At 46.0% G+C, this 70,836-nt stretch overlaps 2 protein-coding genes across 9 annotated transcripts; one reads left to right on the forward strand and one right to left on the reverse strand.

The window, feature by feature from the left end:
* Positions 1 to 1,432: 1,432 nt before the first annotated feature.
* CTCFL (CCCTC-binding factor like) lies at positions 1,433 to 27,031 on the reverse strand. Of its 7 annotated transcripts, none has more exons than XM_082226048.1 (11): positions 26,850 to 27,031; positions 22,159 to 22,636; positions 20,803 to 21,055; positions 18,725 to 18,892; positions 17,987 to 18,120; positions 16,654 to 16,774; positions 15,169 to 15,318; positions 9,295 to 9,455; positions 5,590 to 5,772; positions 4,183 to 4,300; positions 1,433 to 3,271 (listed from the first exon to the last, which is right to left on the reverse strand). In XM_082226048.1, the coding sequence occupies exons 2-11, from the start codon at positions 22,612 to 22,614 to the stop codon at positions 3,138 to 3,140; spliced, it is 1,878 nt and encodes a 625-aa protein (XP_082082174.1). In that variant the 5' UTR covers positions 22,615 to 22,636; positions 26,850 to 27,031; the 3' UTR covers positions 1,433 to 3,137. The 7 variants fall into 7 exon arrangements, with proteins under 7 accessions (XP_082082174.1, XP_082082173.1, XP_082082175.1 ...); XM_082226047.1 differs by lacking the exon at positions 26,850 to 27,031 and adding an exon at positions 26,156 to 26,807; XM_082226049.1 differs by lacking the exon at positions 26,850 to 27,031 and adding an exon at positions 26,117 to 26,807.
* Positions 27,032 to 39,894: 12,863 nt separating this feature from the next.
* PCK1 (phosphoenolpyruvate carboxykinase 1) lies at positions 39,895 to 52,647 on the forward strand. Of its 2 annotated transcripts, XM_082226063.1 has the most exons (11): positions 39,895 to 40,262; positions 40,349 to 40,402; positions 40,704 to 40,989; positions 42,001 to 42,182; positions 42,434 to 42,637; positions 43,323 to 43,510; positions 44,670 to 44,832; positions 47,424 to 47,648; positions 47,745 to 47,876; positions 50,511 to 50,606; positions 52,134 to 52,647. In XM_082226063.1, the coding sequence occupies exons 3-11, from the start codon at positions 40,766 to 40,768 to the stop codon at positions 52,586 to 52,588; spliced, it is 1,869 nt and encodes a 622-aa protein (XP_082082189.1). In that variant the 5' UTR covers positions 39,895 to 40,262; positions 40,349 to 40,402; positions 40,704 to 40,765; the 3' UTR covers positions 52,589 to 52,647. The 2 variants fall into 2 exon arrangements, with proteins under 2 accessions (XP_082082189.1, XP_082082188.1); XM_082226062.1 differs by lacking the exon at positions 40,349 to 40,402 and having other exon boundaries at positions 39,896 to 40,262.
* Positions 52,648 to 70,836: the final 18,189 nt, after the last annotated feature.

A 70,836-nucleotide genomic window follows, 5' to 3' on the forward strand; every position in this document is an offset into this window, starting at 1 on the left:
CGTTTCATAGAAGGTGGTTGTTTTGCGTGTTGAGTCCCACAATTGCCACCCCCCAATAATTCACACTTCACACATCAATTTTTGTTTAGGTTTTTGGCATAATTTTGGCCACAACTTTATTCAATACAAAAATGTGAGTGGTTGCTTAGGCACTGGTTATGACTATCTGTCCATGCCTTCAGGGACAGAGCTGGCATTTCCGGACACCAGCGGAAGCCAGAGGCATTCCGGACACCAGCGGAAGCCTTAGTTATTACTTGTTATTACTTCGTATGGCTTATGTTGCGGTTGTGATGTCCTACGAAGTTATTATTCAAGTTAGCCGCTTGGTGACTCGTTTGAGTGCAAAGCGGCATAGAAATGCAACTGAAATGGGAAAAAAGGGGTTTGAATATAAAATCTGTAAGAATCCCAAACAAAGCATCATGAAGTATTAAAACCATCCATAAAAGATAAAGGGACCCCTGACCATTAGGTCCAGTCGTGGCCGACTCTGGGGTTGCGGCGCTCACCTCGCTTTACTGGCCGAGGGAGCCAGGGTACAGCTTCTGGGTCATGTGGCAAGCCCTAGGCTCTGTGGTTTAGACCACAGCGTCACCCACATCCCAAAACCATCCATACTAATATAGTTTTATTCCATTTAATGCCAAATATAGGAAGTGGGTGGCACTGTGGGTTAAACCACAGAGCCTAGGATTTGCCGATCAGAGGGTCGGCGGTTCAAATCCCCGCAACGGGGTGAGCTCCCTTTGTTCAGTCCCTGCTCCTGCCAACCTAGCAGTTCAAAAGCACGTCAAAGTGCAAGTAGATAAACAGGTTCCTGCTTGGCAGGGGGTTGGACTCGATGGCCCTTGTGGTCTCTTCCAACTCTATGATTCTATGATTCTAGGTACCGTTCCAGCAGGAAGGTAAATAGCGTTTCCATGCGCTGCTCTGGTTTAGTCATGCTGGCCACGACCCAGAATCTGTACGCTGGCTCCCTCGGCCAATAAAGCAAGATGAGCGCCGCAACCCCAGAGTCGGCCACAACTGGACCTAATGGTCAGGGGTCCCTTTACCTTTACCTTATAGGACACCCAGGTGACGATATATTAGAAACCCCTAATCACCTGAAAGCTTCAGAAAACCAATGGGGTCCCCCCACAAAAAATTGCAAGTACCCATTAATGTTGGGGCCATTCATACTTCCAAGGGGAAGGAGTTCCATAGGCGGGGCACCACTACAGAGAAGACCCACCTCCACGTCCCCACACAGAGAGCACCACTTGTTTGTAGGACCACCAGTAAGACCCCTCTGTCGATCTTGGGCCTTGGCATATCCAGCCCAAGGTTTACAGAGATTTGCTATGACTCTGGATACTTTGCTTCGGATTTCACATCAGAGAATCTAGTTTCTGAAGGCAAGACATGATTAAAGAGGCCAGCTAAAAGATGATGTTCAGAAAAATCTTTATTGAACGCAAAAAGCCCATTTCCTCCCAGAGCAAACACTAACGTTTGCCTTAAAATGGTTGTACTATTACACTCTTATAAACTGTAGGCAAATCAAGACATCAGCATTCATTGCAGCTGCATCTTGTCTTTAAAAACGAGTAAACGTTAAAAAGGAGAGAACACACCACTGCAAAGCATACTGTTATCACGCCTTATTGCAATAAAACAAAATAGGCAGTATGAACAATTCTGATTCATTCTGGTAACATCTTAGTGATGCTGCAGAGGTTAGTAATTTCCAAGGTAAAAACGTTAACAGACTTGAATGCTGTTTTCCTTGCGCGACGCTTGCACCCAAGGATCTCTGCTGCTTAGCTAACCATGAAGGTTATCTGATTTGGTTGGTATTTACAGAGGTGGGATGGGTGCTGAGAATTAGTCTTTCCCACCTCCCGTATTCAGTTAATCGGCTCTATAAAACTGGATGGCAAAATCCATTGCATGAGAACTACTGAGAAGAATGCAACTGGGAAAGAATTCCTGGGAAATGGTGGCAAGTCAAAATTAATTCATTTAAAGTAAAACTCATGCCAGCAAACCTCTGCGATACTGAAGGATGAAAGCATTTCTAACTGTTTGTGTGTGAGTTCTGCGTGACAGGGGAGGGATGGGCAGAGTGAGCAAAAGAAGTTTCATTTCCAGTTCTGATTCCCATGTCAATAGACATAATACAACAAGTGTCGGCATAGCCAAAAACCTAGGGTAAGAAATGTAGAAAACATAATTATTTCTTTCTACAACCTGAGGGCAATTGAAATAGCAGCTTGCTATTCAATCAAATCAATAAGAGACAGAGGATTATCGGAACCGGTCAAAATACAAACTTGAAGACGGCTGCCACTGTCAAAATGGCTGTGAACATGTTTCCCACAAGAGAAGAAAACGCCTCTCTCCGTAATTATTTGTGTGAACAAGTTAAACGGAAATACACGATATGCAAACTTGTTTACAGATTACAATAGTTCTGTGTGTTTTCTTTTCTTTTTCAATACACTTTAGAGGTAAAATGCTCAGAACGCACTGCAACCTTAAATAAACTTTCTTCCTCTTTTCAGTCTGTTTATAGACTTACAGAATTTAAGCGGCGCAGCTGCCGACAGTTAGCCTGTTCTAAAGAGTGCTGGAGGGGTTATAGATAGAGGCACTCCTTCTTGTGGGGAAGGTACACTTTGCCTTGTGGGTCAAGCAAGTTTCTGAAACACTGTTTAGTTTAGAAAGGATAAGGGGATGAGTACATCTGTTACAATACCGCTATAAACTCTCTTTTAAAAAATCACCATTGTCTCCTGCGACATTTGCTAAAGAGATCTGGGATCCATGCCATAAAGGAATCCATTCAAATTGTATTATAATTCCAGCTCTTTATAACTAAACTTGTAACGCTGAATGGAAGCTATTTGAAATCCAACAATTTATTCAGAGGTGACTTGTCCTTGGCGAGAGAGCCAGAGTTATTTGGAACGATTTCGCTGAGGCATTTTACCTCCACGAACCTACTCTTGACTTCTTGCGTGCCATTAACAGAACAATGGCAAAATGTAGGCAGTTTCAGCAACCTTCAGGGAACAATGCTCTACAGATTTGCCAATCGAGCTTAATGCCTCAATGTATTTACAAGCAGACAGAAGAGGTGTTTAACCGCATCATTTGTCCATCGAGTCAAAGATCATCTCACAAGTCACCCCAGTTTTCTCGTTGTCCAAAACAACTTCCTTTTTCTCCCACGTTCCGACAGGGATACGAGGAGCGAAGAATTGAGAGTTAACACAAGGAGCTCCTGGCGAGGGGGAGGAGAGAGAGAAAGAAGGACATTTGTGGAGAACAAATGCATACACAGGAACATAAAACTGTTGATGTCAGGATGCTGTCAACGGCTCCCGGCTGGTTGCCCAGGGAAGTATAAAGACAAGGAAAAGCTTCTTACCGTCCTTTTTTATTTCAATCTTTACAGAGAGAAGCTATAGGACCCAGCCTCTTGGATAATGGTGTTGTCCCAAGTGAATCCCGCCCACCCCGCCCCCTTCCTCCCTTCTACGGGTGCTGCTACGTGCCCTCTGTCTTTGAGCTCTTAGCTCTCCTACTTTTAAGGTTCGCCGGGTTCTGGGAGGTGGAGGGTCTGGAATGCTTTCTAATGACAACTTGTCAGCTGGCTGTTGTTCCGCCTCTCCCACGATTTCACAGCTTTCCCCCTCATCTGCCTCTGAGCTGCGACCTCCCTCAAACCCCTGTTGTAAACCTATACTGTCTTCCTCTTCCTCCTCCCTGGAAGGGTCAGGATGGGGAGGCGGTCTCCACCATTCCTCCTCTGCCCAGTTCCTGACAGTAGAGTTGGAAGGGACTGCTGGGGGCCATCTATTCCAACGCCAATGCGATGCAGGAATCAGTTATAGGATCCCTGACAGATGACCCTGATCTGTGCACGCATGACTGCAACTGGAGCTGCACGCACGTAGCCCTGTCACATAACAATATATGCAATATATTGTATATAGTTATGCTAATATACAATGCAGGTATACAATGAGACCTTTTAGGCCCAGGCCAATGCCAAATCTCCCTTGCCAAAATAATAAACACACGTTGCGTGCGGCTGTGTGAGCAGAAAGCTGCATGCTCGCAAGGAACAACTCAGCGCGATCGCAGCACGTGAACAATCTCCCTTTCACCTGAAGTCACCTCAAAGATTACCTCCTTCTTTAGTGTCGCGGCTGGACCCCTTGTTTTCTTTCTTTTTATTCTTGTTCCCTTTGCTAGGTTGAACGGTCCTCAACTCGCCGCACTTTTCAGCATGCTTTCGCATATTATTCTGCTCGGAATAAGGGATAAAAAACACACACCAAGATTCATCTATCTAGTATATTATGCACAATATCCGTCCGTCTGTCTGCCTGTCAAGAGATAGGGCTTATAGTCACCGATTCAATGAATTGTATCAGGATCAATGTCTATTAAGATCAATATAATTCAATGAATTATATAACTTAGGATCAACATTTGACCATGATTTCTGCATTGTAGGGGGCTGGACTAGATAATCCTTGGGGTCCCTTCCCACTCTAGAGATCTATGATTTAGGCTCACGGTGGGGATATACAAATGGAAATATTAAATTTGGTTCTGAAAGGTCATGTGTAACAAGGTAACAAGTGACCTCAACTGACTTTGTGGGATTTGACATAGATTTGTTACACCCTCCCTGTTCTTTTATACTAGCGTGTGCTATATTTTTGAAATATAAATAATAATACGTATTCATTCCTGATAACATAAACATAAGATTCCCCAAACTGCTCTCTTTTACTGATTGAGTCCTTGTTTCTTAACGGATGTGTTTCTTTTGCATTTTTGGTTATAATGCCATGATACAGATTTCTTATGGTTTTTCTGTGTTTTTCTCTATTTAATTCTGCTGGATCTGACTTTTACTGGATTCCTTGGAAAAGCAAAGTGTGCACGCATACACACACACTCTCTCTCTGATCCAAATGTGTCCAGGGGCCTTCAAAAGTAGGCAACCCCTGGTTTATGATAGCATTACCTGCTTGGACTGGCAGTGCCTCTCTCAGGGTCCTGATGCCCCCCTCTGACTTGATGGCAAACAAAAAGCACAACAGCAGCTGAAACTGCCATGTTATGTACTGAGTTGAATAGGATCCAAACTGCAGCAGTCTGATTGGTCCTAGAACAATAGGATTCAGAATGCAGCAGTTTGATTGGTCCTAGAACAATGCAGCAGTATGATTGGTTAGCAGGAACCACCCAATCATGCTCCAGATAGAAGTGAATCCACAACCTGATTGGCTTACAGTAGAATTACGGAATTAGCCAATCATGTGCAGCCCATTGTGTAAATAATGTATATAAAGCAGATACTGTGAGGGGACTTTCATTCATTCCTCCTCACCACTATGAGCTGAATAAAGAGCATGAAATCACTTTGCGACTCTGAGTATATTTCATGCCACATGGCTGAATTTTGCAACCCATACTAGATACTTTTTTGCTATTGTGCTTGTATTTAACTCATGGAACACACACAGTTCTGAATCTGTTTGACGGGAGAGACATCTCCTTTACCAAGCAAAGTCAACTCACCCAGCGAGAATAGCCTTTGCCACATTTCGGGCATTTGTACACTCTTGGCTGAAAACTGGAGTCGTGGTACTTCTTGAAATGGACCATCAGGAGCTGTTTCTGTCGAAAGCGTTTGCTGCAAGAGACGCAGACGAACGGCTTCTCGCCTGTATGGGTCCGTTTGTGAATAACCATATGGCGTTCCTGGTGGGGAAGGAAAAGGAGGAAGACTGACTGGAAGGAAAGCCAAGCGTTACAACAGCCAAGCCTGGAAATGTACAGAATCAGAAGAGGGATGAAAAGGGCGGAGGAAAGGTTGGCGTCATGGAGGCACAATCTCTGACTGCTTGGGAAGAACCTTGGAGAGAAAGGTACTTAAGACTGCTGTGGGGAGGTGGGGACTTTCAGTCTTGGCAACTGATCCATGGGACAAGACCTACACCAGGGATGCTATGCTCATTAAGCCACCAAATCTTTGCAAGATCGTGTTCTTGCTAATCAAGAGTTAACTCCAACTTGCACGGTGTGATTTACTGCCAGCTCACTCCTGACACCTACGGAGCTACATGCTCCTTGTGTTACAGAGTTGAGCGATCTCTCCAGTCTCATGAGGGCTTCCTGCATGCATTCCCTGAACGCCACTGACCCTATCTGCTCCAACCCATGTGTGTCTGCTGACCCCACCCCATGAAGGTCACTCATTTTTGGCAGGAGGACTGAATGGGGAACTGGAGCCACACTTCGGGAGGTCCTTGCCACGGTGCATCTGATGGCACATTCCCCCGCCATGTGGACACGACTGTGCAGGCTGTCCCACCCCTCTACTTCAGGGGCAACAGCAGCAGCACCCATCAGCCTCCCTTGGAGGTGGGCAGGCGGTGGTTTCGCTTTTGAATGGGAGCCAAACTCAGCTCCCATCTGCAGTGACCAGCCGCCAACTTACATTTAACCAGCACCCAATGACCCCAGCCTATAGGTCTCTAGGCTGGGTTTTACAGACGTCATAGACCTATAGGCTGGGGCAATGCATTCTGGGCAGGTACAGATGGAGGATGGGAGCTGCCTGCCTAAAAGAGGAGTCTGGGGGCCCAGAAGGGAGGTCAAGTTGGTGATGGGCCCTTCTGAGAAACTTGGAAAACTGATAGATAGGGCATTTGCTGAAAAATAATCTGAAAAGCCCAAATGAGCAACTAGCTGCCAACAAGGACCACATTTTGCAGGACTAGCAAGCCTTGATTTCTCCCTTACTTCCTGCATGCACCCTGATAAAGGCAAAGGGGACTTTACCCCTTCCAACTCATATGCAAACAGCATGGGCAAAGGTGTCCTGTTGCATCCTTTGGTTGTTGTTGTTTAGTCGTTTAGTCGTGTCCGACTCTTTGGTACTCGCTGTCATTTGCCCGTGTCCTGTTTCATGTACAGTGGATGCTCGGGTTGCAAATGTGATCCGTGTGGGAGGCATGTTCGCAACCCGTAGAACCCCGTCTGCGCATGCGCGGGTTGCAATTCGGCGCTTCTGTGCATGTGCAAAGCACGGTTTAGTGCTTCTGTGCATGCATGAACCCAGAAGTAACCCGTTCCGGTACATCTGGCTTTGGCGTGGTGCGCAACCCGAAAATGCGCAACCTGAAGCATCTGTAACCCAAGGTATGACTAAATAAAAAAATTCCTTCCAGTAGCACCTTAAAGACCAACTAAGTTAACTACCAACTAACTACCAACTAAGTTAGTTAGTTCTTGGTATGAGCTTGGTATGACTGTATATGTAAGAGGGAGCAGCTGAAGTGCATAAGGTGAGGACCAGAAGCGAATTTAGCTTCTGTCGCTGTTTTCCGTGGGGAGGAGAAAGCCGAAGAGCCTCTGCCTATGCCAAAAGACAGGAAGTGGCTGAGGTGCAATGTTAAGTACCAAGGAAGCTGCCTTATGGAGATTCAGGCCATTGGTCCATCTAGCTTAGTACTGTCTACACTGACTAGCAGCAGCACTCCAGGATTCCAGGCAGGGCACTTTTCCCAGCCCAGCCCTGCCTGGAGATGCTAGAGTTTGAACCTGGGACTTTCTTCATGCAAAGCAGGTGTTCTGTCGCCGAGCTGTGGCCCTGATCCAAGGAAGTGTCTTTAGGAGCAAGGATACAACGTTGGGGAAGTAGGAGGGATGAAAAACTGCTGGCATCTGTAACTTGGCCCTATTTTAATGCCCGTTTTCTACTACTCGAGAGTAGAAAGAGCACGACTGGAAAACTCTTGCTTTAGTTCCAAGTTTGTTTCAAAAATAAATTAATCCTTTGAAAACACACACACGTGTACACTAATCTCATTATTTGAGAATGCCAGGACCAGTTCAAACAGAAGTAAAAAAAAACCCCAGTTGTGTTGAAATTAGTAATGCAACAAGACAAACAAATAAATGCACCATGGAGAACTGGCTCTACTGAATTTATGCATTTTAATTCCAAACTCTCTCCCAAAGTCGGGCAAAGAGGATGAAGCATGCATAATTCGTTCATTTCTACATATGCGTAAGCTAGGAAATGAGGAAAGTATGTACCCTGCTTTTCATTTATTTATTGGTACTTATTTAGGTTGGTGGAGATACGATCAGAGAACATAATGGGGGCAACATATGGGGGGAGGGGAAACTTGCTTAAATGGGACATTTTTATTCTGAAAACAAAGCAACCGCAGAGATTCAATCCAGAATGTGTTTGTGAGGCTACTCACTGCTTTCCCTTCAGTGAAAGGGGTTGTATCCAATGCTGATGGGAGGGCGTTCCACAGGGCGGGTGCCACCACCGAGAAGGCCCTCTGCCTGATTCCCTGTAACCTCACTTCTCGCAGTGAGGGAACCTCCAGAAGGCCCTCAGAGCTGGATCTCAGTGACTGGGTGCTCTAGCGCTTTCACAGCCTTAAGTTAAAGGTAACGGGACCCCTGACCATTAGGTCCAGTCGTGGCCGACTCTGGGGTTGCAGCACTCATCTCACTTTACTGGCCGAGGGAGCCGGTGACAGCTTCCAGGTCATGTGGCCAGCATGACTAAACCGCTTCTGGCGAACCAGAGCAGCGCACAGAAACGCCGTTTACCGTCCTGCCGGAGCGGTACCTATTTATCTACTTGCACTTTGACATGCTTTCAAACTGCTAGGTTGGCAAGAGCTAGGACCGAGCAACGGGAGCTCACCCCATTGTGGGGATTCAAACCGCCGACCTTCTGATCGGCAAGTCCTAGGCTCTGTGGTTTAGAGGCTCACAGCCTTACCCCAAAGCAATTATAAAAATTTGCATATGGCAAATCTTTTGTCCTACCACTACGTTACAGCTCCTTCTGAAGCAAACCAGCTTTTAACATATTTCCAGCTCCTTTAAAAGCAGGAATCAATTAATTACCACTTGATCACATGCCAATATAATTTTGTCCATTTTCATTCTCGCGGTTCAAATATTATTTCTGGCATGTGGCAGAGAGAAGCGGCTTCAGATACAGAATTTCTCCTCTGATCATGTCGACGGCGAGCATCTCTGCTTAGAAGCACATCAAAAACTGCAATGCTTAGTATAAATATCCCCTGCTTCTTGTACAAGAAAATCTTGATTTAAAAAAAAAAAATGTATAGGACTTTAGCAACAGACTGTGGCGACAAATATTTGCATAGCGATCAAAGGAAACACATCTCCCACAGCAAACTAATCCCATCAAACCCACATTCAGACCCCGACTGTCTTAAATACCTGCTTGCATGCGTAACTGCACTCGTCACATCTGAATCTCTTCTCATTTGTGTGGGTCTTCTTATGCTGTCTGAAAGCGTAGCGCTCGTGGAAGACATTTTCACAGTAACTGCACTTCAGCGGCACTTCGATATAGGAGTGGAGGTTTCGCAAGTGGATTCCTAAGGAGAGCAGCATCATCTCAATGATCCTTTCGAAAGATGGAGGGGAGCTTCTTCTTTTTTGAAAAGTATTTCTACAGATTACCATAGTTTTCCGTGTATTAGACGCCCCCATGTATAAGACGCCCCCTATTTTAGAAAACGGGGAGATGGCACAGAGTTGTTGAACTTTTTTTAGGGAGGACTGCCAAAAAAACGCTCACCTGCATCGCAAAATCCACCTCTCATCTGTCCCCTCACTCGCCACGTTGCCACAGCGTCAGCCAATCAACAACACCCCTTGACGCAGCAACCAATGACACGCCCAATAGCCACTGACAGCCGCGGCAGCAACCAATCAAACGTCCACCCTATGCACTACCCATGTATAAGGCGGCTCCCACTTTTTAGCATAATTTTTAAAGGGAAAAACCTACACGGAAAAGTATGGTATTTTCCCAGAGAGTTTACATACCCAGAGTCTCCTTGAGCAGATGCATTGATCCAGCACAGCTGAAGAACTATGGGCTTCCAAAATCCAGCCTCAGATAGAGACAGACGCAGAAGCCACAAGACCACAATTCTCACGGTAGCAAATCCAGATTTACCGCTGAGTGTATAACTCAGCAGACTTTCAGCAAATCATACCTCCACAGCGAGAGCATCTGCATGGTATACCTTTAGTTCCACTCTAGCTTTTTAAAGGTTTGCACATATAAATCGCCTTCTCAATCCGGCCCACGGACGGTCTGGGAATCAGCGTGTTTTTTCATGAGTAGAATGTGTCCTTTTATTTAAAATGCATCTCTGGGTTATTTGTGGGGCATAGGAATTAATTCATTTCCCCCCCCCCCCAATATAGTCCGGTCCAACACATGGTCTGAGGGACGGTGGACCGGCCCACGGCTGAAAAAGGTTGCTGACCCCTGCCCCATAGAGCTGTTTTTTACCCTGCTATGCTGGCACAACAGCCCCCTAGGAACAGTGGTCTATATGCCATGCAATATTCTTTTAGCTCGCATCTCAGCGTATCAAGCCGCAGCTATGACAAATAACTACCGGGGGTGTTGCAAACATTCACAGAGCTTTTTAAAAAGGGAGAGCCTGTGATCAGATGCTTGCAAGCAGGAACTAGGGGGACCAATCTTTGCTCAGCTTAATAGTAAGCAGGGCTGGGCTCTCCATGATGCTGCGAACCGCTTCTTCTTCCTTACCCTGCTCCCAAGAGCCCAGAATAGCTACCTGGGACAGCAGAAGGTGGCAGGCACTCCATGTCCCCAGTACAGCATCCTTCTGCCATTCCACCATTGCCTCTCCTTGCCCTTGGAGGCTAGGCACCGACAGCAGAGGCGGTGGAGAGCTCTGAAATGTCTTTTGCAAGCGCTCAAACCAAGCAATCGCAAAAGCTCCAGCCATTTTGGGTTGAGGAAAGGGCTGCCCAGTGCATCCTTAACGGTACCCAATAGCACAGTCTTATAACATTTTAATTCTATAGCAGCAATTCCAAATGTACAGTGGTGCCCCGCAAGATGAATGCCTCGCAAGACGGAAAACTCGCTAGACGAAAGAGTTTTCCGTTTTGGAGGTGCTTCGCAAAACGAATCTCCAATGGGCTTGCTTCGCAAGACGAAAATGTCTTGAGAGTTCCTGCGGGTTTTTTTCCCCCCCCCCCTTTTTCCCAAGCCGCTAAGCCGCTTATCAGCTGATCCGATAAGCTGATAAGCCGCTAAAAGACGCTAATAGCGCTAATCCGTCAATGGGCTTGCTTCACAAGACGAAAAAACCGCTAGACGAAGAGAATCACAGAAGGGATTCTTTTCGTCTTGCGAGGCACCACTGTACTTGAAAAGCTCCTAGTTACCAGATTACGACCCTGCAATGTGAGGGGCTTTTTCACCTTCAGATGGACAAGGCTCTGATATACTGTGCTTTGACTTCCACCCCAGCCCCAAAGCAAACCCGGCCATTGCAATAAGATCCCTTTGCTGTAACGTGTGCTATGATTCTCTTGGATTCAAAACTAATAATTATGCTACACTGGCTTAATGAAATTTAAAAGCAGCCAGGGCTTCCAAGACTCATATAATCAATTAGTGTTTGCTATGCAGATATAAGAGTTCAGATGTTAATGGACGCTCTGGGCCAGACCCATGCGACAATAAAAGCCCACAGAAGAGACTCTCCACAACTTCAAAGGAAGCATTCCCTGAATTGATTTTCATTGCCATTCCACGTCCTCTTTCAACTCTCCCTGGACTTGTGCTAAGCGTTGCAAAAATAGGAATTAAAAAAATTACCTCCACCAAAAAAAAAAGTTCCAGGAAAATATAGAAGTTGGGACGCCAATGTTTCTATGATCTACAGCTGAGCTATTCAGACCTTTCTACAAATTGAAAAGGCATGTCTTGATTCTGTTTTTCAGTAGAATAATCACGTATACTAATAGTGATCTCTGCTCTCCAAGCAACCTTAACAAACTACAGCTCCCAGAATTCTTGTCAGTGGTATGATACTGCTTTAAATGTGCCGTGCGGTTCGGATCTTTGTTTCAGGCCTCACCTCTCCTATATTATCTTAATTCTGTCCAATGCCTTATAGCGTCACCTTACATTTCTTGCACCGACAATTGGGGAACGCAAATCAAACCCCAGTTACCCAGGGGGCGATTCTTCCCTCCTTCCTGCGCACATGTCTGTTATGCTATTCCGAAACCGGGTGCAAGTCAAGAGTTGAGATCTAGGACTAATAATCTTGTGATCCAATGCCCACAATAAAGGTAAAGGGACCCCTGACCATTAGGTCCAGTCGTGACTGACTCTGGGGTTGCGGCGCTCATCTCTCTTTATTGGCCGAGGGAGCTGGCGTACAGCTTCCGGGTCATGTGGCCAGCATGACTAAGCCGCTTCTGGCGAACCAGAGCAGCGCACGGAAACGCCGTTTACCTTCCCACCGGAGTGGTACCTATTTATCTACTTAGACTTCATGCTTTTCAACTGCTAGGTTGGCAGGAGCAGGGACCGAGCAACGGGAGCTCACCCCGTTGCGGGGATCTGAACCGCCGACCTTCTGATCAGCAAGTCCTAGGCTCTGTGGTTTAACCCACAGCGCCACCCGCATCCCACAATACGCATATGTTATATTCTGCCATTTCTATTCATAGTGTCTTACAATTTCGCGGGGGAAAAGGTACACTCAAGACCAAGGTTTAAGTGGGTTCATGAGACACTCACCAACCCCAGTCAGACTGGAAATTATTCACAGAAGATAAATAATCAAATAAACACACACACACACACACACACACACACACACACACACACAGGTTTTCCACCCCCATAATGCTAGGCTGGCCTAGCATTAAGAAAAAACACTGTCTTCAGCTGTTCCTCCACTTTTGATGAATTTCAAGGAAGGAAACCTCAACTTAGCTTTATGGGTCCCCATCCCACCCCACTCCCCTTGTCAGACTAGCAACATTGCCCAGGACCCACACCAAAGACACGCTTTCATTGACTCTGTGGATTAGAACACAGCCACAAATGTTCCTGAAATTCAGAACTGCCACAAGGTGGTGCCAGTTCTCTTTGCTACAAACAGAAATTGGGGAAAGTTGCCTAGTCTCGCAGGCCTTGTATTGCTCCTGCGTAAAAACCTCCCTTGGAATAATCGGAAAAGCTAGGGGTAGCAGAGTTTGAGGGTGCAAAAGCACCCACAACTGCTGGAGTATGCCAGAAATTAATAAATGGTAGAATTCAGATAATATTCAGAGTACAGTGGATGCTTGGGCTGCGAACGTGATCCGTGCGGGAGGCACGTTCGCAACCTGCAGCGCTGCGTCTGCATGGGTCGCGATTTGGTGCTCATGCGCAAAGTGTGAATTAGTTCTTCTGTGCATGCGCCGAAACCTGGAAGTAACCCGTTCCGGTACTTCCGGGTTTTGGCGTGTCAGTAACCCGAAAATGCGCAACCTGAAGCGTCTGTAACCCGAGGTACGACTGTATTGAAGGGAAGACGCCAGACCTCAGATTTAAAACAGAGGCTGAACCAATTCTCCTGTTTGGGAGATCAGTGATAGCAAGGCCATTAAGAACAGGAGGAGAACTAAGTACCCGGGCCATTAAAGAACAATTTACCAGGCAGGGCCTGCTGCCTGTTAGTCAACAGAAGGAAAGGCAGCTGGGAGAGTGAGGTCACACAGAGAAAATGTGCCCTTTTTGAAAAACAGAGGGGAGGGGAGACAGATGGGGAGAAGTGGCTTGAAGCAAGCATCCTTGGGAAGGAGGAAGGTGGAGCCAGGGACCCCCAGGTGGAACCACCTTGGCAGACTGGGACAGAGACAGCATGTAGGATGCCTTGGACTCCAACGTTGCACCGCTGTGGCAAACAAGCCCCTCTTGAGATCACGCCCTGAACTCTCTCTCCAAAGCAGGCCCAGGTGCAAATATAATAATAATAATAATAATAATAATAATAATAATAATAATAATAATAATAATTTATACCCCGTAATCCCCGGCCAGAGCCGGGCTCAGGGCGGCTAACACCAATAAAATAAAATCACAGCAAAAAAGTAATAGGGGGAGAAAGAGCGAGGGGAAAAAAAACCCAATTTAAACTACAGGTTAAAATGCAATTTAAAATGCAGCCTCATTTTAAAATAGCTGATAAATCAAGACCATAAGGGAAGGGAAACATAAGGGTCAGACCGAGTCCAAACCAAAGGCCAGGGTCTTGCAGGCCCTGCAGAAAGATGTCAAGTCCCGCAGGGACCTAGTCTCTGGTGACAGAGCGTTCCACCATATTGGGGCCAGTGCTGAAAAGGCCCTGGCCCTAGTTGAAACCAATCTAACCTCCTTGAGGCTCGGGACCACCAAAGTGTTGTTATTTGTGGAACTTAAGGTCCTCTGTGGGGCATACCAGGAGAGGCAGTCCCGTAGGTATGTGGGTCCTAGGCCACATGTGTGCAATAAACCCTATTTCTTAAAAGACAATAGTCTCCGCTGTGCCTTGATTTCCCAATGGAACCAAAATCCTGGGGACGCCCTGGAACCCTGTTCCCGCTTGGCAGAGATTGGGGGAGGCATGCCACTTGCATAACTAGGCTGGGGCAGACCAGTTTAGTCTACACTTCCTCTCTGGGATTTCAGACAGACTTCTCTACTAGTGATACCTGCAGCTGCCCGATATTGAACTGCAAAGCAGTTGATCTACCGATGAGTAGACTGGACTACATCTGTTTGCATTTGGGAAAGAAAGTAAGAAGTTCTCCTGGAAGTTCACCAGCTTTTCGGTGCAATTCCCCCCCCCCATATACAATTTGTGTATTCAATTGTGCCTAGCACACACATTCCTGCAAAGCAATTTATTTGTTTACATCCTGCTCTTCAGTGAAGCTGCTCTTCAGTGAGTATTTTCAACCCCAGAGCTGGAAACAAACAAACAAAAAATAAGAGAAATTTTGATGGGAGAATTTCATAAGCATCTTGGACTCAACTGATTTGTACATGCATTGGAATAATGCTTGCTGGCCTCTTCAAAAAGCCTTCTTGCTGCTCGCAGTTGAGAAATCAGGGTTTGCCTGCTGCAAAGATTTCAAGCTAGGTATTCATTTGGAACCAATGAGCCAGATTAACACTATATCTGGGGCAGCAGTTTCTTAAGTTAAAATGATGCCAAGCCTAATTCTCCGTCGATTTCAAAGAACGCTTGAAAATAAAGAGGTAATGGGACTTACTTAAATCACCCTTTCTGGCCACAGATGTGTTACAGTGTGGACACTGGTATTTTGGCACATTTTCCTCGTGTTTGTGCAACATGTGGAACTTCAGAGTTCCAGCCTGAGTGAACCTGGCCTTGCAAATCTGACACTCAAAGGGTTTTTCACCTGGGAGGAAAAAGATGAAAGATGTGAATTAGCAAGCAAAATGTCATAGCTGGAAAACTGCAGTGATGCTTTACACACGCACTTCTTCCTTTTTGTTTTACTCCTGATTTTATTGCTGTTGTAAATGTCAGGTGTGTATTTCTCCTCTATAGCATCTTTAACATGTATTAATTCCATTTAGATTTCAAGATTTCTGGTTTGTCTGCTTGATTCATCCCACGTTAATCGCACAGAATGGGAACAGGTGCCACATTATACTCGCAACACGTCACAGAATCACAGAGTTGGAAGGGGCCACGAGGGTCATCTAGTCTAACTCCCTGCAATGCAAGAGTCTTTTGCCCAACATTGGGCTCAAACCCATGACTCTGTGATTAAGAGTCTTGTGCTCTACCAACCAAGCTATCCAACATAATAAGTGGTATATAGGTAAAGGTAAAGGGACCCCTGACCATTAGGTCCAGTCGTGGCCGACTCTGGGGTTGTGGCGCTCATCTCGCTTTACTGGCCAAGGGAGCAGGCATACCGCTTCCGGGTCATGTGGCCAGCATGAATAAGCCACTTCTGGCGAACCAGAGCAGCGCACGGAAACGCCGTTTACCTTCCCGCCAGAGCGGTGCCTATTTATCTACTTGCACTTTGGCGTGCTTTCGAACTGCTAGGTTGGCAGGAGCTGGGACCGAGCGACGGGAGCTCACCCCATCACGGGGATTCGAAAAGGCGACCTTCTGATCGGCAAGCCCAAGGCTCAGTGGTTTAGACCACAGCGCCACCTGTGTCACTGGTTTGTATGTGGTATATAAGTTTCGTCAATTAATTAAGTAAGTAAAACTTAGCTGAATGCCACCCACTGATTTTAATTTACCCAACGAGAGTTTTAGATTCAGGAGGCAAGCTTCTAGGTCACACAGAACCCTTCCTCAACTTAATATTGAAGAGAAAACAACTGTTTCTGTGTAGATCGTGGATGTCACCCAGCTAACTCATACCTGCAGTTGGAGAGTGTGATTTGGAGCCAACACTTATCTAGGATATAAACAGGACACGTTGGTAGGGTCTGGAGTTAAGCCTTGGGTGTTCCACCAGCAACGCCAATACCTCCATCTTGTTTTTCATTGGCCCTGAGTTGACTTAGCACTGAGCACCTGAGTTTGCTATCAGCGGGAACGAAGACAGTTCTGTATATTTCCCCTCTAACTGTTCCCAGGGAGTTTTTTGCCCTTTCCTCCTTCTATGGCCCGGCACTGTCTAAGACTCTAAGCTCATAGAGGGAGGCATCGCTCCCCTCCTTCAGTGAAATATTTCCATGACAACTGCCGCATTCCTAATTCTTACCAGAGTGAGTGACCATATGCCTCTTCAGCTTGTAAGTGTCCCTGCTAGCATAGGTGCAAAGGGTGCAGTTGTACGGGCGCTCTCCTGTATGCGAGCGAATGTGACGCTTCAACTTGCTGGCCTATGGTTACCGACGGGAAGAAATTAAAAAGCATGATAGTGCCAGGCACCCTGCCAGAATAACTCATCACTAAAAAAATAAAATAAAGTTCGCTACTACAAGTGTTATAAATGTCAGTGATTGCCATCATGACAATTGGTTGGAAATTCCAAACTTTTTTAAAAAATAAAATAAAATATTCGGTTTAGTTTTCCCCTGAGCTGAGAGTAAACTGGTGGAACTCACCACTTCATATTACAGAATGATAACCTGGCTGGTTTTGTATCTGTTTTTAAGACTGCATGTTATTGCCAAATGGAACAGATTAAGTTACAGTGGTACCTCAGGTTAAGAACTTAATTCGTTCTGGAGGTCCGTTCTTAACCTGAAACTGTTCTTAACCTGAGGTGCCACTTTAGCTAATGGGGCCTCCCGCTACCGCTGTGCCGCCAGCCCGCGATTTCTGTTCTCATTCTGAAGCAAAGCTCTTAATCCGAGTTACTATTTCTGGGTTAGCGGAGTCTGTAACCTGAAGCATCTGTAACCCGAGGTACCACTGTATTTCTCCCGGTAGTTCCGGGGAATCTGTGGCCTTTCAAATCTTGCTGGACCTCCCATCGTCCCTGATCACTGCCTACACTGGCTGGGGCCAAGGGGAAGTAAAATCCATGATGTTTTTCAGTACAGTCGTAACTCGGAAGTCGAACAGAATCCATTCTGGAACGTTCGACTTCCAAAGCGCAGCTTCTGATTGGCTGCAGGAAGCTCCTGCAGCCAATCGGAAGCCGTGGAAGCCCTGTCGGATGTTCGGCTTCCAAAAGAATGTTTGAAAACCAGAACACTCACTTCCGGTTTTCGATTGTTCGGGAGCCGGAACGTTAGACTCCCAAGGCGTTTGAGAGCCGAGGTACGACTGTACAGGCATAGATGAACCAACGACCTGGCTCCCTATGAATCAGCACCCTCTGTTCCTATTGCTGTCTTATTTTTCATTGTCTTGTTGGCTGTTCCCACAGGCCCGCCGCACATAAGCCACCCGCAAAGCTTTAGCCACGTAAATGCTGCAAACGAATAGTGAACGTCGCAGGCGGAGGAATAAAAGTGAGCGCGCACATTGCAAGTGGCAGGTGCCTCTCTCGGAAAGCGTCCTTCCCTCTGAAAAGCAAAACAGAAGCCTGTCCTCTTTACCAAGTATGGCACTCAAAGCGGTTCTCCTGCAAGCGCCGCACTTACCTCCACACTACAGTAGTTGCAGAACGAGCACTTGAAGGGCTTCTCAAGGGTGTGCTTGTACCGCCGGTGCCGCGAAAGCTCGCCGCTGGTCACGAAGGCCATGTCGCATTCGCTGCACTTGTACGGCTTAGTCCCTGTTGGGAGAAACCAGACGTGAGGAGGGGGCTGTCGGCGGAGAGAGAGAAAACAAAAACAAATCCCCCCCAAAATAATATACATACCCACACATTAGACTTCCTGTCTTTCCTGCTGCATATTCCTTTTTTACAATGAATGTATTCTTATTATTATATATTTCTTTACATATTATCTAATACATTCCTATATCAATATGCGCTCTTAGTCTTATTTCTCAACTCAGTCTCATTCCAACGCCAATCAAATGCTAGCATAGATAGCGAACCTTTACTGTATTTTTGAACATATGTTTTATATCTGTCCCACTTTTCCATAAATTTTTGTTTTGAATTGGCTCTCAGGGTATTTGTTAATTGCGCCATTTCAGCAAATTCTTGTAGCTTGTAATGCCAGTTTGTTATTCCTTGTTATTCCTTGTTCCTTCCACCCCTTTGCCCCACTTTGAAGGCGGCTCGGAAACTGCAACTAATTCCGAATGCGACCGCTAGGCTGGTGACCAGGAGCGGCCGCCCACGACCATATCACACCAGTCCTGAAAGATCTATGTTGTCTCCCACTTTGGCTCCCAATTTGCCAGAAGCCACGTGTGCCAGTCCGTACCTGTGTGCGTGTTCACGTGGTTGCGCAAGAGAGAGACAGTCCGGAAAGCCTTAAGGCAGAGGTGGCATAGGTGGGGCTTTTCCTCAGAGTGCTTTTTCATGTGGCGATGAAGGCCTGACGCGCTGAAACAGGCGAACGCGCACAAACTGCAACGGTGCAGCGCATCCCCTAGGAGAATGCAGCTGGTTTCAGGTCAAATAAGCCACAGACAGGATCCTCTGCACCACTGGTGCAGAAGTTAAAACTATCTCCCCCCCCCCCATCAACTGCAAAGGCAGTTGCCTCTTTCTGGGGTGGCCCTTGCATGAGTCAGCCTGCAAATATTTCCTGGTGGCCTGGATGAGCTGAGCAAATTTGTCCTCTTCGCCAGTGATTCATGCCCACACAAACAATCTTTCACTAGCTCCGAGTTTACCAAGGACGTTTCCTCCACAAAAGTTAAGCCCAAACAGGATAAAAGTAGTGAACTTTTCCCTTCCTCCACCATTAACTTCTTTTTGCCTTAATAACAAGCGCTATGGAAACAACAAACCGCTCGGTGGGCTGAGGGCACATATTATGAACTGAGAAAGCAGGTCGGCAACGAGACGCAGGCACTTTTAATACGGCCACCCTCCCCCTCAGTGCGAATCCTGCGTTCTCCTTCCCCTAAGAACAGCCCTGCTGGATCAGCCTAAAGGTCTATTCAGTTCCAGCCTCCTCTTTGGACAACCAAATGTCTCTGAGAAGCCCACCGTCAGGGAACTGGCATTCAAACAGGTGCTCCCCCTGGTTTTGCAGCTAATATGACCCCCCCTCGCCCCCCGTTGGAGTCCCACTGGCCTGTTGTCTTGACTAACACCAGGCACTCTGGGCAGCTTCCAACATATATAAAAACTTAATGAAACATCAAACACTAAAATAAGCTTCCCTATACAGTGGTAAGGTAAAGGTAAAGGGGACCCCTGACCATTAGGTCCAGTCATGACCGACTCTGGGGTTGCAGCGCTCATCTCGCTCTGTTGGCCGAGGTAGCCGGCGTACAGCTTCTGGGTCATGTGGCAAGCATGACTAAGCCGTTTCTGGCAAACCAGAGCAGTGCACGGAAACACCGCTTACCTTCCCGCCGGAGCGGTACCTATTTATCTACTTACACTTTGACGTGCTTCTGAATTGCTAGGTTGGCAGGAGCAGGGACCGAGCAACGGGAGCTCACCCGGTCACGGGGATTCGAACCACCGACCTTCTGATCGGCAAGTCCTAGGCTCTGTGGTTTAACCCACAGCGCCACCCCCTCGGGTTAAAAACTTAATTTGTTCTGGAGGTCTGTTCTTAACCTGAAACTGTTCTTAACCTGAGGTACCACTTTAGCTAACAGGGCCTCCCGCTGCCGCCGCGCGATTTCTGTTCTCATCCTGAAGCAAAGTTCTTAACCTGAGGTACTATTTCTGGGTTAGCGGAGTCTGTAACCTGAAGCGCCTGTAACCTGAAGCATCTGTAACCCGAGGTACCACTGTACAGGGCTGCCTTCAGAAGTCAGCTAAAGGTAGTTACTTATCTCCTTGGCTCAGGGTTTGCATAACTCCATGCCCTCCAACATTTCTCCTAAGAAAATAGGGACATCCTGAGGGAAAGCGAGACATTCTGGGATCAAATCAGGAACTGGGACGGCTTCTGTAAATCTGGGACAGTCCTTGGAAAGCAGGGACACTTGGAGGGGCCGAAGTACCATGCACGAATGAATAACTATGCATAAGAAAGAACAGCAAACTAACGACATCCCATAAAACAGCGGTTCTCAACCTGTGGCTCCCCAGATGTTGTTGGACTACAACTCCCATCATCCCTGAGCTCTGGCCTTGCTAGCTAGGGATGATGGGAGTTGTAGTCCAACATCTGGGGACCCATGGGTTGAGAACCGCTGCCCTAAAAGGTGCCCAAGTAGCTGTCCAACTGGATCTGAACAAGGGTCCACCTACCCCAATTTCCTAACAAGAGTCGTCCAAACAGCAGGCACCATCAAAGAACCAGAAGCCCTTACAACAATCTGTATTTACACAGGAAGGGCAATATACACTGCTGTGCAGGCGACTCCTTACCTTCTTGCCTGTTGCTGTGGGCTTTCATGGCAGCATTGGTGCTTGTGACAACAGGACACAGTTTTGACGCAGGCGCCTCATTCAGGTCCTTGTTTTCAGAGCTGTGGCACAGAGAGGCACCTCTTTTCATTCTGCCACTCAGAGGTTTTGCCTCCTCCATCGCAAGGGAACGGCCAATTCCGTCTTCCTCCACTACAAAGAACTGCTGGTCCTTGCCACCACCTGCAATTGCATATTTACTTCTATCCTTCTGCTTTTAAGACAAAAAAGGAGAAAGAGCATTAACTCAAAATGTGACGAATTGTAGGCACACAGCACACAGCTCCAGACGGGTGATTCGCTTCTCGGCCTTTTGGCCAAGATCAAGCGTAGTGTGCAGACTGATGATTCCATCCCAGGCAAAAATTTGTGGAGAACGTTGGAACTCTTCTTAAGTCATGACTCCTAACACTGAGCACTGCCTGGCAGGGCTTAATGCACCAGTGGAGCTTATGTTACGCTTGCAGCAGCTGCTGGGCATGCCGACCAGGGTAGTGGGCAGCGGGCAGGCAGACTGCTGTACCAGCACATGACAGCAGTGGGGCCAACTTGAGATCCAATGGGTTTTAGGGTGGATGCAAAGCATAGTAGCAAGACTAAGGGTACCTAAAGGTTGCCAATCAACATAGTTGCACCGTTTTTAAAAGGAAATAATTGTAGGAAATATTACAGTATAGAGGAACTGTATTTAAATAACCACCCTCCCACATAATAATAATAATAATAATAATAATAATAATAATAATAATATATTATTTATACCCTGCCCATCTGGCTGGGTTTCCTCAGCCACTCTGGGCAGCTCCCCAAAGAATATGAATAATAATACAATGGTACCTCAGGTTACAGACGCTTCAGGTTACAAACTAACCCAGAACTTTGCTTCAGGATGAGAACAGAAATTGCACAGCGGCAGGCCCCATTAGGTAAAGTGGTGATTCAGGTTAAGAACTGTTTCAGGTTAAGAACGGACCTCCAGAACAAATTAAGTTCTTAACCCGAGGTACCACTGTAATAAAAAGCGACAAAATCCAAACATTAAAAACTTCCCTAAACAGGGCTGCCTTCAGATGTCTTCTAAAAGTCAGATAGTTGTTTATTTCCTTGACATCTGATGGGAGGGCATTCTACAGGGCAGGTGCCATAACCAAGAAGGCTCTCTGCCTAGTTCCCTGTAACCTCACTTCTCGCACTACCGTTGGTTTCAGTTTCCTTGATTAAAATCAACCCGCCCTGGACAGAAAGCCAGTGCAATCCCCTTTGCTTCCAAAAGGTCTGAAGCATATTGATATCCAGGTTCTCCCACAGCTGCCTTACCGACTGCACATGAACCCGAAGGGCGTCCGGGGTCTTCTCCGCTGACCTTTCACCTCCGTGATTTAACGCCTGCACTTCTTTCAGGCTTTGGGTGTGCACCCCTTCCGCTTCATGGACTGCATAGAAAACCTCCGGCAAACTTATCACCAGGCTTTCCTCTTCTGCAGCTTCGCTCTGTGGGACCACCTCAAAAGGATGCAGGATGCTTGCCTCTTGTTGCGTCAAGGTGTGCAGGCCGTCCTGATGATGGGCAGGAGGAGCCCCCTGGAAATCATCCTCACCTTCCTTCAAATGTACCGTCTTCAGCAAAACGAGGCTTTCCCCTCCCTCTCCTGTAGAAGGGGGAAGCTGCGTATCTGAACCCTCTTCCAGCTGTCCTTCTTCTCTGCCAATCTTCCTCACCCTTTCGGAACCTTTGATTTTAGTGAACTGCTGACCGATTGCTGTGTCCTCCATTGCTGGGCTCAGCAGACGGATGCTGCCAGGGAACAAAGTTTCTCCAGGTTAGAGAAGCGCCACGGAAGGTCACGAGGCCAAAGCAGTCCATCCTTCGCAGCGACCGACCCCAGAGGGGTGTTTGGAGGGAATGCTTAATAGGACTGGCAGGCAGGCCGCTTGCAAGTCAGGGAAGGGGCTCTCCAGCCCTCTATTTTTCACCCTCCCCCAAAACAGAACTTTGCTTAAAAAGGGGGGGTGCTGAGTTGGGATCCCCCTCCCCCATGTTTAGGCCATTTCCCCGTGTTTTCTGCATCTGTTACTTTCAAAAATAAAACCTAAAAACTTGAATGTCGATCTCATTCCAAAAGGAATGAAAGGGGTTAAGTTTACTGCATGTGCTGTATTAAAAGAAAACATCATGAAAATGATGTATAGATGGTACTTAACCCCAGTAAAATTGGCAAAGATCTGCCATATGAATGATAATATATGTTGGAAATGTAGAGAAAAAGATGGAACCTTTTTTCATATGTGGTGGATGTGTCCCAAGGTGCAAGACTTCTGGGAAAAGATTTATAATGAGTTGAAAAAAATGTTGAAAAATACATTTATTAAGAAACCAGAGAACTTTCTACTTGGAATAATAGGAATGGAATTGCCAAAAAAAGATGTTATACTATTTTTGTATGCCACCACAGCGGCAAGGCTGCTGTTAACTAAAAATTGGAAATCCCAAGAAATTTCAAGGGTGGAAGAATGGCAGATGAAGATGTTGGGACTTTTAGGAGCTAGCCGACCTGACTGGAAGAATCCGTGACCAGAAAGAAGAGGAATATCAAGAAGACTGGAAGAAATTTAAGGACTATTTAACTAAATATTGTAATATAAATAATTAGAAGTCACTTGAAAGTACCAAACAGGCTGAGGATTAAAATAAGATTCAGTAGTAAGTAAGTTGGATTTAGAATATTAAGAAAAGAGAAGAAGATAGGTAATTGTTGGAAATAATTTTCATTGAAGAATGATATTGGAGAGCTGTTATATGCAGATACAATGAAATTCAGAAGGAAATTCGAGGAAGTCAATTAACAATGTAAGAGATAATTTGGGTTTTTCAAGTGATATGTGTTTTATATTTTTTTGTTGTTGTTTTTTTAGTATTGTAAGGTGTCTTCTCTTGTGTGTTTTCTTTTCTTTTTTCTATGTTATATTTGTTATAATTGTGAAAAACTTAATAAAAATTATTGGGGGGGGGGGGAAGAAAAGAAATGAGGGGACAGATGCAGGATATAAATTGTGGCTGATGGGTCCACACCGCTTCCTAAACCAGCCATGGGAACACATAGGGTGCAGAGCAAACGGGAGTGTGTACACAGCCTAAATTCCAGACTGGTGTTAGTTGTGGAATTGTTGCTTCTAATGCATGCAAAGGATTTTTTCCTGGAGCTTTTGTTTTGTTTTGTTAGCATCCAGTGGGAAAACACAGCCATGGCCCCATCCAATCGACTGTAAACAACATGCAGGTATTTGACAGCCCTCTTCCCCAAATAAACACAGATGCATCACTGTGGAAAGGATAAGGTTCAACCAAACATCCTGTACTCACATTGGGCCCATAATCCATAGCATTATTTAGTACATGAACATACAGTCCGAAAGCAAGACAGAATAGCAGGTGTTTTCAAAAGCCCCACACCCTAATTTCCTCTGCCTTCTGTCCTCTACCCATTTCCCTTCTGTTGGATTCACCCAAAATGCTTTTAATACCAAATTAGAGCTGAAAATTCCAACTAGTAATCCTAATCTAATGCCAGGGATAATGCACCCTTTTATTCAGTTCCAAACTATCCCTAAATCATCTGTACTGTGCTACGACCCTGAACCTCTTCTGCCAACTCACACAGCCCCTTTTTCCTCAGCTACAAGGTAATTTCTGATTCAGGTTCCACTTTCTGAGTTTGTTCAGTTGCCTGCAATAAGTAAAAAAAAATAAATCCCGCAAATGAACAGACAGGAATTGTGTGTGTGTTGAAAGAGATGTGTTTCTTCCCTTCTTCTAGTTAAGTTTTTATATTAACCTTCAGTACGTTAAAAACGCTACCAAAAATCTACGGAGGCTTGTGTGCATTTTTGGAAGGTAGTCTCGTAATCCAAATCTAAACATCTCACTTTAATAATTTCTCTCTTCGGCTGGAGGAGCCCCAGCCCAGACTATCCTTCTAATGACACTGCCCACCAAGAATTTATTACTGATAGCAACCTCTTCAATGCTCATCTTGCATATGCACCATCCCATATTTTGCTCTCTTTCCCCCCCTAAACTCAAATACAGCACTCCCCCACGGTAATTCCTCTACCTGACTTGCAGTTCTCGTATTATCTCAAACCCTAAACCTTTCTAATTCCAATCCCATCCTGAAATTTTGTTTCCCAGCCCCCGGACACCTTTTAAGAAAGTAAGACAAGCCTGAAAAACTGGCCAGTGGCCCACCCAGTCCAGAATCCAGAGCTCAGAGCAGCCAACAAGATGGTTTGTGGGAAGCCTGCAAAGCAACAGCACTTGGCCTTTCTTGGAAGTGAGTGCTGCTAACTTCCTTATTTATTTGTTTACTCAACTGGTTTAGGCCTCCCATCAACATGTTCTCTGGGCCTACTACAGAAATGATAAGAAAATCCACTGTACCCGCTAGCAACAGTGTGGCTTATATGGTTTTTGTTTTAATTGTGTATTTTTTGCTTTGATTGTTTTTTTGTTGTTGTTGTGAATCGCCCTGCAAACTACTGATGAAGATTGGTATACAAATTTAATAAATAATAATGTGCGCTGACTGTACATGCATGCATGCTTTTTTGCTCTGTGCACATAGACTAGCACATTGCGACTGCAAATCACGATCTGCGCCTGACAATCCGTGCACACCTTGGATCAATGGATTACACCAGATCTTTAAAAATGTGAGGTTGCTCAAAACCCATTTGTATTGAAATCAGTAGAACATGCTCCAAAGGCTTGAGACCGGGAAGATCCAGGCTGCAGACCTATGCACGCTTTACCCAACAGGAACAAGCCCAACTGAATTCCGTGGGCCTTACTCTTGAGTAAACACGCATTTGAGATTGCAGTATTTTTCGGTCCGATTCACCGGCATCATGGTGAGTGCCCACAAGATTGAAACCTGAGTGCTTGATCCCCATACTGATTTACTCGGAAGTAAATTCCACCAAGTTCAAGCACGCAGTCCTTTCCCCACGCTTACTTAGGGTGAAAGCTTACTTCCAAGTAAGCATGCATAGGATCGGGGCCCCACCCGGCATCTTTCTAACCTGCTCCCGTCCCATTCTTCATCTGGGATGACGGGATCACTCCGATTCCCTCGAAAATCCCACCCCCACCCCATATCGCTATTAGCAACCGCAAATTCCTTTCAACTCTCAATTTGTCACTGGTTCACCGCTGCCCCACTTTGCAATTATCACCCATGCCCGGCATCTCACCCCTCATTCCCTCCCTGGATCTCACCCCCTTGGGCCTGCAGGGGGCCTCCCCTTCCGTCCTCACCCCCCAAGAAGCGCCAGACGCCCCCGCGTTCATCCAGCAGGGCGGGCCGCGCGCGCAATCCGCGGGGATCTGACTGGTCTCTCCCGCCTGCCTGGCGCAAGCAAACGTTGCAACAACCAGCGAGCCCGGGGATGCGATGCCAAGGCGCGCGCCAAGCAAACTCTGCAAGGCGTGACCTGACATCCGAGGGCACTTTGCACTGGTCCAGCTGCACCTCTGCAGATCCAGGCACGCGGCTCGCCATTGATGCGAAAGAAGCACTATCCTGCGCCTAGGATCGCGGTTGCCCGCCTGCAGCCTCACTTGCGCACGGAGGCGCCGTTTAAACTCAGTGGGGCTTGCGCAGGGTTGGAGTGCAAGGTTGCAGCCGCAGTTAACCAGGAGTAAAGTGGCATGCGGTGTAAACGGGTTTGCTTGGGGGGGGGGGCGGAACAAAACCGTGTGCGGGCTTTAAATCCCGCACCAATGGGATTGCGCCTCCAAAGGACGCCTGGGTGGGTTCAGGGATGCGGGAACCCAGATGTTGTTAGGCTGCCACCATCCCAGCATGGGCAATGCTGGGAAGGAGAGTTCACCAGCTGGAAGCCGCAGCCTCTCCATCAGCTGCTGCAAAAGGCTTCTGCAAGTGGATCAAGGGCCTACCACCAAAGCTATGCTCATTTTGCACGGGGCGCACAGAACCGTGTGAGACAACCTGAGAAAACGCTCAGCTTACATGCTGGCTGAGAGGCGGGGAGCAACTGGAACAGCCTCCATCAGTCTGGCATTCTCCATATGTTTCGGACTGCCTGATAGCAGAAGCAAACCATTACTCCTTTTAAGGGCAGGCAGTCCAAATATTGCTCCCATCAGGCCCTGCCAGTGTGATCAGGGATGATGGGAGTTAATCCTGGCTAGAACAATGAGCCTTCTGCACGGCAACATTCTTGCAAGCTCCACTTGTTCTCTTTCAGCGGCATTCCCAAGCAAAGAGCTGCCTTGCCTCTTTCCCGTTACCTATTTGTGAAATTAGTCCCCGTTAGTCCGTGTTTTGGAGGCAGCAATAACTAACATGTCACAATTCTCTTGACCTTCGCCTCTGTTTTCTAAGTGTTTCCATGTGAAATCACTTCTGCCGGTTTGTGTTGAAATGGCCTGTTGGAAGATATCCCCAGAGAGGGAGAGAAAGAGTTTTATAAGAGAGAAAATTTAACTGGCCAATCCTCTGCAAGCCTTGTCACTCACTAGCTGCTGGTTTTTATAGTTGCATTGATTTATATTCTAGGAGGCTGCCTAATGCAACTCAAAATGGTGAGTGGATCAATCCAGCACGTAAGTGGTCCTGTTCTCAGTGGTTGGTGGCCTCACCAGTCCTAGTTGCTATATCTGTTTATGATACCCTGCTTGCAGATAGGAGAAGCAAGGAGCCTCAGGGCGCATGTGAAAAGAACAGAAGAAGAGCTCTGCAGGATCAGACCAAAGGACCATGTAGTCCAGCATCCTTGAGGGATGCGGGTGACGCTGTGGTCTAAATCACTGAGCCTCTTGGGCTTGCCAATCAGAAGGTGGGCGGTTCAAATCAGGGCTGTAGCTGTGTGTGTGTGTGTGTGTGTGTGAGGTGGACCCCGCCAGGGGCGCAGGCGGGCCCCCCACAAAATTAGCTAACATATGTCCATAAATATGTCGATAAATAAAAATATTGATTATTCCATCATAAGAAAAGGTTTTAAATAGAGGGTGAATGGAATGGGGGGGGAGAGTTGGAAGAGAGGTGGAAAGAAGAGCTAATTTGTCTGTGGTTAGGGGGCGCAATCTGGACGGTTCTGCCAGGGGCGCAAGATCACCTAGCTACAGCTCTGGTTCGAATCCCCGCAACGGGTTGAGCTCCTGTCGCTCTGTCCCAGCTCCTGCCAACCTAGCAGTTCGAAAGCACACCAGTGCAAGTATATAAATAGGTATCGCTGTGGTGGGAAGGTAAACGGCGTTTCCATGCGCTCTGGTTTCCATCACGGTTGCGCCAGAAGCTGTTTAGTCATGCTGGCCACATGACCCAGAAAGCTGTGTGTGGACAAACACCGGCTCCCTCAGCCTGAAAGCGAGATGAGTGCCGCAACCCCATAGTCACCTTTGACTGGACTTAACTGTCCAGGGGTCCTTTATCTTTCCTAACCCAGTATCCTGTTCTTGCAGTAGCAAACCAGATGCCTATGGGAAGCCCAGAAACAGGACCCAAGTTCAACATCGCTCCCCCCTCTTCCGTATGGTGTTTGGTCCCCATCATGCACTCAGTTCTCAGCTGATGAGACAATTTATTTGGTGGCAAGGAAACTTCAGGCTGGATGCAGGCATACATACAGTAAAGCCTTGGTAGACCTGTTGTCTTTGTCCATGGGGCTTTCTTGGCAGGGATACTGGAGTGGCTTGCCGGTTCCTGCTCCAGGTGGATCACATTTGGTCAAAACTCTCCACCATGAGCTGTCCATCTTGGGTGGCCCTGCACGGCATAGCTCATAACTTCTCTGAGCTATTCAAGCCCCTTTACCGCGGCAAGGCAGTGATCCATGAAGGGAAGGCATTCTTAAGGAAATCAGCCCTGAGTGCTCACTGGAAGGACAGATCCTGAAGCTGAGGCTCCTATACTTTGGCCACCTCATGAGAAGAGAAGACTCCCTGGAAAAGACCCTGATGTTGGGAAAGATGGAGGGCACAAGGAGAAGGGGACGACAGAGGACGAGCATGAGTTTGACCAAACTGCAGGAGGCAGTGGAAGACAGGAGTGCCTGGCGTGCTCTGGTCCATGGGGTCACGGAGAGTCGGACATGACTAAACGACTAAACAACAACAGACCTGTTGTATGGACTAGAGCACAGCTCCCATTAGCACTCCCATTCCTTAGAAGTCAGTGAAGAGCAGGCAAATACTTTCCCCACACCTTGATTCAAATGTGACGGAGCCACTGGGAGCCAGGTTAAAGGTGTTGCATACAAGTGCGATTAGTAAGAAAATGAGGAAAGAGGAAGGGCCACATAGTTCAGCACTTGAGCATCTGCTTTGTAAGCAAAAGGTCCCAGCATCTCAATTCCCAGCACCTCCAGGTATGGCTGGGAAGAGATCCCTTTTTTAATTCACGGAGAGCCAAAGTGGAAAAGTACTGAGCTAAATGGGACAAAGGCCTGGCTAGCTATAAGGCATCTTCCTTTGTTCCTGCGATAGTAAACAGGAAAATAAGGTTGCATTCCTGTACATTACTTACCTGAGTGTCAGTCCCAATGAACTCAGTAAGGGTCTGACTTTTGAATAGACTTGTGTAAAAAAAAAAGCTAAAGGACCCCTGACAGTTAAGTCCAGTCGTGAATGACTCTGGGGTTGCGGAGCTCATCTCGCTTTACTGGCCGAGGGAGCCGGCGTTTGTCTGCAGACAATTTTTCCGGGTCATGTGGCCAGCATGACTAAGTCGCTTCTGGAGAAACCAGAGCAGTGCACGGAAACGCCGTTTACCTTCCCGCCAGAGCGGTACCTATTTATCTACTTGCACTTTGACATCCTTTCGAACTGCTAGGTTGGCAGGAGCAGGGACCGAGCAACGGGAGCTCACCCTCTCACGGGGATTCGAACCGCTGACCTTCCGATCGGTAAGCCCTAGGCTCAGTGGTTTAGACCACAGCGCCACCTGCATACCCTAGACTTGTGTAGGATTGCTTTATAAGCCTTTATAAGCCTATACATCGTTGATTTGGGGGTTCACATTATCTCACGAAAGCCACTGGTGCCATCCTGTATCACAACAGCACTCCTTATGCACTCCTTGTTGCGCATGCGTTTGAAGTGGCTGGCGCACGCACAGGGTCAGTGTTCCAACAAATAGACATTGGGTTGCCAAGCTAACCGCATTTCCTAATTCTGGCCTCGCTCAGTCAGGTGCAAACACTCAGAGGCAGAGAGGCTTCTCAGCAAAAGTATTTGCCTTCCCTTTTATAGATTTGCTTTGCTTCTATTTTAGCCCGGCCAGCTTCTCTTCCCTACCTGCCAAAAGGAACTTGAGTGTTTGTTGCTGCTGTTTGTTTTGGACGCTCCAGATGTGCTTTACATACTTACTGGGAACAACTGCAGACACCAGGCAATAATAATAATAATAAAGATTTAAAAATTTGCACTAAACAACAACAAAAGCTGGCATGTGCGAAGTCAAATCTAGTCCACTGTACAGAGATTAAATTTGCATTTGTTTTCCCATCCACTTTTGGCCTCTAGCTCTGCCCATGCGGCCCTCAAAAGGTTGAAAGAATGGAATGTGGCCTTCGGGCTCCACCTCTGCGTTAAAGGAACAGAGGCCACCTCTGTTGCAATCTTATTGCCATTGTTTCTATTTAAGTAATACTAATAATTCCAATATTTTTAACATCTATGCATATATACATTAGCATGTTCTTTCTTTCTTTCTTTCTTTCTTTCTTTCTTTCTTTCTTAAATCTGTGTCTTCTTTTCTCAAAGTGGCCACCCTGTTTGTGAGTCTGGCGAGTTAGTGGGCCATCAAGTGCCCTAATGGCAAATAACAACAAAATAACATCATGGAAAGAATTGCGTAGTTACAGCTCGATTACATATATATATTCTTTTATTTTATTTTTTAAAGTCTTTTTTTCCTGGAAACAAAACAAGCAGTGTCACAAAATTCTCTGTTTTGTTTCAGAAGACGACGGCTGGAACATTTAGATCTGCAAAGAACAATGGAGAACAGTCTGTTAGAAAGAAGTCATTATCCACCATCAGTGACTTTCAAATGCCGTGAGATGCTTTGTTGTACTCATTCCTGCGGTAATGAAGTCTAAAAGTTTTTCCTCCATCTTCTTTGACAGCTCCTTTCCTCCCCACTCCCCAGCAACAAAGCACATCTGCACTTCCCTCTCCCCAGGAATGAGCTGCGGCAAATCAGCTCCTAAATTGAAGCGCTCAAAACCTTTATTTTGAAAAGCTTGAATGGTGTCCATCACAAGTAGGAACCCTGAAAAACCTTCCTTTTAAGGTGCTTATGGAATGCTCTTATCTGGTGCGGAGAGAGATTGTGGGGGGGGGGGGAGATGTCAGATTCACGCTCATTTAAATAATTTGACAGCTTCCAAGAAGACATTGATGAGCATCGCATTCAAGTGTCAAAAAAAGAAAGATAGAGTAGATGAGCACACAAAAATAGTAAAAAAATATTAAAAATCAGGATTTGCATTTAGCTGTTAAATGTAATGCATTATAATCCCATTAACGCTCCAGAAGTTTAGAACCAGGAATAAATTTGCAGTGTGAATGCTTTTGAATTGAAAACTCTCTTGAGCTTCACCTCCCCTCTAGAAATGTGGAGAACATAGGAAGCTGCCTTATATTGTGTCAAACCAATGATCCACCTTGCTTAATATTGTCCCATCTTCTGCTGATGCTAAGAAGGATGTCATCTTCCAGGTTTAAGTCATCTGCCAGAAATTCAATATACCATTGAAACAACGCACACAGGAAGGGAACCCAAAGTAGAAATTAAGGGTTGTTTTCAGCTAAATTTTACTCAGATTCGATCTATTGAAATGAATTTGCTTAAGTTAGTGATTGATCTTCATTGATTTTAGTAGATCCGTTCCTAAGTAGGACGTGGTTGACTCAATGTTTGCAGTACCAAATTTTAAACACTTCTACAAAGACTGGGGGGCGGGGATGGAACTTGTGGCTCACATAAAGGGATGACCTACATTTTCTCACATAATCAGAGTACAGTGGTACCTCGGGTTAAGAACTTAATTTGTTCTGGAGGTCTGTTCTTAACCTGAAACTGTTCTTAACCTGAGGTATCACTTTAGCTAATGGGGCCTCCTGCTGCCATAGCCGTGCAATTTCTGTTCTCATCCTGAAGCAAAGTTCTGCTGCTCCGGAGAAGCGGACACGGAGCAATGGATCCAAACTACAAGAAAGAAGATTCCACCTAAACATTAGGAAGAACTTCCTGACAGTAAGAGCTGTTCGACAGTGGAATTTGCTGCCAAGGAGTGTGGTGGAGTCTCCTACTTTGGAGGTCTTTAAGCAGAGGCTTGACAACCATATGTCAGGAGTGCTCTGATGGTGTTTCCTGCTTGGCAGGGGGTTGGACTCGATGGCCCTTGTGGTCTCTTCCAACTCTATGATTCTATGATTCTATGATTCTTAACCCGAGGTACTATTTCTGGGTTAGCAGAGTCTGTAACCTGAAGCATCTGTAACCTGAAGCGTCTGTAACCCGAGGTACCACTGCACTGATCTGAGATGCTGTATAGGTGTTCCCTATGGTTACATTTGCCCTACCCCCCCCCCCCAGTTTATTGCTGCTTTGGTGAGCTACAGTGACCACGTTTCCATGCAACAGTGAGCCAGGCATGAGGAACCTTTGACCCTCCAGATGTTGCTGAACTACAGTTCCCATCAGCCCCAGCAAGCATGGCCAATGGCCAGGGATGATGGGAGTTGTAGTTCAGCAACCGCGTCCTACCAGATCAAATTTTTATCTGTAGTCTCATCTGAGACGTTGCAGAGCAGACAGTATAGAGCTGGCTGGATCAGTGGTCTCAATATAAGACAGCTTCATATATGTATTTACATGCGCCGGGGGCATGCATGCATAATGTGTAGAACAAATTCACGTGTACGTTCAACATTGTTGAAATTCAGCACTACACAAATCTCATCAAGTCTGTTGTCAGTAATTACTGGTGTTATTTCTTGGGAAGAGCCCACGGAGGGGAGACTTACAGTACTTTGGTAAAAACATCAGATGCTCCTCTCACCACAAGCAAATGAGGTACGATTGCACAAGCACTTTGAGATTCTGTTTCTTTGCACTCAGCAAACTCTCTGTTTTCTCTCTCTCTCTCTCTCTTGGCCAAAGAGATCAGGCCTTCCTTTTGATCTGTGTGTACTGCTTCCCAGCTAGTTTATTAGCTGGAAAGTAGCAAACAATGCCATCCAGGAGGTCATGTCAGTTTCTTACAAGGCTTGCAGCACGGCATTCGCCCTGCTGGCTCCACAGTTCATTGTGGGGATTACTGTGCAATCTGATTTATAAGAAGGGATCTCTGGGGACATAAGCCCCCCCCCCTATAATTGAGCAGGAAGACTGTTTACACCGAATCACACCAGAATACCAAAGATCAAAGTTGATTGCTATCGCTTGCCAACAGTGCAGAACTTTATCAACCTCCAAGCTTTGGATAGCAGCAATTGCGCTAAAATTACGAGGCTGGAACATAACCCGAAAGACTGATCCCTGCCTTGTGCAACCTCCTGTGTGTGTTAAACCAGAACCCTCCCAATTCGCTTTAATCTCCCTATATCCTATCTTCTCTAATGATCCTCATCCTGATTGGAGCACGCCGTAAGCAAAGAGGAGATAGAAATATGACCCTGTAGCAGAACCACCTGTCTGATGAGAGGAAAGGCCAAATCTCTGAAAGCAGAAGATCCCCATTTCAGAACTCAGCATCTCCAGGTAAGCATGAGAATGTCCTCAGTCTGAAATCCCGGACAACGCTGAAGTAGATGGACTGAGAGCCTCACTTAGTATGAGGCAGCATCCAAAGTTCCTCAGAATTGTATTAACAAACTATGGGGGAAATGAGACAAGGAACTCACGAGATGGAAGAGTGGTAACAAATGCCTTCACCAAATCCAGACATAGCTGACCATCAACTTTTAAGGCTGATTCCAGTCTACTTACAAGTCAAATGTGGTGGTTAGTTCAGCTTTAAATAACAAAGGAAACCTTCTCTGACCTCAGATGAAACTGTTCCGTTTTATTCTGGGTGTTGGAAACCCAAGCAGACTATGAAAAACTCAAAAAGTTTATCTCCAATCTGAACAAATGAGCAACAAAAGAAGAAACAAGGACTTACCATCTCCTACTTTTTCTCTGCCCTTTCCAGGTACAGCCCATGCCTAAAAGCTCTGTGTCTAAGTGCCCTTTTTTTGTCCCAGGGCTTTCCCTGTGAAAACCTGCTCTTTAAAACTCAATTGGAGCAAACGGCAACACACAGAAAACCTGAACAGACATCTGCTGCAACCAAGAGCTAAAGAGTGGATTTTTGCAGGGAAAGCTCTGGGGCGAAACAAAACGAAATGCTCAGACACAGAGCTTTTAAGTGTGGATCTGTGCCTGGAAAGAGTGAGGTAAAAAGTAGCTGTGGATGTGTCCTAGGATACAAAGCAAGTCCAACCTTCCCTTTGTGCCACACTTTAAAGCTCCGTGTCTGAGCGGGTTTTGTTTTCATCCTGGCACTTTCCCCCAGGAAAACGGGTGGTTTGCTGCTGAATCTGAGCAAATGGCAGCTGGGTTTTCCTCAAATTGCTGTTCGCTCCTATTCAGTGGTGAAATGCAGGTTTTCCCAGGGAAAGATCCGGGATGAAAGCAAAAAACAGAGCATTAAAGCCCAGAAGAAGCACGAAAAGAAGTCTGGGTGAGCCCTCAGTGTAAGTAAGAGCAAAATGCAGATAAACACAGCAACCTTGAACTTCACTTATACTTAAATGATGCCTGACCTTGACTGTAATTCAGGGAAGAGACTTGGTTGAAGACGGATGGCACAGTGATGATAACCATATTTGGGCATCTACAAACCATGTGATTCCAATCACATGAGGGGAAGAGAGTGGGCCCATGCTTGGTATACCCCCCCCAAAAAAAACCCATCCACATGTTGCAGGGCAGGGAGAGGTCTGAATTTAAGGGGCTGGCTGAACCTGTTCCCTTGCAATTCAGAAGCCGGGGCAAACCTAGGAAAGGAGATGTAATTCTTTCAGACTGGATCTGAACACTTGTTCCTTTAACATTTTTTTAAAAAAAACTCCCCATTTTGATTTCTCTCCCCCCCCCATAGTTATATAGAACTTTTCTTTGGGTGGGGGCATAGTCGCCAACTCCTAGGGGCCAACGTCTCTTTGGCTCCCCTCAATGAAATATTTGAGGTGGCCCACCAGTTGATTGGAGGGACGCGGGTGGCGCTGTGGGCTAAAGCCTCAACGCCTAGGGCTTGCCGATCGAAAGGTCGGCGGTTCGAATCCCCGCGGCGGGGTGCGCTCCCGCTGCTCGGTCCCAGCGCCTGCCCACCTAGCAGTTCGAAAGCACCCCCGGGGGCAAGTAGATAAATAGGTACCGCTTACCAGCGGGAAGGTAAACAGCGTTCCGTGTGCGGCTCTGGCTCGCCAGAGCAGCGTTGTCACGCTGGCCACGTGACCCGGAAGTGTCCCCGGACAGTGCTGGCCCCCGGCCAATAGATGTGAGATGGGCGCACAAACCCCAGAGTCTGTCAAGACTGGCCCGCTCGGGCAGGGGTACCTTTACCTTTACCTTACCAGTTGATTGGGACGCGGGTGGCGTTGTGAGTTAAACCACAGAGCCTAGGGTTTGCTGATCAGAAGGTCGGCGGTTCGAATCCCCGCAACAGGGTGAGCTCCCATTGCTCGGTCCCTGCTCCTGCCAACCTAGGAGTTTGAAAGCACGTCAAAAAGTGCAAGTAGATAAATAGGTACCGCTCCAGCGGGAAGGTAAACAGTGTTTCCGTGCGCTGCTCTGGTTCGCCAGAAGCAGCTTAGTCATGCTGGCCACATGACCCGGAAACTGTACGCTGGCTCCCTCGGCCAATAAAGTGAGATGAGCGCCGCAACCCCAGAGTCGGTCACGACTGGACAAAATGGTCAGGGGTCCCTTTACCTTTACCAGTTGATTGGCATTGCCATTCAAAGGGTGTGCATGTGCCACATCTTGTGATCAATTATTTGAGGCGGGGCTCAACTGAGGGCCCCCCCATATTTAAGTTGGTATCCCTGGTCGGGGGACAATGAAATATACCCCCTGCTGGGGGGAAACCCCTTCAAGCATGCGGTGCAATCTAGTATGCTTCCGTTTAGACAGCTGGTGACCATTGGACCTGGTGGGGCAGCCAAGGGGGTCACAAGAAACAGGACCAACTTGTTCTGGTTTTCTTTCCATTCTTCTCCCTGTGGACACTTAAGCAATGCAGCAGTAAAAATACAAGTTGGGCTCTGCCTGACCTTGCCCAGGGAACTAGCCTCACACACTCAGAAGTGAAGAATTCAGTGGGGCTTACTCTGAGCTTAGTGGGTACAGAATTGCAGCATCAAACTGCAGATCTAAGGCAGGGATGGGGAACCTGTGACCTTCCAGGAGATGTGGAATTGTAGCTCCCGTTATTCCTGACCACTTGCCATGGTGGCTGGGGCTGATAGGACTTGGGAGTCCAGCAGATTTCCGGACGAATGGGCAGAAAATGAGCTCTCCAACATTCTGTGCAAACATTGGTTTATTCTAATTCACAGCATCCTCCTGCTATGCTTATTACGTATGTAAGTCCAAAGTGTGGGAAGCCTGACACCCTCTGTTAAATTGCCTTTGCTTTGACCTCTTTTCGATGCAAACAACCTCTTAGAGCAAACCCGCAATTTCTTGCCTTACGTGGCTCGCATTTTATCAAGCATGTTTGGCCTTGGCGCCATCAAGGACGCATCAGATTGCTTCACTGTTTTCATCCTTAACTTTTGAAAATATAATAAAAGGATTTAGAAAGGAAGACAAAAACACACTTCTGAGATATGGGGCAAGTCACTGACCACTGGTTAAAAACAGTACAAGGGTTTTAAAACAGTCTGACAGTATGAATGAAGCTGTCATGCTTGCCGACGAAATGAGTTAGGTCTGAATAGTTATACTTTTAATTTATTTTCCAATAATAGTAGATAAAATATATGGTCCAACTTTGTAATAAAGGTAAAGGTAAAGGTACCCCTGCCCGAACGGGCCAGTCTTGACAGACTCTGGGGTTTGTGCGCCCATCTCACATCTATTGGCCGGGGGCCAGCGCTGTCCGGGGACACTTCCGGGTCACGTGGCCAGCGTGACAACGCTGCTCTGGCGAGCCAGAGCCGCACACGGAACGCCGTTTACCTTCCCGCTGGTAAGCGGTACCTATTTATCTACTTGCCCCCGGGGGTGCTTTCGAACTGCTAGGTTGGCAGGCGCTGGGACCGAGCAGCGGGAGCGCACCCCGCCGCGGGGATTCGAACTGCCGACCTTCCGATCAGCAAGCCCTAGGCGCTGAATGTAAAACATTTCCCAGACAAATTTGAAGAAAGAGTATGTTATGACTAATTTATCAATTTTGGCAATATCAAAAATGCTATAATTATTTCCTTGCTACAGACTTTCTGGGTTGCCCCAGCCACTCTAGGCAGCTCCCAACATTTATAAAAACACAATTACCGTATTTTTCGCCCTATAGGATGCACCGGCCCATAGGGCGCACCTAGTTTTCAGGGGGGGGGAATCAAGGGGAAAAATACGACCCCCCCCTGCAGCTCCGGGAGCAGCAGACAGACTGCACGCAGCCTGTGCGCTACTCCAAGACCTTCTCCCTGCTTTTGTGGGAGATGGCAGAATTCCCCCACTTCCCGCAAAAGCCCACAGGAGCCGCGTGCGACTCCTGCGGGCTTTTCGACCAGGAGGGCTTCTGCGTGCTTTTGCGGGAGGTGGGGGAATTCTCCCATCTCCCGCAAAAGCCCACAGGAGGGAGAAGGGACTGACTCGGCCAGTCAGTCCCTTCTCCCTCCTTGGGGAAAAGCCCCCAAGAGCGGTGTGCTCTTTAAAGGCTGCGTGGCTCCTGCAGGCTTTTCGACCCAGCTTGTGGGGCTGGCGGTGGGGGGAAGCGCTGCTTCCCCCCACCGCCAGCTTCCAAACCAGGTTGGAGAGTAGCATGAAGGCGTTGCGCGCCTTCCCACTGCCCCCCAGCTTGTGGGGCTGGCGGTGGGCGGAAGCACTGCTTTCCCTCACCGCCAGCATCAAAGAGCAGACTCTCCTGGCTTCAGCTAAAGTAACGCGATGCAGGCTTCGGAGGCATCGCGTTGCTATCGCTGAAGCCAAGGAGCCTGCATTCACCCCATAGGACGCACACACATTTCCCCTTCATTTTTGGAGGGGGAAAAGTGCATCCTATAGGGCGAAAAATACGGTAAACATTAATTATACAGGGCTGCCTTCAGATATCTTCTAAAAGTTATATAGTTGTACTCATCTCCTTGACATGTGATGGGAGGGCATTTCACAGGGTGGATGCCGCTACCAATAAGTCCCTCTGCCTGGTTCCCTGTAGCTTCACTTCTCACAGTGAGGGAACCACCAGAAGGCCATCAGAGCTGGACCTCAGTGTCCGGGCTGAACGATGGGGGTAGAGACACTCCTTCATAATGATGACATGGTCATTACCATTCATGCAAGCAATGAAAATAAAGTAGATTACATTTCCTGGTTATGTTGGACACTTCAAACAACTCTTGGACTCTGGCTGCGTTATAGAAAACACAATATATAGGTTCTAGGCACATGTTGAGTTGACCGAACTATGGTCGCAATCCGCCGCTTCCGCGCATGCGCATGACATCATTTTGAGCGTCTGCACATGCGCGAGTGGCGAAACATGGAAGTAATGCGCTCCGTTACTTCCGGGTCGCTGCGGAACGCAACCTTAAAATGCTTAACCCGAAGCTACATCAACCCGAGGTATGACTGTACAACAATTTAAAATTCAGAATTTAAAAACAGTTAAAACAGATTTCAGTCACAGCACTAGGGTGGGCAGGAGTAGGGAGAAGCACTGGCAGAGGAAGAGGTGTGTGGGGAGCGCACTGCCTCTGGCACCACGATCTTGGTGGGGTGCCATCGCGGCTGCCCCCCCACGCTGGGCACCATGCCCCAGCAGGCGGTGCACCACACCCCCAGGATGCGCGTCATGCCCCTGCGGGTGGTGTGCCATGCCCCTGGGACATGCACCAGCCATGCCCATGCCTGCTCTTCGCCGCCGGTGTTGGAGCATGAAGCTCCGCCACTGAGGAGAGGGCACATGATTGCATGTCCTCCTGCCACCCAGGCCACACATTCAGGAGGACATGAAGAAAGTGCTCTAGTTCCACAGCTCTTTACAGTAGATAGAAAGTGACTGAGCAGTGGGAGGAAAGCAGGTACTTGCAACTATCCACGGAAGACAGAAATGGGCTCAAATTTGTGGTCATGTCCACATCATGCATTTAAAGTGCATGGCTTGCCCCAAAGAACCATGGGAACTGATGTCTATTGAGGAACTGTTTCTCCGTGAGGAGCAAACTACAGTTCCCAGAATTCCTTGAGAGGAAGCCAACCCCTCTCAATGTATGGTATGGATGTGTCATATATCTGGAATCCCCCTTTGGGTAGAGATCAAATTCAGCTTTTGGGGTTTGCCCCTGCCTTGCACAAAAGAAAAAAGAAGAAAAAGAGGAGGCCTTCGTGAAAGCAAAGCCAAGGCCAAGTAGAACGGAAGCATCTTTATAACGAACTTACAAACCTGACTCTCCGAGCCAAATTAAAACTTTCCCATTCATACGGGATATCATGGGAACTGGTATGTGTGAACTGAATGCAAATGTTGTTCCCTTCCTCTCCCTCCGATTGCTATTCAGACCTGCTCTTTTCCCCCATGCCAAGGGAAATTTCCAAAAGCGAGTAAACACCCCTGGGGCGAGCCTGCAGCGAGCAGTTGCTGTGACTACGAAACCTGCTTTTCTATCTGTTGCACACATAACTGCCCTCTGAGCCTCGGCTTCTGCAACCATCTGGGGGTGTGGGTGGGTGGGTGTGCTCAGCCTTTCGCTTGCATTGAGAAATGGCAACCGTTCTTTTTCTTTCTTTCTTCCCTTCTTTCTTTGTTTTGCAACAGGGACAGGGACAGAATGAGGCCAAAGGTTGACCTAGCCAGGATATTTCGTAAACTGGCTTGAGCGGCGCGCAAGCACTCATTAATGGAGCCAGTTAACAGATAAGCTCTTGGGGACGACTAGTTCGCTTCTGAGGACACCCATCTAGGCAACGAGCCAGAAGACACGTTTCCATGCCGTGACGTCAGAGGCGAGCCTCCAGATGGTGGGATGGACTGCGACCCAAGAAGAGTACTTAAGCAAGGAAGCTGCTTTCTGGAAGACCAGAAGTTTGGGACAGAGCTTGTCCCTAAGCAACACCTTACTGCTTGAAAGAACCTGCGAAATCCTCTCTGAGCCTGAGAACAGAGGCAGCTCCGAAAAGGTAAGTATATAACTTGCATTCACTTCTAACCTTGATATAGACACTTTCAGTTTCAGATGACCTCTTCTTTCTCAATCTGATGCTAGGTGCTTCTTGATCATGATCAACCTGTTGGGAGTGACTGACTGCCTGAAACCCTGGTGAGCCACTTGCCATCGGTGTAGACCAGTGTTTCTCAACCTGCGGGTCCCCAGATGCTGTTGGACTACAACTCTCATCATTCCTAGCCAGCATGACCAGGGGTCAGGGATGATGGGAGTTGTAGTCCAACAACATCTGGGGACCCACAGGTTGAGAACCACTGGTGTAGACAATACTGAGATGGACCGATGCTCTGACTCAGCATAAGGCAGCCTCCTATGCTCCAATCACTGCAAGTATTTTAAACCAAGCTTTCCAACTCAGATATGTTACACTACATACTGTCTTCCCCCCTCCCAGCCCCCTTCCAGCTTGCAATTCCTATTACGGACCCCCAACCCCGTCCTTGCAAAGAACGGGCGATGCCATCCCAGCCGCGGGCACAGAGAAGCGCCACCCCAAAGTTCGTCCAGGGAGATCCGAAGAGCCTAGCGCCAGATGTGAGGGACTTTGTTGAAAGCAACGCTGAGCTCTGCCAGCCGGAAGCTGTCCACATCTGCGATGGCTCAGAGCATGAGAACAAAAGGATCTTGGAGCTCATGGTGGAGGAAGGCATGATTAAGAAGCTTGGCAAATATGAGAATTGGTAAGTGGGGTGTGTTTTGTGCGTATTTGTGTGTGCATGCCACTGTAGTGAGGGTGGCTGAAGCTTAAGATGGGATCCCTTCAGCAGCTGCTGTTTGGTCTGCCTTAAGCCTGGGGTTTGTTGATACCATCAGTTTTAATGTCCCTGCTTGCTAGTTTAATAGAGTGCTGTGCTCAGTGTTTCAACGTAATCGCTCCAGCCTCACTGATTTATTTTGCTAAGCAGATGGCAGGTTAGTGGTCCAGGATGGTCAGGAGATGTTTCTTAAATGGGACCTAACGTTTGGGGGGGAGGGACAGCTGGGGGGGGGAGTTTTGGGAGTGGGGTAGCTTGGGAAAGGTGGCGCATCCTACAACCTCCATCTAGTGCAGGGTGGGAGACCTGTGGTCTTCCAGATGTTGTTGGAAAGCAACACCAATCAGCCCTCAACAGCATGGCCGATGTTCAGGGTTGAAGGGAACTGGTGTCCAGCTACATCTTGAGGGTCACAGGATCCCCACCCCAGTCTAAAGGGAGGAGCAGGGGTGTGTGTGTGTGTGTGTGTGTGTGTTAGAGAGAGAGAGAGAGAGAGAGAGAGAGAGAGAGAGAGAGAGAGAGAGTCTGTGTTGTAAATAATAGTCCTTTCATACTCAAACATCATAGCATGGTAGAGTTGTACTGGAATCTTGTAATTATTAATATCAGGCAGAGCAACCCAAAAACTTTTGTGCCAGACTGGATTGGGTCTCGCCGGATGAAGATGGAGCTCACTTTCCCACCAGCTGCCTGCCAGGCATGTGGGTTAGTGGAAGTGTTGCTGGAAATCCACAAAACAAGGCTTTCCAGGAAAGGGAGCCAGGTTGGCAGAGCAACCTCCCTGTTCCCCCCACTTCTGCCTCAGCTCCCGTGTGCCGCAGGGCTGCAGATGCGGCGGTGGCTCCTTTGCTCTGCAAAGCCACACCAGGCAGGGAACCAGTTCAGGTTGTTTCCTAAATAGCTGAAGCGCAGGTGTCCTGCTCCTTCTCTCCACAGCTTTTTGGCTCGTACAGATCCGAGGGACGTGGCCAGAATCGAAAGCAAAACTGTCATCGTGACTCAGGAGCAGCGAGACACCATCCCGATCCCGAAGAGTGGGGTGAGCCAGCTGGGAAGCTGGATGTCTGAAGAGGACTTTGAGAAAGCCTTCAGCGTCCGATTCCCTGGGTGCATGAAAGGTGCGAGAGTTTTCTCTATCGCTGTGCCAAATTCCTGCCCTCGAGTTTAGATAATTGTCCTCCTGTGCAAAAGAGGATTCCTTCTAATGTTTTGAGTGCAATAAAAGTTAGCCTCCCCTGTTTTTTAAAATAAAAGGAGAGAAGAGAGGGTTTGGGGTGGTAAGGAGACACGTAAGGTACAGACTCCCAGCTTACAATTACAGAGGTCTTGGTTGCTGTTTTGAAATCCTTTTTCGGCTTCTCTTTTGCAGGGCGCACCATGTATGTCATCCCTTTCAGCATGGGGCCCATTGGCTCCCCTATATCCAAGTTTGGGATTGAGCTGACAGATTCTCCTTATGTGGTGGCCAGCATGAGGATCATGACTCGGATGGGGACGTCTGTCCTAGAGGCCCTGGGCAACGGGGAATTTGTGAAATGCCTCCATTCAGTTGGGTGCCCTTTGCCGTTGAAAAGTAAGCCATTCTCAGTGCAAAGTCTTCGATACTTTATGGTCCTGGATGCTTTACTATACAGGGTTGCCAGGCAGCTCGTTATCCCGATGGACCAGAAATTGCTCACTGAAGATGCTTTGGAACAGCTGGGTTTCTTTTTAATGTTCTCCCAGATCTTGCTTCTGCAGATTCAGTGCCATCTGGTCTTACAGAAAATGGAGAGAGTTTTGCCTACCTCTCTATCAAACAGAATGTTTCAAGAATTAAATGTTTTCCAAAACCACTAGTTGCTGATATTGCTGCTGTTAGCTGTGCAGACAGCACTATAGTGACACCTAGTGCTGGAAAACAAACATTGAAATTAAGTTTTGGTACAGTAAGACTGCCTGCAGGGGTTACATTCTGGGGATCGTGCCTAAAGCTAAAATCGCATACAGTCAAAACGCATTGGATTCAAAGGCAGGTGGGATTGCCAAAATCATTTCCCCCAGAACTCCACCCCCTTTTAAATTTATATATATTTTTGCCACATGCATAAAGCTGAATGCGCACAAGTTGTGGGCTTACTGTGTACCAAACAAAAGTAAAAGAAATATGCATGTGGTCCAGTTTTAAAAGGATGCATCTTAAAAGAAGGAGAAGGTTGAACTTTTATCCAGGTCACCAATCCCAATAAATAACGTGTTTTGCTTAATTTCTTTCGTAGAGCCTCTGGTAAATAACTGGCCCTGTAACCCAGATCTGACCCTGATTGCTCACATCCCGGATCACAGAGAGATCATTTCCTTTGGAAGCGGCTATGGAGGAAATTCCCTCCTGGGAAAGAAGTGCTTTGCTCTCCGGATCGCCAGCAGGATCGCCAAGGAAGAGGGCTGGCTTGCCGAACACATGCTGGTAGGGGAAAGTTTTAACAATAAATGTGTTGCTTGCACTGGTGTTGTTGCAACCGAAGGCACAGTGAACGGCAGTAAACGCCTTCATTTCTATGGAACAAGAAAGAGCTTGAAGGCATGGGTGGCATGCCCGCAGCTAAAAAAATCATGGCTCAGCAGTGAGATCCTTCAATTGGTGACACTTGGCAAGTCACTCTCACTCAGCCTCAGTTCTCCATCTGTTAAATGGGAATAATCATATTGACTAACCTTGAAGTTTTTTGGGAATGTTTGAGATTCTCTGATTTTCCCGAGTCTTAGGACATACGTGTTGTTACATGCCATAAGGAGAGAAGGGCAGGAGAAAAGCAGACCTCTATTTAATCTTATTGGGGTTCTTATACAGGGGCTCTCTCTTCATATAGGGACTAGATCAGAGCCTGTTCAATAGTAGCAGTAATATATTTAAATACAGAAAAACTGTGTGTAGTGGCTGGAGTGTTGGGCAGGTCCAAAATCCTCAGTCAGTGGGCCAGTGATTCTCTGTCAGCCTAAACCCGCAGGGTTGTTGTGAAGGCAGCCAAGGGGAGAGCGCTGGGTACTGCCCTGACCCTGAAGGAAGAGCAGAGCAGAATGCTAAATACCTAAATGGGGTTGAGAAGTCCATATTCTCCAGGGATTGCAAATTGTGCACAATTTTACCATGTTCTAAAATCAAATATTATATTTCCTCCATGACATTTCAGAACTTCACTTGGTAGCTTTGCTCTTCAGTTTGTAAAAGTCCCGCAGTGGTTCAGAGATTAGCTAGTTTATTACTTATGCTTTGCAGTTGTTAATATTACTGTTTTGGCCTGAATATAAGCTTCACTCCTGCACCCCTCCAAATTCTGAACTCGAAAAGTTAAAGTGTCGCTTAAATCCGTGACCTTACGAAAATTGGCTTTTACAAGATCGCTGCTGAAACAGACATATGGTAAAACAGAACGGGTGTGAGTGCCTGTGGGATTTTAAGGGAGCGGCCTAAATTCGGGTATTGTCTTTTTTTCTCTCCCCCTCCCCCCCATGAATTTTAAAGGTGTGGCTTATATTTGGGTGCAGCTTATATTTGGGCCAATACGGTATTGTTGTCAGCTGCATGGCACTCTTTAAGAGAGTGGGGTTTTTTCTCCCCTAAATAGATATTGGGTATCACAAATCCGGAAGGTGAAAAGAAATATTTTGCTGCAGCCTTCCCAAGTGCATGTGGAAAAACCAACTTGGCCATGATGAACCCAACTCTGCCAGGGTGGAAAATCGAGTGTGTTGGGGATGATATTGCTTGGATGAAATTTGATGACCAAGGTAATCTCTTTAGCATCCAAGTGGGGATTTAGCCAGGGATGTTGATGTTTGATATCAGTGGCTGAAACCAGCAGTTGAGTCAATAGCAACAGTTGGGTGAGGTAGACAGTTTCTGTTGGCTATTTGCAGTTTAGTAGCGCTGCAGAGAGCTTGCTAGGGAGACCATGCATAACAAGGAACTCAAAAAAACTTTAACAAGGTTTTAATAACAAAAACAAAAACTCCTTTTACACTAAAGATAACAACAACAAACATGACCCAACCTATCCCCCAGGGTAATGAGAGAGCTAGGTGCTGCTCCTTATATACTATGCCCAAATGCTGACACAGCTTAATTAACACAACCTAGCAGCACCTGCTATGTTTCACAGCTGCAAGACTGGGTCTCGTTATTTGCCCTGGCCCTTAAAGACATATGCAACTTGTGAAACAATAATGAAACCTCACATTTTAAAGTGACCATTCAACAGTTTCTTGGTCCCATCTGGTATGGGGCGGTGCCACAGTTTCTTGTTGGCAAACTCAATCTGACTCCGCTATGATGAAACAGCCTTGTGATCTTTCAACAGGTTTCCAGGCCATGTGTTCGCATGACCCAATCAAACTTTCTAAAGCGAATTGATCAAATATGCATTGGCTGCAACATGGACACATGTTGAAAGAACCATGTATCTGGTTCACCATGTCAATGCAGTGAAGACCACTTCACTGAATAAAAAAACACACTGATAATGTTTGTGTGAACAGACTGTACTTGCTATCAGGAAAGTCAGATGATGGAAGAACAGATATTTTCCTACTCACAACTTCCGGTAGTTAGGGGCACTTGCTCTAGCTTGTTTCTGAGGCCGATTTCACACATGCTTCTCAAATTATTTTCATTTTTACATCCTCTCTTCCTCCCACATGTAACAAGAAATGCAGCGTTAAGTATATTTGTATTGGGTTCTTAAATAATCTGGTAGCGGCTCAGAAATGTGGGATAGCTCAGTTGGCAGAGCATGAGAACTCTTAATCTTTGGGTTGCGGGTTCGAGCCCCATGTTGGGCAAAAGATTCCTGCATTGCAGGGGTTGAGCTAGATGACCCTCAGGGGTCCCCTCCAACTCTATGACTCACAGTAGCATTTTGAACGTCTCACATTTTTTGTGGCTCCTTCGTTTGAAGCGATCAGATAAAATGCATTTTGACCCTCCCTCCCATCACTTTTCCAATACAACTGTACCCACTTTGGAACAGCTTGTTCTTACATTTCTCTCCCCCCCCCAATATTTTTATTTATTTTTTTCCAAATGTCTTAAACACAATACAGCTTAACAGTATTATTCTCCTTTCAATCTATATTGTATCCGAATTAACTTCCCTCCACCCCTCTTCTGGCTTCTCTACATTGCTCTTACTTAATTGTGATTAATATATGTTGTTGCTGTTTAGTCATGTCCGACTCTTCGTGACCCCATGGACCAGAGCACACCAGGCACTCCTGTCTTCCACTGCCTCCTGCAGTTTGATCAAACTCATGCTGGTAGCTTCGAGAACACTGTCCAACCATCTCGTCCTCTGTCATCCCCTTCTCCTTGTGCCCTCCATCTTTCCCAGCATCAGGGTCTTTTCCAGGGAGTCTTCTCTTCTCATGAGGTGGCCAACGTATTGAAGCCTCAGCTTCACGATCTGTCCTTCCAGTGAACACTCAGGGCTGATTTCCTTAAGAATGGATAGGTTTGATCTTCTTGCAGTCCATGGGACTCTCAAGAGTCTCCTCCAACACCATAATTCAAAAGCATCAATTCTTCAGCGATCAGCCTTCTTTATGGTCCAACTCTCGTTGTATATGTATATATACATATATGTGTGTATATATATACTCTGGCTTCTCCTCAGATCGTATAAATCTTTCGCCTTTTGTTCTTACATTTCAAAGCCGTTCGTGAAGAACTGCCGGTGTGTGCAAAGTCTTGTCAGTTTCACCATTGCTGAGAAAACCAGCAACCCACTCACCCACTCTTTTTTCCTGTCACCCTTCCTTCTTCTGCTTCAGGATGTGGAAAGAGAGCGAATATATTTTTAACCCTCCAGTAAAACCATGTATGTGCTGTTACAAAAAAGAAACGGATAAGGCTTTCTCCTAACTTCAAGATTTTTTTCCCCCCTGGAGGGTGGCAATTAGGGGAAAAAATAGCAGTGGTTTAGGCTTGAAGGATACCTACAGTATGACATTGCATCCAAGTTTAGCCCCATGCAAGATAAGCAGGTGGGGAAATATTGTCTCCTGCAGAGCAGTGACATTTAAAGAGGGAATATCTCAGAAACACATGTAGTATCCATTAATTGATACAGGGAAGAATCCCAAGTGAGTGCTAATTAGAGCGCTTTAAAATGCATTTGCAGTTTTGGCATAACCAGATGGGAACCATCAGCAGTGGCTCCAAAGTTGAGAAGCCTGAAAATAGTATTTGTGAGCGGAGGAGCAGAAGAGTTTTGTTAAAGAGTTGGAAAGGATTGAAGGAGGAATGGGTGTGTATTGGAGAGGTGGGGAGTGACTGAAGCAAAGACAAGGTCTCCAAACCTTACATCACTTCTAAAATTCCCCAGGTAACCTCAGAGCCATCAATCCAGAGAATGGCTTCTTTGGAGTGGCTCCTGGGACGTCAGTGAAAACAAACCCCAACGCTATGAAGACCATACGGAAGAACACCATCTTTACCAACGTGGGAGAAACCAGTGATGGAGGCGTGTACTGGGAAGGCATGGAAAAGCAGTTTGCGCCTGGGGTGACGCTCACTTCGTGGAAAAACAAGGAATGGACAGCCAAGAGCGGTACAATTAACTCCAGTTAACGGCTCCCTGTTTCTTTTATTGCCATTGCATTTTCGGTTAATGGTGCCACTATAAATATCTGTTATATTTGCACAGGGGAACCTTGTTCCCACCCCAATTCCCGGTTCTGCTCTCCTGCCAACCAGTGCCCCATTATCGACCCTGCCTGGGAGGCTCCGGAAGGAGTGCCAATCGAGGGGATCATATTTGGAGGACGGAGACCTGAAGGTAAGAGTCTCAAAAGGGGGCTGTCTGTTCTATTTTTTAATAATAATAATAATAATAATAATAATAATAATTTATTATTTATACCCCGCCCATCTGGCTGGGCTTCCACAGCCACTCTGGGCAGCTTCCAAAAAAAATATTAAAATACTGTAATACATCAAACATTAAAAGCTTTCCCTAAACAGGGCTGCCTTCAGATGTCTTCTAAAAGTCTGGTAGTTGTTGTTCTCTTTGACATCTGGTGGGAGGGCGTTCCACAGGGCAAGTGCCACTACCGAGAAGGCCCTCTGCCTGGTTCCCTGTAACTTGGCTTCTCGCAGTGAGGGAACCACCAGAAGGCCCTCAGCGCTGGACCTCAGTGTCCGGGTAGAACGATGGGGGTGGAGACGCTCCTTCAGATATACTGGACCGAGGCCGTTTGTGCTTATTTGCTGCATTTACATAGGATGCCCATACAAAAATTACCTGGGTATCTATTAGATGTTACAGTGGAACCTCGGTTCCCAAATGTTTTGTTCTTGAACGCTGAAAACATGGCAGTAAATGCTTCTGTTTTCAAACGTCTTCCAAAACCCGAATATCCAGCACAGCTTCTGCTGAGTGCAAGAAGCTCTTGCAACCAATGGGAAGCCATGCCTTGGTTTTCGAACATTTCAGAAGCTGAACGGGCTTGCAGAATGGATTTAATTCAAGAATCGAGGTACCACTGTACCACCAAATACACAGTGCTGCATCAGGTGTAAATTCTTTTGCAAACTATCCTGAAATCCATTTTTTAATTTTTATTACAAAAAATATAAACCAATAAATAAATGCCAAGGTAAGGGTGAAACTTGGGTACATGGCTCCCATTTTCGGTATTTTTGGCTATGAATTTGGGATATGAATCTTGGGATATGAATCTATGAATTTCAATTTTGCTCAGTTCCTAATTTTTCCAGACTTCAGTTCTCATTTCTGCATCTGTTTGCATTTATTAAAAATAATCCTCATGAAAGTTCATTAGCAGTTTAGTGACCATTTCACTTAATAAAATGCATTTCGGCATGTTATTTTCACCAACATGTGCACACACTAACAGACGCGATGATTTTTTGCACGCATTTTTATTTGCAGAACTGAGTTGCAAAATTCAGCAAAGTGCAGTTTCCAAAGAATAGCTGCGTTTTGGTCTGCATATAGTTTGGGGAAGTGCGCCTTAGGTATGTCCGCATTAAAAATGCTAGCCAGACCAAGTATCTGCTCCATCCCTAGTGCAGAGTAATGCTTAAGCTGCAATCCATGAGGATGTGTCAGGATGCTGGGAGCACATACAGCCTCTTTAGTGAGGAGGGACCAGGGAAAGTGGCAAATGCTCACCACCCTCTGGACCCTCTTCCTACCCTTGTCGCTGCTCAACAGTTGCTTTAAAGAGGCAAAGGCCATTGGTAACCTAAACATCCCTCCCTGACTCCTTGTATCTTAAGATAGCCTAGCCTCTTGATGGAACTGTTTAAGGTCTGAATGGGCTAAATAAACCACAAGAAGGAAGGATATGCCGTAATCCCAAACTCACAAATTGCTAGCTCCACACCTCCTGCTGCTGCAGTGTTGGAAAGCATCAAAATTCATTATGTGTGGCATTGCCAACCTTTAAATCAGGGTGGTCCAGCCCACAGGTCGCAAGAAGCCTATAAGGCCTTTATTGGCGACCCTCAGCAATGTTAAAGAAGAGACTAGATTCAGGTAGGTAGCCATATTGGTATGACGCAGTAAAAAAAAAGTCAAAAAAGCTTATACCCCAAAACTACTTAATTGGTCTCTAAGGTGGACAATTTTTAATTTTTTTTAAAGAAGAGATATTAAACATAAAGCATAATTATATATTTTTGGGCAATGCGCATATAACTGTGTATTAAATTTGTTTCATAGTTAAAGATATTAAATCTAATAATTGTATATTTAATTATGTATATATAATTATATATATTACAGTCATAACTCCTGTCGTGTCCGCTTCATGTTGCGTCTTTTTGTGTTACGTCCCGCGGCAACCCAGAAGTACCGAAACGGGTTACCTCCGGGTTTTGCCGCTCACGCATGCACAGAAGTGCTAAATCGCGCTTCACACATGTGCAGAAGCACCAAATCGCGCCGCGCGCATGCACAGACATAGCACCTCGAGTTGCGGGCATTTCACGTTATAGACAGGCCTCTGGAATGGATCCCGTCCATAACACAAGGTACCACTGTAATTGTGTATATTAAATACAGTGGTACCTCGGTTTTCAAGCATCTCAGAAGCCGGGCGTTTTGGTTTTCAAACGCCAAAAACCCAGAAGTAATTGCTTCTGTTTTCAAACACTCTTCAGAAGTCAAACGGTTTCCACTGCATGTTTTTCAGTTTTTCCAATTGAACTTGCAGCTAGCCCTTTGCGCCTTGGTTTTCGAACATTTCGGAAGTCAAACAGTCTTCTGGAACGGATTACGTTCGAGAACCAAGGTACCACTGTAATGCTAAATATATTGCAAACACTGGTGTGGAATTTTAATTCAGTGTGTGTGGCTCTGTGTCAAAGTACTCTTGCAGCCCATTTGGTATGGAAAGTTGGACTGCCCTGCTCTAAATATTACAGCTGTTCCTGTTCTCCCCAGGTGTGCCTCTGGTCTACGAGGCCCTTAACTGGCAGCACGGAGTATTCGTAGGTGCAACGATGAGATCAGAAGCAACAGCTGCCGCTGAACATAAAGGTAAGTCAGGCTATAATAACGCTTCCACATTTAAATAGCCCGTCTCATTATTTTCACCTGGAAATTGCTGACACTTAGTTGCTGGAACTTATTTCCTTTCTCTCTTAGTGTGAATCTATTGATGGCAGTGTAGCTGTTGTGAGTAATTAGGGCTGGTGAAAAGATCTTATGGTTCCAAGGTCTGGAGAAATTTGCAATTTACTAGTTTAGGGGTGCGAGGCAGGGACTTAATGACGTTGCTTCTTCAGTGTTTGTGAGAACCAAGTTACCCATTGGCAGCCCATTAGCCAAACTTTGCTCTCCCACGGTTGTTGTCCCACACAGGCAAAAGGATTTGGGGCTTGCCAGTAGTAGGCTTTCGTGCAAATTTGGACTGGGGTGTTGAAACACACACTCCTTTTCATTGTGGCCCTCTGGCAAAACTGTTGATCGGACACCTAAAATAATAGCTTCATTTGGCTGCATGGTAGCTCTTAAGCACTGACATCTTGGTTCATGAACCAACCCCAGAAACTGGTGTGTCCAGACCAGTTTGGAGGAGAGAGTTGCTGTTCTTTTTCTTTTGCACGATCCAGACAAAGCTAAAAATGCAGACGACCTTGAAATAAATTAAGATGTCTTGTATATTTCAGCTGGAAATAAGTAGGTGCGACGCTGTGAAGTTCTGTGGGGGGGTTGATGCAGAGCCTTAAAGACTGCAGCCCTGGTCTGGCCATGGTCTCAGGGCCAAGATAAGCTTCTGGTTTCAGTCACCTGCTCAGTGCTCTTTTGCTTTGGTTCGCATCCTCTGTTCTGCCTGGGCAGCCCAAAGTGCACCCGGGTGCCAGCTCATTGGACCCCTGCTTTGTTTGCTTTGCGCAAGGCTGCCCGGGCTGCAGACCCACCAGTGAGCTGCAACTGGTTTTGCTCATGACAAACATTCGGATTAAGCCATTAACGCTGCACCAATGCACATGGCTACACCTGCTTCTGTTTGCGGTAGTCAGCTTATGCCAGGAGTCAGCTAACTTTTTCAGCAGGGGGCTGGTCCACTGACCCTCAAACCTTGTGGGGGGCCAGACTATTTTTTTTGGGGGGGGGGGAATTAACGAATCCCTATGCCACACAAATAACCCAGAGATGCATTTTAAATAAAAGGACACATTCTACTCGTGTAAAAACACGCTGATTCCCGGACCGTCTACAGGCTGGATTTAGAAGGCGATTGGGCCGGATCCAGCCCCCGGGCCTTAGTTTGCCTACCCATGGGCCTAAGGTCACCCAGCAAGCTTCATGGCAGAGAGGGGATTCAAACCGTGGTCTCCCAGGTCCTAGTCCAATACTCTAACCATTACGCCACACTGGATCTCAGGTTGACCGACTGAAATTGAACCTGGGCATACTTGGGATGGGAACTTTTGCATGCATAGCACTTGCTGTGTCACTGAGCCACGATGGGCATTCCCCAGTCAACCGTAGAATCGATGGTGCTCTGAATGTGGGCAAGAAAGACCCTCATAACACAATCTTTCCCCCCTCTCCCTGCAGGCAAGATCATCATGCACGACCCCTTTGCCATGCGGCCTTTCTTTGGCTACAACTTTGGCCAGTACCTCTCCCATTGGCTCAGCATGGCGCACCGGCCTGCTGCAAAACTGCCCAGGATCTTCCACGTCAACTGGTTCCGGAAAGACAAGCAAGGGCGGTTTCTGTGGCCTGGCTTCGGCGAGAACTGCCGCGTGCTGCAGTGGATGTTCAACCGAATTCGGGGAGCTGCGAGTGCGCAGCTGACAGCCATTGGCTACGTCCCTGATGACACGGGCTTGAACTTGAAAGGCTTGGAAGGTGTCGACACACAGGAACTGTTTGCCCTTTCCAGAGACTTCTGGGAAAAGGAGGTGGAAGAAATCAAGAAGTATTTTGAAGAGCAAGTCAATGCTGACCTCCCCTACGAGATGGAAAGAGAAGTTATTGCTCTGGAGCAGAGAATAAAGCAGCTGTAACTGATCAAAGCCGTATTTGTGGCTTGGTGGAATGAAATAAATGCTCTCTTTTCTAGTGACCATGTCTGGAAGCACACACACACACACAAAATGAATTAGGATGCAGAGCTATAACTTCTGTCGGCCCGTTGAAGTTCTCAGGCTTATCAGAAAATCAGCCGCGATAAACTTGATCAGAGTTGTTGCTTAATAAGCTTGTTTCCACTGTTACTGCACTCTGTCCCACGATATCTGCAGTTCTCATGTAACGTCATAAATAATGAGGCAGAGAGGGTGAGAGTCTCTTCCCCACCTAAACCTAAGCAGGTGGAAAGGAGTGACCATGTTACTTCAACTGGACCTGGGAACATGGGCATAGCCAAGGGAGGGGGGAGGAGCTGCCCCCCTAAATCCTCAAAAAGTATTGAAAAGTATTACAAAAAATCTCAGTTAACTGAGGTTCTGCCTGCCTCCTGTAATGTCCGTCCCTCCCCAAGCCAAGAAAAGCCCATGCCTGGGAGCATCCCCTTTGGTTTAATTTCCAACCTTTATCTAAATTTCCAACTGTTTAACATATTTGCTCACATGTTAGACTTTGTGTGTTTTTTATTTGAATCACATGCTCTCAGTGACTGTGGTCAATGCTCAATGTGCTGTGCTTAATATCACTGGCACCTGTCCCTGTGACATCACTGCCTCCAGGTCTCGGATTTGGGCCCTGAAATCTCAGGGTCTGAGGTGCTCTAGGGCTGGCAACCCTGTTGTTGTTGTTGTTTAGTCATTTAGTCGTGTCCGACTCTTCGTGACCCCATGGACCAGAGCACGCCAGGCACTCCTGTCTTCCACTGCCTCCCGCAGTTTGGTCAAACTCATGCTGGTAGCTTCGAGAACACTGTCCAACCATCTCGTCCTCTGCCGTCCCCTTCTCCTTGTGCCCTCAATCTTTCCCAACATCAGGGTCTTTTCCAGGGAGTCTTCTCTTCTCATGAGGTGGCCAAAGTATTGGAGCCTCAGCTTCACGATCTGTCCTTCCAGTGAGCACTCAGGGCTGATTTCCTTCAGAATGGAGAGGTTTGATCTTCTTGTAGTCCATGGGACTCTCAAGAGTCTCCTCCAGCACCATAATTCAAAAGCATCAATTCTTCGGCAATCAGCCTTCTTTATGGTCCAGCTCTCACTTCCATACATCACTACTCGGAAAACCATAGCTTTTACTATACAGACCTTTGTTGGCAAGTTGATGGTGGAGGAAAACAAGACACAGCTACTCTAGCCAGGGTCCAGCACTAAATTCTGAATATTCAAGGTGTCAGCCCCCCACCCCTTTCCAATTGACTAGCGCAGTACAGTGGTACCTTGGGTTAAGAACTTAATTCGTTCTGAAGGTCTGTTCTTAACCTGAAACTGTTCTTAACCTGAGGTACCACTTTAGCTAATGGGGCCTCCTGCCACAGGAGCACAATTTCTGTTCTCATCCTGAAGCAAAGTTCTTAACCCGAGGTACTACTTTTGAGTTAGCAGAGTCTGTAACCTGAAGCGTCTGTAACCTGAAGCATCTGTAACCTGAAGCATCTGTAACCTGAAGCATCTGTAACCTGAGGTACCACTGTAAAGGTTTCAGAAAACCCAGATTCTGCAGAAAGAGGAAACACAGACAAACACATTTGTGGTCTAGGAATGATGGCTTCTGCAGGCAACCACCCAGCCTACAAATCTCGTTAAGGGCGGCTTCGTGCAAGGTGCTGAGTAATGTGCAGGGTGGCGATAAGTTTATAATGTAAGAGGAAGCCAGAGCCCCCTGCCCGTCCAGCTGCCTGCCACTCTGATTCCAGCCCATGACAGACAACCTGGGGCAGCTCCAAAGCCACTTAGCACAGCTGTGGAGACTGGCCAGGAGGAAACAGATGCTTGAATCGAGGCTTGTGTTTCTATTTGTTTTTTGGCAGGCCGAGCCCTGTGCATCCGTAATTGTTCGAGAGGAGGATACAGAGGCTGCAGCAGCTTCGGCGGTATCTGTCGATGGCTTTTCAAACGTGGCTTCGCCCTAGGCAAGAGGGGACTCAGGTGTGAGCAGACAAGTAGGAGAGGCAGTAGTGGCATGGAAAACAAAGCCAGCTCCTTGGGTAGCTGAGAATATGGATAGTGAAAGACCAGGGCCGTATTTCGGTTTGATGAGGCCCTAAGCTACTGAAGGTAATGGGGCCCTTTATATGTCCAGCTGTCCTTTGTCAACTAGCAGGTGGGGCCCATTACTGACATCATAGGAGCCTGCACAACACAAAACACTGTTGCTGTATGTAGGTTTTATTTTATTTGTTTTTTTATCTTATATTTTGGAAATGTACATCCAGTTTTTTCCCTTTAATTTTTTGGGGGACCCCATGAGCATGGGGCCCTAAGCTATATCTTATACAGTGGTACCTCTGGTTGTGAACGGGATCTGTTCTCAGCCCCGTTCGCAACATGAAAAGAACACAACCCGCAGCAGTGCGTCTGCAAATGCACGGGTTGTGATTCACCGGAAAATCCATCCACCTTGGGTGCTTTTAAAGGACACATCCATTTTACCCATATCATATGTCTTGCGGTCTTGAGGGGACAGGAACTGGGCATGATCCAGCTACATTTAAACACTTTAACATCCCCATGATTTCAATAGGAGAGAATTTAGCAGCACCGGGATTGTTAGGATTCAGTAAACGGTTCTTCAGGAAAAGAGAGTGGTTTCTGTATGACCGAAGACCACTGCAATGCATTATATGTAGGGGCCGCCTCTGAAGACAGTTCAGAAACTTCAGCTGGTGCAGAATAAAATGTTGGTTTTGACCTATACAGTGTCAGGAGCTTGTCCTACACTCGAGTAGGACCCTGGCAGAGACACATGCCTGACTGCCATGTTCTCTCCTTCCTGGTCTTTCTTTCGGGAGCTTCAAAAGCTTTCTTCTGCCCGAACATCACAGTGACCGATGCCAACATCGGCACACTTAGGGATCCGCAGAGTCTGCGCAGCTTGTGTGACAGACCTCAGCAACTCAGCATTTTGGCTAATCTACTTTATTTACATATAAACACACACGGAGCACTGCAACATGGCTCCCTCTCTCTCTCTAGCATGAGACAGCAAAGAGAGAAAGAACAAAGGACAATAGTCCCACTTCACAGAACACAGTAACACCAACATCCTGTCTCTGTCACATCCCACTCTGTGGAGTCAAAACATATACCGTCATGTGATAGACAACAATCCCATGACTGCAATAATGGAACAGGAATCTTAACATACAGTGGACCTCGGTTCTCAAACTTAATCTATTCCGGGAGTCTGTTTGACTCCTGAAACCGTTCAAAAACCAAGGCGCAGTTTCTGATTGGCAGAAACCGTGTCGGACGTTCGGCTTCCGGAAAACGTTTGCAAACTGGAACACTTACTTCTGGGTTTGCAACAGTGGCATAGCGTGGGGGGTGCAGGGGGGGCCGGCCACACCGGGCACAACATGTGGGGGTTAGGGTTACGGGGTGCAAATCCACGGGTTAGGGGGCGCAAATCCACGGGTTAGGGGGGGCGCAAATTACTTGCCTTGCCCCGAGTGCTGACAACCCACGCTACGCCACTGGTTTGCAACGTTTGGGAGCCGATTTGTTCAGCTACTAAGCTGTTCGAGAACCACTGTAAAGCCTTAAATGGCTCAGGACCACAATACCTCAAGGACCTCCTCTCTCCCCATATGAACCAACCAGGACCCTGCATTCTTTGTGTGCCTCCTTTGGAGAGGTTCGGAGGATGGTAACACGAAAATGGGCCTTTTCTGCACTGGCTCCCCATTTGTGGAATTCTCTCCCCAGGGAAGCTCACCTGGTACTTTTATAGGTGCCAAGTGAAAACATTTCTCTATAACCAGGCCATTGGCCAATGAAACAATACATGGCCTTTTTAATGCGTTTGTGGGAACAGGGTTATTGGTTGGCTCTTGTTTTTTGTTGTTGCATATTTTGTAATTTTATATTGTGAACCTCCCAGTGATCTTCAGATGAAGGGTGGTACACAAATTTCATAAACAACAACAACAACAATGAATTGTTTCTTAAGTTATTGGGTTGTACACTGCCTCAGTGTTTTTGGTTTTATAGTAGGTATATAAATGTTTATCACAACAAATAAATAGCTAATCAATAGTTTGGCCCTGAGGTTAATCAATAGATTGGCCATTGGCCCATCTGTTCCAATATCATCTGCCCTGACCCCCTGGCAGAACTCCAAAATCTCTAGCGGGGTCCACACCTGCTAGTTATCTAAAAATCATTCAGTAAAGATTAACCTGGTACTTTATTACGCATGAAACACATGCCCTTGTAGCAACAAGGCCAACCTTCCAATCTCTCCTTGTTTCAATCCTGCTCTTCCTCGCCTGCCCTACTTCTTTTTGCATTTTCACTTTCCTCTTGGCTTATCTCCCTTAATTTGCAAACAGGAAATTGATTTCTTATACACCTGTTACAAAGCAAATCATTACTTTATTACAGTGAGGATCATGCTTCATAAAGCAAGCCATGGAAAATTAAAGGCGGCCCCCTTTTTTTGGAAGGAAAAAAATCCCTTTCCTTTGAAGAACTCATAGGAGCAAGTTGCCATTTGCTGCCTGTTGCGCAATGCGAATAGCAAATTAACTCTTTGCAAAATGTCGTGATCCTGGGCAATAGATCTGAAGGCCTCTTCTCTCTACGTTCCTCTCCCTGAATCCCTATCTCCCCTGAAAGTTTCAGATCTTTGCCTGCTCACAGTAAGAATGCAAACAGCAGGTCTCTAATTAAAAGGGAATGGAGCTTGCCTTATTAAGGTAAATAAAACATCAGAATTACCGACTCTGCTCTGTCAACAAAAAAATTGGAAGCATGCTTGCATGCATAAACAGGTACCTAAGTGATACTGTTTAATATTTATAGCAAAATAATGCCCAGAGGATCAAATCAAGGTTGCGACACTCTGGGCAAAGTATAAACACATGAATAGGGGACAGCGCAATTTGTATAAATACATTAAAGTGGAGGGGAACTGTGTACTAATTAAATGGGCCTAAGCCTGGAATAGACAGATCAAAAGGACAATCATTTTCCTTAAGGAAAACAGCAGACTTCTCAGCCTGAGTTGACAAAATTCAGGAAAACTCTCTCCATACCCTCCAACATTTTTCCAAAGAAAATAGAGACATCCTATTCCAAAACATCACCTTGCCGACAAAGGTCCGTATAGTTATAGCTACGGTTTTCCCAGTAGTGATGTATGGAAGTGAGAGCTGGACAAAAAAGAGGGCTGATTGCCGAAGAATTGATGCTTTTGAATTATGGTGCTGGAGGAGACTCTTGAGAGTCCCATGGACTGCAAGAAGATCCAACCTATCCATTCTGAAGGAAATCAGCCCTGAGTGCTCACTGGAAGGACAGATCCTGAAGCTGAGGCTCCAATACTTTGGCCACCTCATGAGAAGAGAAGACTCCCTGGAAAATACCCTGATGCTGGGAAAGATGGAGGGCACAAGGAGAAGGGGACGACAGAGGACGAGATGGTTGGACAGTGTTCTCCAAGCTACCAGCATGAGTTTGACCAAACTGTGGGAGGCAGTGGAAGACAGGAGTGCCTGGCGTGCTCTGGTCCATGGCGTCACGATGAATCAGACATGACTAAACAACAATTCCAAAACAACAACAACAACAACAATTTTATTATTTATACCCCACCCATTTGACTGGGTTGCCCCAGCCACTCTGTGCGGCTTCCAGGTTATATAAAATCATAAAAAATATTAAGGACTGCCTTCAGATGTCTTCTAAAGGTTGTATAGTTACTTATCTCCTTAGCTTGGGAGTCACATACTGTAACTCCATACAGGTCTGCTCTGGCATATGAACCCTTTAATAGTCTGTCTATTTAATAGGATGCACTGCAGGTTGGTGGGCTAAATGACACTCTCGGGTGGGGGGGGGTCCCTTCCAACTCTACCATTCTATGATTAACTTCGTGGGTTGGTCATAGATTTGAACCCAGGTCTCTCCAGAAAAAGCCCAGTACTCTGATTCTGTCAGCTGATCCTTAAACAAAAGAGCTTTATGTTACGAAGCGCTGCTATTTGTGAAATTATGAGTACTTACAATGACCGCTCCCCGCTTAAAACGGGGGGGCGCCCTTTGTGTTGACGCGCGCAGCCCCTAGATCTGGAGCGGCTCCAACAGCATAGGCTTGCTTTGCCTTCCCTCAGGTGGGATACCTGGAGGTCTCCGCCTACCGCAGTCAGTTGTCCAATCCCACCTGGGGGAAGCGTTGCCAAGGAGACCAGGCCAGGTAGGGGAGGGATTACCTGCCCACACAACAGAGGGAGTATCTTACCTGGGAATCCTCACTTGGCTCCAGAGCTTCTCCCACCCTACCCACCCTCAGTTAATGTCTTATTTGCAGGTTAACTTTTCTTCACAGGTTTTGCAGGTTAACTTTTTTTCACAGGTATGCGGGCGCTGCTACGTTAAAGTCGCTGTTAAAGGGCCGGAAAGGAATTTCCCTGCATTGGCAGGTTTCGCTTTTCCCGTAACAAAACGTCACAACTTTGGCGGTATCAGGCCTTGGGCGGAATCCTTTAGTCCATCTTCCTCTCTGCGGCAGCAATACCAAGGTTCCCCGTTAAAGGGGTTTCTGAAAGGAGGCTTTGGCCGTACACCGAAAGGTCGTCATTGCTCTCCCCTGCGGCGACGGCGTAACGGGGGCGGCTATCTCTGCTTGAACATATGTTCTCCAGAGCCGGCCCATCCCCCCGCACACACATTGGATAACCCTGATGCTCCCTAGGTCCCCGGCTGGGGACTGGGGAGGCAGAATGCCCAATGCCTGAGCCAAGGTCTACCCACATTTGAAATTTAATAAAGTTGTGGCCAATTTAATCCCATAGCACGTTGTCATGAGTCATTATTTCACATGACGGGGGACCGTGCAGGATCTGGGGACTCAGCCTGTCCACGCAAACAGGAGCTTCATTTGCAAATGGGTCATTGAGATATTGTAAATGCGTCATTTTTAAAATATATTTATTTATTAGATTCCACCCCCAAAAGGGCAAACCCAGAATAAACGGGGGCAAATGCAACCTGAATTTTGTCACCAACGATGTGTAGATGCTTAAAAAGCCAATCAAATTTGGATGCATTAGTAGCCATCCCATAAGAAACACCCTCCTGGAAGTGTCCCAAACTAGTTGGATCAAGATGCCTGCATTTTTGACTGTCCATGGGGGCGTAGCAATGCTTGTCGTGATGTGCTTCGGCATGTCAAAATTTACACCACTGGTTTTGCTTTGTAACTGTTGGGCTTCCTAAGCACCCTTATCTGACATACGTGTGTGTGTGTGTTGCAATTTGATCTTGAATATTGGCATATGAAGAAGTGTGCATGCCCACGAAAGCTTATACCCGGAACAAACTACTTAGTTGGTCTCTACGGCGCTACTGGGCAATTTTTTAATTTTTTTTAAAGAAATTTTTTTTAAGGGTCTTTCAAAGGGATTTTTTTAAAAGAAATTTGATTATTTAAAAAAAAAATTTAAAGAAAGGTTTTTTTTTAATTTTATTTTTTAAAAAATCTTTGTATTTTTTTCGACTACATCAGACCAACACGGCTACCCACCTGAATCTAGAATCATGGAAGGTACCACATTGAGCTGCATGAAATGGAAGTCCATCAATCAGGTATTTGAAAGAGTGTGCATGCACACGAAAGGTTATACCCAGAACAAACTTCGTTGGTCTCTAAGGGGCTACTGGACAATTTTTTAATTGATTTTTTTTTTAAAAAAAAGATTTTTCAAAGAAAGTTTTGTTACTTTAAAAAAATAAATCTCTGTATTTATTTTGACTACGTCAGACCAACATGACTACCCACCTGAATCTAGAATACTGAAGAGCTGGCATTCAAACTTAATTGATCATCTATCTGACCCCTCCCATTCTCTCCTCTTGCTGAAATGACACTACTTGGTGTACATTCAAATCAATAATGTTATAAATGTAAAAACTGGACTGCCATTAATGGTATTGGGGGGTGCAACCTGCTGGACAAAATCACTGGTGATAATTTTATGATCCAACTAAGCTTTACACAGCTGTTTTTATGTCGACAAAAAACAGAAGAAATAACAAAAGAAAGAAGGAAAGAAAGGGAAAGAAAGAAGTTCAGAGGAAAATACAAGACAGAGCCTTTGATGTGCTAATTAAGCTATTCAACCTGTCACAGTACACCATCTAAAAATAATAATAATTGCAATCATAATTTCTGCCTGCGGAGCAGCTTTGCAAAACTCAACATTTTGCTTTATCCTCACACCTCCACTAACAAATTAGTCTGGTAAAAGATATCAATAAATCGACTCGGTGTCTCTGAAACAGCAGTCTGGGGAAAATAAATGTAAATACGAGACTAAATCTGGTTCCTGAAATCTTTACAGGTTTTGTGTTTTAGAAATGTAGTGTGCATGTTGTAAGAGAGGCCGGCTAGCATGACCCAATGGGTGGTCAGGATCATGATGACAATGAAAGTTTGGCTTCAATGAGAGCTGAATCACAGGGTTCTGGTTACATGCAACAACTATCATTACACACCAATGTCACTAGCATTTATTTTTTTTAACCTGCAAAGGCACAGAGGGCCTTTCCGCACACCCCTTGAAAACGCACCGTTCCCATTTTCCACATTTGTGCACATTTTGCACATTGTGGCCCCCTGTGCTTCCATATCGCAGGTGCTTGTTAACGGACCTCACATTCCATTGTAACAGGAGGACCCATTCTGCTCATTTCGTTCTCAGGTCTCATAGAATCAAGTGTCGTGTTTCTCATTTTCATCCTCCTCTGAGGCCCTTCTTTGAGAGGCCCGAAGGGTGGCAACATGAGAACGGGGCCTTTTCTGCAGTGGCTCCCCTTTTGTGGAATGCTCTCCCAGGGAGGTCAGCCAGGCACTTTTATTATAAATCTTTAGGGAGCAGGCAAAAGTGTTTCTTTTCAGCCAGATATTTGGCTGTATATGTGATAAAGGGGAGCCATACCAGGATGAACACTCCTGTGTTTGCCCCCATTTCTGTTTCAGTCTGTCCATTAGCTTTTCTAATAAAGCTGTTTCCCATACAGTTTTTTTTTAGCAGTAGTCTATGTTTACTCCTGACAGGTCTCTCCAATGTCTAGCTATGATGTTTCTGGCTGCTGAGAGTAGGTGAATTATAATCTCTTTATAATGTGAGTGGGCATTATGATCTTGGAAAATGTTCAAGAGGGCCAGTTCTGGGGTGACTTCTAATGCCTGTTTAGTTATTTTGCTTATTTATTTTAGGACTGTTGTCTATGACCTAGAAAACGGGGGCTGGGAGAAAGACATTGCACGTTCTTTTGTAATTTGAGAAAATATTTAATAAATATTATTTCCAAACTGCCCCCCAAACCCCAATAATGGCCAGCTTATTAACATTCTATGACTTTTTTAATGTGTTGGGGGGGTGTTAGTCATTATTATTATTATTATTATTAGTAGTAGTAGTAGTAGTAGTTATTTATTTATTTCATTTTGCATTTCTCATTTTGCATTTTTCCAAATACCACCACCACCACCATCATCATCATAAGACAAAATAAGACAACTCTTATTTTCAAAAGAATTTACCCAGAGATTTTCCCCTTCTAGGACGATAAAGCCATTGCTATTTATAAACAAATGTGCCTCATTTATGTGTGTAGGCAGTGGCGTAGCGTGGGGGTGCAGGGGGGGCCGGCCGCACCGGGCGCAACATCTGGGGGTTAGGGTTAGGGGGCGCAAATCCACGGGTTAGGGGGCGCAAATTACTTGCCTTGCCCCAGGTGCTGACAACCCATGCTATGCCACTGTGTGTAGGTGTTGGAACCTGTATATAAGGTCATACCCTTCTCCACCACCACCACCCCCCGTTATTTTTCTGGGGTGATAAATAAACAAGCAAAGGGAACAAGTTTATTTGAAGTGAGTTCAGCCTCTGAAAACATGCAATCCATTTCACCAGATCCATGTATCAAGTTGTTGTGCCAGCAAACTTTGATAATGTGATACACTGTTTAGACCTAAGTAATTTGCTAAAGGAAATTAATTCATCACTTTGATTAGCTCGGCGCTCACTTCAAATAGTAATTGGCAATCCTTTTCCTTTTTTTCATCCACCGGGTTATGCGTCCCCAGGTTCTTTTATATGGAAGGGATTTTGCAGAGCTGGCCAGCTACCTCCTGCCATAGATCACAAACCTTGATTAAACTTTGCAATCAAATTCAAATCTAAACTTTGCAGCCAATGATGGAGCGTTCCCATTAGGGAGAAGTTTAATAAGTAAGCAGTGCAGGCTTGCGGGCGGTTCTTAGAATAACTGCTGGCTTTATCAGAATGCAAGCTTCCTGGATAGATGCACTGTAAGTTCTGCGTCCATCCTAATAAAACGAAGTATTTGTAACGCAAATGACTTATAGGAAAGCATGAATAAAGGAGATACTACAGTATGTTAAAATCTGCTATAGTTAACTGAAATGGGCTGGCCTCTTCCCCCAGCTTGGTACCCTTCATATATTTTGGACTACAACTGCAATATTTTTTAAAATCGAGTCCACGAAAGGCCTCCATTCTTCTATAAAAGGTTTGTCGTGTTGATCTCTCAATTTCGCTCTCAGCGTTGCCATTTCTGCAGAGTGCAATACTTTCAAAAGCCACTCCTCATTCAAAAGCTACTTCTGAATGTTGATCATTACCAACATCCCAAGACGTTTTGAAGGACAAGATGTCTCCCCTGCAGCCTCTCTCTTTCTTTGCTTCTCCCTCCCTTTGCCCACTGCTTCTCTTCCTCCTCCCTTCCCCTCTGTATGTGGTATTGCCTACAGCAAGGATGTTTCATTCCTTGCTTTTCAGATGGAAAGCACTCACACAACCACTTAGCTGTGATGGCAGCAAATTAAAACACACTTGTTATGTACTGAGTTGAATAGGATCCAAACTGCAGCAGTCTGACTGGTCCTAGAACAATAGGATCCAAATTGCAGCAGTCTGATTGGTCCTAGAACAGGGGTCTGCAACCTTTAAGACAAAAAGAGCCACTTGGACCCGTTTCCGAAGAAAAAACAACAACTGGGAGCCGCAAAACCATTGCGACATTTAAAACAAATATATCTCCGGAGCCACGATCTGACAGCGGGCGGGAAGGTGACGTTGGGACGGTGCGTGACTAACGCACGCACCGCCCCCATGCGACGTCACAGCCAGTACAGCGCCCGCCACAGTGAGGAGTGTCGGGGCACACAATGCGCCTCCTCCCCTCGCTAGTATCCGCCCCGGAGCCGCAGCAAAGATGTAAAAGAGCCTCATGCGGCTCCGGAGCCGCGGGTTGCAGACCCCTGTCCTAGAACAATAGGATTCAGAATGCAGCAGTCTGATTGGTCCAAGAACAATGCAGCAGTATGATTGGTTGGCAGGAACCACCCAATCATGCTCCAGATATAAGTGAATCCACAACCTGATTGGCTTACAGTAGAATTCCAGAATTAACCAATCATGTGCAGCCCATTGTGTAAATAATGTATATAAAGCAGATACTTTGAGGGGACTTCCATTCATTCCTCCTCACCACTATGAGCTGAATAAAGAGCATGAAATCACTTTGCGACTCTGAGTATATTTCAACACTTTTTAAAGTAAAAAAGTAATTTGACACCATTGTGACAAAGCAGCAGCAGCAGCAGCAGAACAAAGGCTCTGTTAAAGCCCTAAACGGCCTCGGCCCAGTATACCTAAAGGAGCATCTCCACCCCCATTGTTCTGCCTGGACACTGAGGTCCAGTGCTGAGGGCCTTCTGGCTGTTCCCTTGCTGCGAGAAGCCAAGTTACAGGGAACCAGGCAGAGGGCCTTCTCGGTAGTGGCGACCTCCCTGTGGAACGTCCTCCCACCAGATGTCAAAGAGAAAAACAACTACCAGACTTTTAGAAGACATCTGAAGGCAGCCCTGTTCAGGGAAGCTTTTAATGTTTAACAGACTATTGTATTTTAATATTGTGTTGGAAGCTGCCCAGAGTAGCTGGGGAAACCCAGCCAGATGGGCGGGGTATAAATAATAAATTATTATTATTATTATTATTATTATTATTATTATTATTATTAGCAACTTCAGTCATTCTGAAGAAGGATCCTTTTCTCAGGAATGAAGAGGCTGCATTGCAGCAAGTGGCCAGACAGGCAAGAAAGTGAGGAGATGTGGGTACCACCAACAGCAGTGATGTGTGGCAGCTGTGTTGTTCCACCAGGCCAGGCAGTCAGGACAGGTGGATAAACAGCAACTGCACACCCACCCCAATCCAGTGTCTGAGCAAGTTGGTTTAGGGTGGCTCACGAGAGGGCCAGCCTTGCTACTGGGTAAGTAGGTAGGGGAGGCCCTTCTCTTGGTCCCATCACCCTCACATGCCTGTATGGTAGGGGCACGGGAGAGGGCCTTCTCGGTGGTGGCTCCTCCCAGACTTTGGGACTCCCTCCCTGGAGAAGCTAGACTGGCTCCCTCCTTGCTGTCCTTCTGCTGACAGGTGAAGAACTTCTAGTTCCAACAGGCTTTTGAGAACTGACTGCTTTTAATGAAAGGGCTGGCGCTGAGCTGTTTTTATTATAATTATTTGTGAGTTTTTAAATATATATATGATTCTTTCCCTCCCCCCCCCTCAAAAAAAAGTTTTTAGCTGTTCTTATTTCATCTGTAGGCTGCCTTGAGACCCTGTTAAGGGGAGAAAGATGGAGTATGAATAAAAATAACAAGAACTTATTGTTATATTTTTTATTATTATCATTAATTTATTAATCGCCTTCTACAAAATATGTTTCGAGATGGTGTACAATAAAAGCAGGGGAAATAAAACAGTTTTAAACACACAAAAAAGCAGCAGAGACATTTAAAATAGAAAATAATGGGGAATTTTGGGCCCTTGAAGTTCTCCAGTTTGTGCAACGGGACTCCTCTCCTCTCCTGTTGGATTCCCAATCTGCCTTGGATTTCCCCCCAGATTTGGGGATGGGGGTGGGTCACACGGGGAGAGGAGAAGACAAAGAAGTCAACTTGCATGGGCAGAAGCCCTTGTTCTAGCAGGCAAACTTCATTGGCTACTGCCCTGTGACTTTTGCAGATGTGTTTTCAGGGAGCGAAAAGGCATGTTCACCAACCACAAATGTATTTTGCTCTCAAGAGTCCAAGTCGCTGGCGGATGCTGTGGAGGACACTCACCCAGGAATGCAGATCCCATTTGCTCTTTGATGGCGTAAGGTGCTTATCACATTCCTGTTTGTGGTGCCCTATACTGCTCCTATGGCTGCACTTTGGCCCTGGATAATTTCATCTCAAGACATTAACTGATCTGCTATCAACTAGAGTAAATATTTTCTCGCGAGCGGGATGCACACACGCTACTTTGTTAAACAAGCAAATAGAAAGCTTTTACTTTGTTTGCGTTTTCGGCAGATTTGCGCGCTGTTCAGGCGAACTGGCATTGCCAGTTGTGTCATTCGGTGGCAAACGCACAAACACCTTTTACACTCAGTGCAGAATTTAGGTAAAAGGTTGGAACAATTTCAATGTCGAAAAGCAAGGAAAAGCAACGCCAGTGATTCCTGTTCTGAACGGTTTACATAACATACTTAATAATGCTGCAAAGACTTTTCATAATACTGGGCATTGCTTAAAGCACTTTTAAAGCAGCCATTGTTGACATCCGCCTGTCTCAGGAGACAACGGAAGAGTGTCCTTTTGGGGGATGAAGTCAAACCATTGGAGAGTTATAGAGCCTGCTGTGGCTCTCCAGACAGTAACTTCCAACCTCTTAGTTTAATGTAGGTTCAGAAAATTCTCTGTCCTGGAAATTTTCCCAGGTGGGAGCTGAAGAGACTCACTTCCTTGTAAGTGGATTGAAGATTAGGGTATGATTTGGACAGAAGGCTATATACCATATTTTTCGCTCTATTAGACGCACCAGACGATAAGGCGCACCTAGTTTTTAGAGGGGGAATGCAAGAAAAAAAGTATTCTTTAAAGGGAGCGCTGAGCAGAGCTTGTATGCATCCCAGGCTCTGCTCAGTGCTCCCTTTCACGAGCTACGTGGAGCATGTGTGCGGCGCTTACAGGCTTTCCCCTGGCTCTTGGGGGCTTTTCTGGGAGGTGCGGGAAGGGACAGAGCCGCGCCTAAGGCTCCCCCAAGAGCTGTGCTCCTTTTAAAGAGCGTGCGGCATGTGTGTGCAGCTCTTGGGGGCAGCCCTTCTCCCTCCTTGGGGAAAAGCCCCCAAGAGCCGCACACACGCTCTACGCGGCTCTTTAAAGGAAGCGCTGAGCAGAGCCTCCCGCCTGCATTCGCTCCATAAGACGCACACACATTTCCCCTTACTTTTTAGGAGGGGAAAAGTGTGTCTTATAGAGCGAAAAATACGGTATTTATGTATGTGTGTTCATGTGTGTTTTACTTCTGATGTTTTCCTCCTCTCTTTTTTTTCTTTCTTTGCTTTCCTCTCTTTTCTGTTGTTGTTGTTGTCTTAATTACGAATAAATGACAAAGAATTACAAGGATCTGAGTATAGTCCATAAGTTTTTGCATCCATTCTTCTGTCATCGGGACTTCATCTTTCCATTGGATCCAGGCTCTTGGTTATGTTTAGACCAAGGACTGGCAGATTCCAGGATTGTAGGGTCGACTTTGTCTTTTACTAGAACTCCAAGCAGGGTGGTTCTGAGCTTAGCCTAGGAATCTGTTTTCAATACCCAGCCTAAACTGAGCTCTCAGTCCTTTCATGAGGGGTGGGCAAATAGTGTCAATTCCAGTTTCTCATTTTTCCTGTTTGCTGCATGAGACCTGTCAGTCAACTGTAAGTAACTTGAATTTGCCCAAAGCTCCCTGGATATTATCTATGGGCAGTGATTTTTTTGGGGGGTACGCAGGGGTACGCATACCCCTAAACATTTTGTGAATCTTTGTACTTTTGTCCATTTACTGTATTTATTTCCTCCGAATTGAACTGTAAAATGGTGGTTTTCTTGAGTAAAAATGAGAGTACCCCTAAACATTTTTAAAAGAAAAATAGCACTGTCTATATTTCTATAGGCACACTGTATTTCTATAGGCACACACTTACACAAAAGGTACAAAGACCCAGGTGGGATAGAGATCAGTGAACACTCAATGGGGCTTTGAGCAAACATGCCCACATCTAAAGGGAGAGGGAGATGAATGGAGGGGGAGGGGGAGAGAGAGAGATGCATACCAAATATACAAAAAACACAGGTGGGGCAGAGATAAAGGGAACATCTATGTTGGTCTTTGATCAAGCAAACACACCCCTATTTCTTTTCTTTTCTTTTTTCTTATTCTTTTTTGGTGCCCTCTGCTGGTTACCTTTAATTAATGTGGATTTAAATGTGCACAGAAAACAACTAAATCTCATAAAGCCAGGATATCTGGAAAGTGAGAGAAAGGGGAGGGAAGTGGTTTGGGTGGCACCAGAGTACCAATTAGGTTTTGAACAGGATGTGAACAGAATCATGAAAGGCTAAACAGAAGAGAATCATTGTGCAGCCTGACCCTCATCTTCATCCAGTCATTGTGTCTTCAGGACTCCCATTGCACATTCAAGCCAAGGTTATTTGGCTTGTCTCGCTCTGTTCATGCAAGAACCATCCCCAGCCCAATTGCCAAATGGAAGGATGGTTGCTAAAGGAAGATGAAAGTTAGTTCAACTTTAGAAGGGAAAATCTGTTTCAGAAAGCTTGAGAAATAATGTTTGAAGGGAATATACCGAGACGGTGCATTTTTAATTAATTTACTTTTTGGCGCAACCCATTTCTAATAACATTCCTGTCGTTGAAGATATAAGTGTTTGCCTCCTGGTTGTAGGAACCCAGTGCCCAAGCTGCAAATTTGCTGATTAAATGTTTTGCCTCCCATTCCTGTGGATGAAATTGCTTCCTTCGCTCCAAATACATGTTAGTGCAGGTCTTTTGTGTTTTGTGTTTTGAAACTTAGGTTTCTGCCTTGCAAACAAAGAGGCCACTTAGATTGCCATCTTGTGGTTATCTACTGTACTGAATGGTCACCATCCCTGCGCATTTTGACTTAAGAGGACGACCAGTTAGTTCTCTTTTGCACCTTTCAATACAGAATTTAAACCGGACTGCAGTCTTGCATGCTCTACTTTTTTCTTTTACTGAAGTCTCCATGATCCACTCCTGTGTTTTACATTTACAGAGAAAGATAGCATGGTCAAAATCTCCCAACAGTGAAGGTGTGACTAATATATATTAAATGTTAGTGAATAGTTTTATTTCATTGTTGCACTTTAAACCTACCTTTCCACTGAGAAGCATAGGGCAGAGTGCAGGATTCTCTATATTTTAGCTTTGCAACAACCCTGGGAGGTCGCTTAGACTTGAGTGATGGTGACTGGCCCAAGTTCATCTAGTGAGGATACTCCCAGACAAGTTGTTTATTTGAGTTTCTCTGCAGGATGTCCAGTGAGTTGAATGGGGCTTGTTCACGGTGTGCCTAGGGCTGTGGCAATGGCAGCCTTCATTTCTGAACCCAGACACTTCTCAGCTCCATCTCCTCAAACCTTCTTGAGTTTTGCTTCTACTTCAGGGCTGCGCTTTGCAAAAGGAGCGGCTCCTCGCTCCCCATCGGCCTCCATCCTCTTCCCTTCTCTGGCAGGCCTATGTTATTATTATTAAAGACATTTGAATCTGCAAATCAAAGACTGACAGCAAAAGAGCAGGTGCTGCCGGCTGATAAATTGCCAGGGCATTATGCGGATCCAGCTGTACCACATAAAAGTGGCGCTTTTCTACCACGCTCTGATTTTCCATGTGGCATCGTATGGTCCCAGCATCTGGGCGTTGCTGCCAATGCCTCTCGTATATTTTGCTGAGAACTGTCATTACAATAATGAAGAAATTGCAGCAGACGTTAATTGCTGTTCCTGCAGGCTACTGCAGTGGGGAGAGGGGGGCAAGGGATTAGCACAGCAAACTAGAGGGCTGTTTCCTGGTTTCAAGTCAGCACCTTTGCTTTCTCTCTGCTTCAGAAGGAGGAGGGCTGAAAACACTTCAAAGTCCTTTACGAACAATTCTAGTCGCCTTGATGCAGAGAATTTGATAGGGTTTTAACTCTGTGAGAATCCCATCTTTCATTTATGTATTTTTTAAGTGAGCAAGACTCTGGATCTCACAGAGAAATATTTGATAACTAGTGCATTTTTTGATCTGTTTTTAGGCCAGTTGCTCAAAAACCAACCAAATAGATAGATAAACAGATCGATGATAGTTAGATGATAGAGATAGATAGATAGATAGATAGATAGATGATAGATGCTAGATGATAGATGATAGAGATGACAGCTTAAGAACTATCGCCCCATATCACTGCTTAATGTGGATTATAAAATTTTTGCAGATATTTTGGCTAAAAGATTAAAAAAGGTGTTAGCAGAAAAATTTCATAAAGATCAAGCGGGCTTTCTCCCAGGCAGACATTTGTCTGATAATACGAGGAACATAATTAATATCTTAGAAAAACTACAAGTGAAGATTAATACTAAAGCAGTTCTGATATTTGTGGACGCGGAGAAAGCCTTTGACAATATTTCTTGGAGTTTTATGAAGAAGAATCTACAGGGGATGGGGGTTGGTCAAGGTTTTGGAAATGGTATAGGTGCAATTTATTCAGAACAAAAGGCTAAATTAATTGTGAATAATGTAGTGACGGAAGAATTTAAGATTGAGAAAGGAACACGACAAGGATGCCCAATCTCTCCATTGCTTTTTATATCGGTCCTGGAGGTATTGCTAAATATAATTAGAGGGGACCAATTGGTTAAAAGTATACAAGTGGGAGCTAAACAGTACAAACTGAAAGCATTTGCTGATGATTTGGTATTGACTTTACAGGAGCCAGAATCTAGTACTAAAAGAGTACTGGAATTGATTCAAGAATTTGGTCAGGTAGCAGGCTTTAAGTTGAACAAGATGAAAACTAAGGTTTTAGAGAAAAATCTAACTGTGACTGAGAGAGATAGGTTTCAGAAGGAGATAGGATTAACACTGGTCAAGAAAGTGAAATATTTAGGGGTTAACATGACTGCTAAGAATGTGAATTTATTTAAGGACAACTATGAAAAATGTTGGACTGAACTGAAAAAGTACTTAGAAATATGGTCAAACTTGAAGT

This window comes from Podarcis vaucheri (genome assembly GCF_965113315.1).
Source record: "Podarcis vaucheri genome assembly, chromosome: 6".
Classification (NCBI taxonomy): Eukaryota; Metazoa; Chordata; class Lepidosauria; order Squamata; family Lacertidae; genus Podarcis; species Podarcis vaucheri.

Excerpts from the sequence above, each read along its gene's own strand:
- CTCFL (XM_082226044.1), bottom strand. The coding sequence starts at position 25,994 with ATGGGGTGGGGGTGGGATTTTCGAGGGAATCGGAGTGATCCCGTCATC. Across the intron at positions 21,056-22,158 it reads TTCGGGTTCATGTGCAGTCG|CAGAAGGATAGAAGTAAATA; the intron begins GTAAGGCAGCTG and ends TTGTCTTAAAAG. Across the intron at positions 15,319-16,653 it reads GCATATGGTCACTCACTCTG|GTGAAAAACCCTTTGAGTGT; the intron begins GTAAGAATTAGG and ends TTTTCCTCCCAG.
- PCK1 (XM_082226063.1), top strand. The coding sequence starts at position 40,766 with ATGCCATCCCAGCCGCGGGCACAGAGAAGCGCCACCCCAAAGTTCGTC. Across the intron at positions 43,511-44,669 it reads GGCTTGCCGAACACATGCTG|ATATTGGGTATCACAAATCC; the intron begins GTAGGGGAAAGT and ends TCCCCTAAATAG. Across the intron at positions 44,833-47,423 it reads GATGAAATTTGATGACCAAG|GTAACCTCAGAGCCATCAAT; the intron begins GTAATCTCTTTA and ends AAAATTCCCCAG.